Here is a 69,045-nt window from a genome sequence, read left to right as displayed (position 1 = left end):
CACCCCACCCCCCTGACCTAATTTGATCTCTCTCTCTCTCACTCCAGGTATAACTTTCTAAACCTGACTTTTGTAATCAACTTGGGCTAGATTTCCCAGTACCCTAATTGAAACCGTGTAATAGTGTAACTGTTTTGTTTATTGGTCTCTCCTTCTATGGCTATTACTTTATATACCTGGCAATAAAATAACTTTATAATCAAGCTGGTTGCCAGACTCTCACCAAACTTCGTTTACTCTTCCGTGTTCTCGGCTTCCTATTTTGCTCTGCAGCAACGCTTCTCTTACCTAAGCTAAAGATCCCTTTAGTGCCCAACAATCCTGCGAGGTTTGCCCATCAAGAGGGTTATACTAGCACAATTGTAGCATGAAAGTGCGGATAGGGATGTGCTGACCCTGTGGCATATAAGGATGACAGCTTGAAAGTGCTGTTTGACCCAGCCTGCTGAGTGCAGGGACATATAAGGGGTCAGCTTGAGAGTGCTAACTGACCCAGTCCACTCAGACATGCTCTGTTAATCTGTGAATGCATGTGTTTATATGTGGGTATTTATCTGAATGTGGGGCTGGAAAAACCCAGCCCTGAGAAACTTAGGTCCTGCAGGGTAGCTCCATTGGGAGGGGACTTGCTGAAGGGAGAAGTAAAGCTCCATATGAAAACACAAGTGACACAAGCAGTACATTGATAGAATGACAACCCCGCCCCTTCAGGAAATTAACCCTGATAAATGAGTGCACCCCAAGGTAACTGGCAAATCTGGTAACAATGTGTGCAATTGATCGTTCCTTCCTAAGTGGAGTATTTTGTATCTGTCCTTATTGAATTTCATCCTATTTACTTCAGACCATTTCTCCAGTTTGTCCAGATCATTCTGAATTTTCATCCTATCCTCCAAAGCACTTGCAACCCCTCCCAGCTTGGTATCATATGCAAACTTTATAAGCGTACTCTCTATGCCATTAGCTAAAAGATTGATGAAGATATTGAACAGAACCGGACCCAGGACCGATCCCTGCAGGTTCCTACTCAATATGACCCTCCAGCTTGAATGTGAACCACTGATAACTACTCTCTGGGATTGGCTTTTCAACTAGTTATGCACCCATCTTATAGTAGCTCCATCTAGGTTGTATTTTCCTTGTTTGTTTATGAGGTCATGCGAGACAGTATCAAAAGCCTGTCTAAAGTCATGATATACCCCGTCTACCACTTCCTCTCATCCACAAGGCTTGTTACCCTGTCAAAGAAAGCTATTAGGTTAGTTTGACACAATTTGTTCTTGACAAATTCATGCTGACTGTTACTTATCACCTTATTATCGTCTAAGTGTCTGCAAATTGATTGCTTAATTATTTGCTCCATTATCTTTCCAGGTACTGAAGTTAATATGGCCTCTGCAGTGTGTATAGGAGAAATTAAGGTTACATTTTTCTCTGAGCAAAGCTTTTACTCCACCATGTCTTCCAGAGAAGTTTGCAGCTCCATCAAGTGCACAAGCAGCCAATTGTTTGGGGTCCAGTTTACAAGCATTTAGTTCTTCCAAGATGTGGGTTGTTACAGATGCAGCCGAAGTGTCTTCTATAACCTGAACATCTAGAAATACATCTGTGGGCCCACCGCTGAGATCAAGATAACATATGCAATGACTTAATACTTGATGCCCATTTGCATCAGTTCATTCATCAGTCATGTATGCACGTATTTTGAACATGGTGAGACAGTGCTTCACTTTTTCAACTGCTGAGTCTTTTACTGTTGCACCGCGTGCTTCTAATCACTCAGTTGAGTTTCTTGCAGAAAGATAGTGAGCATTTGTGGGTCTTGTTTGGAACCAGTGTCCAACTTCAGGCTTAACAAGTGTTAATGCACTTAACATTGGCCTCCAGTTTGTAGTGTGTGGTATCTCTTGCTTATATAGAAAGTAAGATGCCACAGCCGTGTTTGTTCACATAAACTGTGTTGTGTCTCCCGAATTCTTAACAGCCCCATAAAGTACTTCTAAAATTGGTTTTGACAGTGACTGGCTTATAAGGCTTTCTTCACATCAATGCAGTCCAGAGGCTAGGTGCTTTGCAGCCTTTTCACTTAGCTTGTCAGCATTGGCTTTGCTAATCAGTCTGGCAAACCAAACTCCTCCACTTTTACCAATTGTAGCAGTGGGAAGTTTTCCTTTTTCATAAGCTTTTTTGCAAAAGATGCACCAGTAGCCACCTTTTGTAACTGCAATAGATGGGAAAAGTTTGACCGACAAACACCAGGAAGTGCCTTTAGGTTGTGGAGACACTGTTTCTTCAGTAGGTAGCTGAGTTTGTACTTCCAGCAGGTTGGATGTAGGTATGCCACTTGAACCTTCAGATGACATGTTGGTATATTGGTTCTTGGTATGTTCTTCATCTTGTTTGTTTTGACTATTGGGAGGGGGGAGGGAGGGAGTTCAGGGGTGGTGTAGGGAAATCCCTACCAGCCTTGGGCTCCCCCCACCCAGCTCTGCCGATGCCCTCTAACACTTGTCTGTACATTTTATAGCACTTGAGAGGAAATCTCTGCTGTTCCTGCAGAGGTTTATATTTTTGTACATGTAATAAAGAGTTTTACTGATGGAGCAATGGCTGGGAGGAGAATTTTAACAGCAAAAGGCCAGCGTCGAGACTTACAGATTCACGGGGTCTAGGGCTAGAAGGGGACCCCCAGGCACCCGAATTATTCTGGGGAGTGTTAGGGCAGAGCTTTTAGCCAAACATCCCATCAACCCAAAGAGCTACTGTGATGTCAATCCTGCGCAGCTCGTTCAGTTGTTCCCACTATAATTATCAGGGTTGCCCTGCAGCCTGGCCCCCAGGGTGTCAGGAGTGGGCCCGGTGATCTGCATCTGGAACACAAGCAGCACAGGAGGCTCTGCAGACACTGGCCCTGGGGATCCCCATAATCACTTGAGACACGGCTCAGGGGCCAGGGTGTTGGGGAACCAGTAGGAAGAGGGCAGGTGGCAGATCCCCAGAGCAGAGGCTTCAACAGTTGTGGTTAAAAGAGAGAGAGAGTGGGTCTGGTGTTGCCGTGCAGTGCAATTCAAGGGTGGCTGACTGTAGCAGTCACACAGTGTAGCTGGGCATGATTTACAGGCTGGAGGCTGTGTGTGAGCAGACTAGGAGTGGTTTCTCTCACAGTGAAGCAGGGTAAAAAGTACCCCGGACTGGAGAGCTGAGGGGACGCAGCTGTTCATTGGTCCAGATTGTACCCGGGCAATGTCACACAGGTTCCTAGTAAATAGTTCCTTGGGTTTTCTCCCTCTTATCTGAGTCGGTTCAGACTTTTTGCCTTCTTAGCCAGCTGACCTATTGACTGCGTTTATCTAACCCAAACATTCCGTTTTCAGCCTAATAATTGACTTCCTTCCTTAATCCCGTCTTCCAAACACTAGCCCCCATCATCCCCCCGCCATCAGTTAGTTACTCGTGTCAGGCCAGGCCTCAGCTACAAGCAGACGAGCCCCAGTAGAGAAGTAGCTTGCTACTGCCTGGCAGGACCCATCTCCTCTCAAGAGGGAAGGGAGGGTCCCACGAGACCCATAGCTGCCCTCTCTATAGAGTGGCTCCCAGAGGAGCTTGGGGTACAGTATGGGTTGGCCTGTGGGTCCCTATTGTGCAGCAAGATGTTATCCAGCCCTTACCAGCACGGCACCATCAAGGCCGGTGCTGCTGATGTTGAACCACTGGGATAAGCTTCTTGATCTCCACATGCCCCTGAGTCATGCTGTGGTGTAACGCCATCAGCCATGCCAGAGCCAATGCCCTCCTGGAGTGTCACGGCCCACGTTAGCCACTGCCAGGGGGTGCTACCATAAGCCCTTGATGATGGGGACTCCAGGATCCCCTTCTCAGCAGCTAAAAGCTCTCAGAAAGACTGCTGTGAATGGGACATCAACTGGATTCTGCCAAACCAGTGACTGTGCCCCAAATGGCATAGCTCCAGACGGGCAGGAAGGGACTTAGAGGAAAGTGTATGTGATGGGATGGACACACCCTACACTGGCCACGAAAGGGTTAATCACACACTATGGAAGGTGGAAGTCCCACCCCCTAGACCATGCTGAGCATGCTCAAACTGCTGCCTCAGTATAAAAAGGAGCAGTCCAGCTCATTCTAGGCTGACCACAGAGGAGGAAGGACATTCGCTGGAGGCTCCAGCCCAGGAACCACTTTGATCCTTGCCCAAGGCAGCCAGAGACTTGGAGAGCCAGAGAGGATCCATAGTGGGTCTCCATACCACTGACTGGAGTCACAGTCTCAGAGGACTACGTGTGCTGAAGAGCCCAGAAGCCCTGACGACCTGTGGACCACCATGTCAGGAGAGAGGGTAGGAAGCAGCCCAGGGAAAGGGGAAACAACTGTGACTCCCAGGAAGAGTCAACATGTTGTGGGCAAATTCTCTGTTGTCTCAGTGCTGAGCAACTTTGTAACCGCCATGGTCCTGGGCTGGAACCTGGTGGAGTAGGGAGGGTCCAGGTTCCCCTAACTTGGCAATCAACTCCCTGGTGGTGGCCCCCTGACTCTGGCCATTAGGCCACACAGCCCTGACCCCCAGGACAGCCATATTGACTGTGGTCATTAGGCCATACAGTCTTGAGTCCAAGGACAGTCAGGCAAACTCTAACTGTGGGGCTACCACACTTCTGAACCTGCCCCACAAGGGGACAGAGTGGATGTACTCTGCAATACTTGGTGGAGAATGCGGGCAGTGATCGGGCCCTGCGGAAAGGCCAGAAGGGGAGGAGATTGTTGGGAGATTAACCCTTCTTCACCTGCCTAGTTGTTGCTCTGCCTAAGATGGAGATGGAGGAGATTGTGAAGTAGCTGTTGGAAAGCCAACAGCAACAGGCCGCACAACAGCAGCAACATCAGACACAGCTGTTCTATCAAATTATGACACAACAACAGCAAATGATGAGGGATGAAGCTGGCTATGCAGCACCAGACCCAACAGGAGCGTTTGATTCAACAAATGGCCACTCTGATGCATCCAACTGCAACCCTGACTCCTGGCCCCACCAAATAAGACACTGGAACCCTTCCAGCCAGACTCCCAGTCTGTCAAAAATGTGGCCTAGTGATGACCCTCATCTGACAGGACCATTGAAGGCAATCTCTTGTGGGTTGGATTTCCAGGACATCCTGGACTATGGGAGAGTGAAGGGTGCCATCCTGGACAAGACTGGGATTAATCCTGATATGTACGGCCAACGCTTCCACCAGGAAAGATACCCTCCGGGAGCGAGGCCCAGAGCAGTTGCTTAATGGCTGTAAGACAGCCCCTGGCAATGGTTGGAGATGGAAAAATGATCGGAGGCCCAGGTGGCAGAGATGCTGATCCTGAAGCAGTTTACCAAGATCCTCCCAGCTGCGGGGAAAGAGTGGGTGCAGCGGCAGCAAACAGTGACACTGATGAAGGCCATAATTGATGGAAGACTACTTGGCAGCTGATAAGCCAGAGGTCCAACCCCAAAGGTCCCGGAGCCAGCAAAGGAGGGACAGGAAAGCCGGGGGAGCCACCACAAAATGGAGTCAAGGGAACCTTACCACCCACCCCAAGCGCCAGCTAACCTCACGAGCCAGGAACGCAGGCACCCCATCAGCCAGACCCAGACCAGCAGGATTGAGACCCACAGGAAGGCCCAGGTCCACTGCAGGCAGATTCCAGGACGGGGGGAACCCAAGACCAACGTTTGGATTGTGGTCAGGAGTGGCACCTTCAGCATGACTGTCTCTACATGGACTGTAGTTACGGACAAGTCTGTGTAACTGGCCCACAAGCCTGAAAGCAGGGGCTCAGACATTCTGTCTTTTTAGCCTGCTGCCCATTTACTTTCTTATTTAGCACAAACATCTTGTTGTTATTTAGCATAAACATCTTGTTGTTAGGCTGGTGATACATTTACCACCCTAAGCCTGTCTTTCAAAGAATGAGGGCTCTCCCCCAGGTGTTAATTACCACATCAGGCAGGGCCTCAGCTAAAAACTGCCCGGATCGGAGATGGCACTCCCTAGAGGGGAAAGGCCCCGTGTCCCATTCCCTGCCCCTGGGATCCAGTCAGTCCCCTACCTTAGGGCTGGATCAGAGCTGGCGCCCCCTAGAAGGGAAAGGCCTCATGTCCTGTTCCCAATTTTTTGCTGCCAATGGTTTCTTATGTGGGCTCCTGCTACCATCTAGTGGCCACATTAGTTCAATGAGCTGGTGCTTCTCCCTCAGTAAGCTGGGTTTGTGTGTCAGTAGTGTATGGGGCAGTGGGGGAATTCCCCCTTGGGAGAAGGGGGCTGTGGGGTGAGCATATCTCACATGGAGTCCCGAGGGGAAATCGCCCCAAAGACACAATGAAGAAAGAATTTTGCTGATTCCCAGTTCCTGGTGTTTTATTGACATTGACTCCATTGTGACACAAATGTACCTGGGAGGGGTTAATATGGGGGGGAACCTCAGCAAGCGGGGAGATTGGGGAATTGGAAGGGAGGATGAGAAAGCAGGGGAAATGTAATGAAAGAGGGAGAGAAGGGCTGGAAAGACAGAGAGGGGGAGAGGAAGAATGGACGAGAATTATGGGGAAAGAGGACTGCAGGGAGGAAAAGAGAAGGAGGGGAAGAGAGAGGAAGGATGGATGGACAGAGAGAAAAACAGCCTCGCAGCTGGGGATGAAGCAGGCTCTGTGGACAACTATGTGTCTGTCTTCCCCCTGATCAACCCCCCATCCGCCCCCCCTCAATCAGCCCCCACAGGGCCCTGCAGCCGGCCCATGGCTAGCAGTGCAGGCAGTGGCTGGCGTAGTCATCCCAGTGGAAGCTGATGGCGTTGATGAGGGCCCCAGCATGGGGTGCAGGGGGGTGACATTGAAGCTGGTGCTGGTGGCGGCCCTGGTCTGTGGTGAGGACCAGCCAGCGCTGGTAGAGTTTGTATTTCCCTGACACCTGGACGATGGACTTGCCGGGGTGCAGGAAGATCTCCTCTAGGTCCCCCAACGAGCCACCCACATAGTCATTCCACTGCCTGCCATAGCACACCTGGAGTCTGGGGTAGACACACCTCAGCTCCGACCCGCAGCCCCCGCTGTCCCATCCTGGGCTTCTCACTCCCAACCTGCAGGCCACTTCCCATAGGGGAACCTGCTGCGGGGAAGGAACTGGATTTAAACAGGAGACACCCCAATACAAAAAGCTGGGGTGCAAGAACACTGATTGCAAGGAGAAAGCGACTCCTACTGGCCCCTCTCTCCCTGCAGCACAGTACCCCCCAGTGCCGCCAGCTCTTCCCTCCAATTCCCTGGGTGGGAGCTCCCGGGCTCATCTCAAGGGAAAAACACAGGAAATAGGGGTCCAAATTCCCTGTGAAACAAGTTACACTGCCCCTACCCCTGAGTGGATGTTCCTATTATGAATCAAAGTGGGCATAATTCAGTTTAGTTTGTGTGAAAGTGAAGCTAAGCCAAACAGAAGCCATCTTAATTCAGAATGAGAGTGTCCGCACAGGGGATTTAAAGCAGTTTAAGGAAGCCACTTTAAATTCACACCTGCAATTGATTCAGATTAATTTTCCTGCACATCCCCATGTAAACAAGGCCTTTGGCAGAGAAGCTAAACTGAATCAGAAAGAGAGCACCCACAGAGGAGTTTAATGTGGTTTAGTGATTCCACTGTAAATTCACACCTGAAATTAATTTGCATTTGCTTTCCCTTCCCTGCTCTTTGGCACCTGCTCAAGATGCACGGGGGAGCTGTGCCAGAAGGGCAGGGAGTTCATGAGACCTGGGGTGAGGCCAGGATGCCGGCTGGTGCCAGCACGAGGACCCTCCCACTGGGAACACACAACCCAACCAGGCCTAGACACGCAACCCAGGCAGGAGGGAATGACCCAGGGGAAAGTCCACAAGAGGGGATGGAGCAGAGCTGCTCCTCCGCCAAGGGGAAAGGTCCCGGGTCCAGTTCCCCACTCCCCTAAGCCACCCAGTCACATGCCCTGGGGCCGGATTGGGGCCAGCACCCCTTAGAGGGGAAAGGCCCCATGTCCCATCTGCCGCCTCCACCCCTGGTGAAATCTTTGGGATAATACATTCACAGCCCTTTTAAGGGACATTAGGGTGTGTGTGGAGGGAGACAGAAGGAATAGAACCCAGGTGTCCCGGCTCCCAGCCCCCGCTTCCCAGCTCTGATCACTGGGCCCCACTCTCCTCCCGAAGCTGGGGATAGAACCAGGAGTCCTGGCTCCCAGCACCCCCACTCCAACTCTCTATCTGTGCACAGGCACACCTGTCTATCTATCTATTCCCACACACCCCATCTGCCTCCTTGCCAATGTGTGTAGGGCTAATACAGATATCGAGGCAGCTAGATCTGGCTTCCATCCTCGAGAGGGGTGAGTCACCCCCACACGCGAATACGCACTCAGTGCCCAGCAGCAAGTTGGCGTTAATGCGACCCAAAGAAGAGCCCCGGGTAGCTGGGAAGTCTGGCTCTGACTCTCCCCAACGGCAGCGGGCCCAGTAAAAGATAAGCCCTCCCCGTCTCATCTCTCTGTGAGGTTGCAGGTACCCTTCTGGCCTTTCTCGCCACAATCCGGTCCACTGGTGCTAAGAATCCCGTGACGCCTCGTGTGAGCTGATGGCAGCTTTGGATGAAACAGATGGGGAAAATGTCAGGATCAGTACACATGGGGGGTTACTGTCCTGGGCCAGTCCTGGAGCGTCCCAATGAAGAAAAGAGCTGCAAGCATCAGATGTGACCTGGGTACTAGCCAGTCAGAGGTTTTTTTCAAATTTGTAAGTGTTTGGAGCTCATTTGAGGCACACATGCAAAGAGAACCTGGGATTTAGAGGGGAAAAAAAGAGGGTTAACAAGAGTTTTAAAGTTATTAATTTTAAAAAAATCTTTAAACAAACCCTTTTTTTTCCTTTCATTTTACGGCTTGCAGTTTCCGTGCTGGGAAATGACTGTGACGGTGGCATGAGAAGGTATTTGGGGGAAACCGGGAAAGTGGTGAAGAGGAAGCGTTTGGACTCGTCGACAGTTAAGTTGTGACAGCAGGATTGTACCTAAATCAAAGGAGCCCCTTTGTTAATCAAATGGCAACTCAATGACTCTGGGCTTCTCCGGCTTTAACTGGGAATTCAATCTCAAACTGCCGCAAATATCCGGCTCGCGCAACAGCAAACGCTTTGTGGTTTCTTTATTTTTTTTATCACTTTTGGTTTTGAAATGTGTTTTCCTTGTTTTTTGCCATGTGTTTCTTGTTGATTTTGTGTTGTTTGCAATGTTTTTCCTTGTTTTTGCAGCATTTTTGGTTTCGTGTCTTTACAGTGTTTTTTCCTTATTTGTGCCATGTCTTTGTTGTTGTTTTTGTGGGTTTTTGCAATGGCTTAATCTCTGTGGTTTTTGCTGTGTTTTTGCAATGGTTTATTGCCTGCTTTGTTGTCTACGTCAATGATTTTTGCTGTCGTTCAGACAGCCTGGTGCAAGCGGAGCGATGGGGATGTCACATTCACACTGTCCTCACAAATGATGGTGGTACAACAGGTGTGGGCAGGGTATGTCACAGCTCAAAAATGCCTGCAAATTGTTTCTGTCTGTGGCAAATGGCTCATAGATGTAACTGTGCTTCCATAAGAACATCATCTTGTCAGTCCTCTGTAAAAAAGAGGCAACACACTTGGGCAAAAGTGCCACCAGGGCTAATGTTTTTCTCCAAGTGGGCCAGCATAGCCGCTGGGGCAGACAATTTTGGTGGTCTGGGTAAATATCCAGCTTCCACTGCATATGTGATAAAAGCAGTGAGAAGTTTTTTCCACCTTTACCCATCCTCGCCGTTCAGCCAAAGAGGTGATAAGAGCCAGTTTGTGCATAAACATCTCACAGACAGACAACAGCAGCAGATTTCAGGTTTGTTTACACCGCCGCAGATGAAGTGAGTTGTGAGTTCTTCAGACATATTCACCTCCGAAAAGTTGAGCTGCAGTTTCCGTAACCTTTCATCGAGTCAGCTCTTGCAAATCTCCCCATTGGGAGAAGCGATTTGCAAACCTTAAAATCTAACCAAAAGCCTTTCTTTTCCTTTTTTCTAGACTGCTTCAGAGGAAAATAGGCGACTGTGGCTTTAGGAACAAATGTCTGCTCAAAAGCAGAACTGTTTAATAACAGAGAAGGATTAATTTGTAATAACTGGGCCTAGAAACGTGCCCTAATTGTGAGCTCAGTTGTAAAACAAAAACTTCTCCAGCTAAAGGGACTGACAGATGCTGTTGACATGAAAGCCCCATTTAACACTCTCCATTTCGATAACTTTCATTGCTTTGCCTCGATTTCTCTAAGAAAAGGTTCCAAGGATTTTCACTGGGGTGTTTGCTGTGGGGCTGAGCAGGCAGAGGTCTCTGGAAACCAAGACCCGAATCTTGTTTAATGGTTTAATGTTGGACAGCGACTGGGTTAAGGTAACATGGTTTGGCCCACATTGTGCACCTGAATTCGTACCGCACGGGAGGCCCCGGTACCAGGAAAGCAAGGCAGGGAGACTCTTGTGGAAACGGAGCCTCGGCTGATGCACCCGGCCATCTTGGCAAGCAGGGTGGGTGCTAAAAGGGCAGCTGTAGGGGTGTGACTTTGGGAACCAGCCTCTTTGCTAGGGGACTTCGACCATGCTGCACAGCTGGCATCGTATTGAGCCCTTCATCCGGAGCTCGGCTACTCTGACGTCTGGCCAGGAGCCCAACCCAGGAGGGTATCGGCTCTCGGGCACAGGTCCCCACCAACCAAAGTGCAGCTAAGGAATTCACTATACAGCTTCCCAATCTTGTCTGTCTGTCTATCCCCACGCACTCCTCTCATCTATCTATCTGTCTGTCTGTCTGTCTGTGTGACCCTATGCATCCCTCTCATCTATCTGTCTGTTTTATCAATCTGTACACACCCAGCTCTCTCTGCCCCCCCATTTCTGTCCGGGGGATTTTTCCCAGCTGGGCGGAGCCTTCCTCCCCCCCCCCCCCGCCTCCCTGGCCGGCGTTACCTTTAACAAAGGACCAGCCGGCGCCGCCCGCTGCATCCCTTCGCCCGCTGCCTCCTGCTCCGCCGCCGCGCCTCGGGCCGCTCCCGGAGCCCATCGCGGTGGGATCCCCCATGCGCCCCTTGCTGCACCCCACCCTCTGAGCCCCCAGCCCGGCCCCGGGAACGCCCGGCCCCCGGCCCGGGACTTTGTGGGGGAGGATGGATGCGATTTAAGAACTTGGGGGGCCCCGTGCCCCCCCCATCTCGCCCCCTGCAGCCCAGCTGGGATTGTTTACAGTAGGGTCTTAAAGTGCAGTCCCGCCACACTCTCAACCCCAGACACATCCCAGCCCCACAGCTCCCCACATCCACCTCCCCCCGTTCCCAGCCTCACAGCCCCCCACATCCAACCCCCCATTTTCCACCCCCAGCCCCTCCTCAGCCCACCAGCTCCCCAGACACCCCCATACTCCCAGTCCCCTATCCCATTAGGGTCTGCCTTTCACTTCCACTCCCCACTTTATCTCCCACCTCCTAACCCTCCCCTCTGTCCTCCCAGCTCCATTCCCTCAGGGTGTCCCTGAAATCCCGTTTTTTCACACACCCCAGAACTGCCCAATGGTCCCAGCCCCCTAGTTTCCTGAACCCCCCAACCTACCTCCAGCCCACAGGTCTCTGCCCCTTCTCCTGACCCCTAGCCCCCTCCTCTCCAGCCCCCCCCCACACTCCACAGCCCCCCAATGGCCTTCCAGGGCCCGAACCCTGCCCTGCAGACCCAGCTGTGCACCAATGTTTTGGGGGCGCTGACAGGGCTGATCCAGCCCCCCCTAGCAGTTGGGCTGGGGGGAACCCAGAAGTTTTACTGCTCTGCTGGGATGCCGGGGGGGTCATCCCCACAGCAGCAGACCCAGGCGGCGCTGGCCCGAATGACGGTGGAACCTGAACCGGATCGGCCCATCGGCTATGGAGCCTTTGGAGTCGTATGGTAGGTGGGGGGGGGGGAGAAGAGGGGGATGGCTGTGGATCAGGAATGAGGGGCACCTGCAGGCTTGGGGGGAGCCCAGGGCTGGGTTAGCAGGGGCTGCGGGTGGGGAGTGAGGGTCACCGGCAAAGCTGTGGGGAGCAGGGGGCTGCGGGTGGGGAGTGAGGGTCACTGGTAGGGCTGGGAGGGAGCCCAGACCTTGGCTGGCAGGGGGCTGCAGGTCGGGAGTGAGGGGCACCCTGTGTCTGTCTGGGCAGGTCGGTGACGGACCCCCGGGACGGGAAGCGGGTTGCGCTGAAGAAGATGCCCAACGTTTTCCAGAATCTCGTCTCCTGCAAACGGGTTTTTCGGGAGCTCAAGATGCTCTGTTACTTCAAACATGAGAATGTGAGATGGGGGGTGGGGTGGGACTTGAGGGTTGGGGATTTGAGGGAAGGCTCTGGGGACAGGGTGGGGTGGCAGTGAGTGTCGGGGGCTATGGGGCAGGGATGGGGGGCTGTAGATCATGGGATCAGCCATGGGGTTTCAGTGGGGGCTGGGGTCTGTGGGGCTGGAGGGGGGTGTTTCTGAGGCTAGGGTAGCAGTGGGGCTGGGGGCTGTGGCTGGCTCAGAGGCCCCATGGGGGGAATCCTGGGGGTCCCCTATTGTGTCTCACCCCCCCTCCCCTCAGGTGCTGTCAGTGCTGGACATTCTGCAGCCCCCCCAGATCGACTGCTTCGAGGAGATGTATCCACCCTATGGCACCCTCAACATGGGGGAGGGGCTGGGGGTAGATACAGAGTGTGGGGAGATGACCCGGAGGGGTCAATTGGGGGCAGTGGGAGGTAGTTGGGAATCGGGGGGTTATCAGGGCGCAGACCCCTAGCTAGGTACTGCTGGAGGGGAGGGTGGGGAGCTATGCGAGGAAGGGGGCTATAGGGATGTACGGCTATGGGGGTGGGGCTATGGGGCTGTGCCCCCCGGCCTGCCCTTGACCCAGCGCGGGCGGTAGCTACGTTCTGACGGAGCTGATGCAGAGCGACCTGCACAAGGTGATCGTGTCACCCCAGCCACTGAGCGCAGAGCACGTGAAAGTTTTCCTCTACCAGCTGCTACGCGGTGAGACCCCCGGTGCCCCCAGCCCCTCCGCAACTCCCACCTCCCACTGACACCTGCTGCACCCACCAACCCCCAGAAACCCCCTAAACCCTCCACAGGCCCCCAGCTCCCCAGAAACCCGCTACACCCCCCACAGGCCCCCCAGCCCCTCAGAAACCCACTACACCCCCACAGGTGCCCCAGCCCCTCAGAAACCCACTACACCCCTCCCAGCCCCCCAGAAACCTGCTACACCCCCCAAAAGCCCCCCAGCCCCACAGAAACCCACTACACCCCCCACAGGCCCCTAGATCCCCACTGCCCACCCAACAGGTCCCCCAATAACCACCCTCAGCTGCCCCAATACACCCCAAAGCTGCCCAAATATCTCCCCCTTCCCCTCCCCCAGGGCAACCCTGAACTCCCCCATGTCACCAGTCCCCGTCTTGGCCCCTGGTTGGCCTGAATACGGCCTCTTCCCCTCCCCCTGGCCTGCCCCTCTCCGCCCCCCCCCATTCCTTTCATTCACGCCCTCCCTCTCAGCGCAGTGGGGAAGGGGTGATGGGCTCATGGGGGGATCGCTGGCTGGGGAGAAGGGCAAGTTTGGGGGGTCCCCGATCCCAGCCCCCCATCGCCACCCCTCCCCCCAGGTCTGAAATACCTGCACTCGGCCGGCGTCCTGCATCGCGACATCAAGCCGGGGAACCTGCTGGTGAATAGCAACTGCGCCCTCAAGGTGCGGCCCCTCCCCTGCCACGGGGGTGGGACCCAGGCATCCGGGACGGCTCCCAGACACCGGGACAGGGAAAGGGACCCAGGTGTCCGGAATGGCTCCCCTAGGGGCCCCTGTAGTGCTCCCAGAGACCAGGATGGGCATGGGACCCAGGAGTCCAAGAAGGGCTCCTGCAGCATTCCTGGGTGGGTAGAGGGGGCTGGGTGGAGGGACCCAGGTGTCCAGGAGGGGCTCCCACAGTGTTCCCAGGCGTGGGGAGAGGCTGGGCTGCAGTACCCAAGTGTCCATGATGGCTCCCAGAGACCGGGACAGGGAAAGGGACCCAGGAGTTCCCGCAGAGTTCCCAGGTGGGGGGACCCAGGCGTCTGGGCGGGGCTCCCGCAGCGTTCCCGGGCAGGGGGACCCAGGCATCCGGGCTGAGCTCCTGTCCCGGCAGATCTGCGACTTCGGGCTGGCGCGGGTGGAGGAGCCGGATGAGGGGCAGCACATGACGCAGGAGGTGGTCACCCAGTACTACCGCGCCCCTGAGATCCTCATGGGCTGCCCCCACTACGGGCCCCCCATCGACCTCTGGGCCGTTGGTTGCATCTTCGCAGAGCTGCTGGGCCGGCGCATCCTCTTCCAGGCCCCCAGCCCCGTGCAGCAGGTGGGACCAGACCAGCAGGGATCTGGGGCAGGGAGTGGGAGGGGGGACTGGAGGGATCAAGGGGGCTGGAGCGCAGGGAGGAAAGGGGCTGTGGGAGAGGATGGAGTGAGTGGGGGAGAGGTTCTGGAGAGGGGGAGGGGCTGGAAGGAGTGGAGGAGGGGCTTGAAATCAGGGAGTGGGAGGGGCTGGGTGTGAGTTGCATGGAGGATGGTTCTTGCAACCCCCCCCGCTAACCCCTTTCCCCTCCCCCCACAGCTGGACCTGATCACGGACCTGCTGGGCACCCCCCCGGCCCCCGCCTTGCGCTTGGCCTGCGAGGGGGCCCGGGCCCACGTGCTGCGGGGCGCCCACAAACCGGTGAGACCCGGGGTGCACGTGGGGTGTTGGGGGGGAAGGTTTTGGGGGCTGGGATCAGGGAGTGGGGGGAAGAGGAGGGAGGGGAGGCCCCCACTCAGGATCTCCATCCGTCTGTCCGTCCCAGCCCTCGCTGTCCGTGCTGTACATGCTGTCGGGGGAGGCGACCCATGAGGCTGTTCACCTACTCTGCCGCCTGCTGGCCTTCGATCCCGTGAGTTGCTCGGATGCCTGGGTCCCATCCCTGGCAGCACTGGGGGTTGCCCTGTCTGGACGCCTGGGTCCCATCCTCAGCCCTGGGAATAATGGGGGTTCCCCTGCCCAGACTCCTGGGTCCCGTCCCTGGGAGCGCTGGGGGTTCCCCTGGCTGGATGCCGGGTCCCGTCCATGGGAGCCCTGGGGGTTCCCCTGGCTAGCCACTGGGGTCCGTCCCTGGGAGCTCTGGGGGTTGCCCTGCCCAGGCACTGGGGTCCCATGTGGCATTGTCCCGCAGGCCAAGCGACTGTCGGCGCGGGAGGCCCTGGCCCACCCATACCTGCAGGAGGGACGGCTGCGATACCACACGTCCATGTGCGGCTGCTGCTCCAGCGGTGCCTCAGGGCGCGTCTACGCCAGCGACTTTGAGCCCCCTGCAGCTCCACGCTTCCATGCCCCCGATGAGCGGGGCCTCAGCTCCGTCTGGCAGGTCAAAGGTGACCTTCCCCACTGGGGCCCCCACTGCCCCTCCCCTGTCGGGAAGCTCCCCAACCCCCACATTGCCCCTGTCCTGCCAGGCCCCCTCTGCCCCCCAAAATGCCCCTCCCCCACCAAGGCCCCACCCCCACTGCCCCTCCCCTGCTGGGACCCCCCAATCCCCAAACTGCCCCTCCCCTGCCAGGATCCCACCCCCAAAACTGCCCCTTCCCCATCAGGACCCCCCACCCACCCACACTGCCACTCCCCCCTGGCGCCCCACTTCCACGCCACCAGCAAGCAGGGCATCAGCTCCGTCTGGCAGGTCAAAGGTGAACCCCCCACCAGGACTCCTCCCCCTGCCCCCCCAACCACTCCTCCCCCACTGGGACCCCTCGCCATTCCTGCTGCTCCCCACACTGACCCTACCCCATTGGTACTCCCACCCCCTGACACCACCCTGCCTCCCACACTCTAGCCCCTGCTGGGACCCCCATGGCCTCTCCAAACTCTAAGCCACCAAACCACCCTCAACCCCTGCCACGGACCCCGTCTGAATTTTCCCCAATCCCGGCTGTGACCCCCAGATCTGGATATGCCCCCCTCTTTTGCAGAGCTGGTTCACAGCTTCATCCTGGAACAGCAGAAGGGGAAGCGAGTCCCGCTGTGCATCAACCCCAACTCGGCCGCCTTCAAAACCTTCATCCGGTGAGTGACTCCCAGTGCCCCATAGCACACCTGCCCCACAACCAGCACCCCCATCCCACCCCACAGGACCCCCCACCGCCCTGCAGCACCCCCACTCCCAGCCCCAACCCCGCAGTGTCCCCACAGCACCCCACAGCCAGCCCCCACGCCACTGCACCCCCCCTGCTGGATCTGAAGCCCTTGTTCCCCGCAGGTCGACAGCCTGGCACTCTTCGAAAGTCTCGAAGCAGGACGAGAGATGAAGGCGGCTGGAGGGAGATTGGGGTCTTGCGGGGCAGAGGAAGGGCAGCAGGAGACGGGGGCGGGGACAGAGTGACTCGGCCGCGGTGGGACACAAGCTGAATCGTCTGCTGAACCGCTGGGGAAAGTCTGAGGATCCCGGAGCTGAAATCGAGGGGTTCCTGTGGCCAGGGGGCCCTATCCCAGCCCCCCGTGCGTCTTGGGTGTAGGTTTTGGAGTGTCTGAGCTGGAATGAGTTGCTATGGGGTCCCTGCCACACGGGCCAGGCTTTGGTTGATTCAGCACCAAGTTCTCAGAGTTGCTGGTGCCCAGATCCCCTCCCTGCGCCCCGAGTCTGTACTGGAAACAACGGCCGCCCTGAGCCCCTCCTGCACCCTCAAATCCCCGTCTGTGCTGGAAACAACGGCCGCCCTGAGCCCTTCCTGCACCCTCAAATTCCCCTGCGCCCCCCACTGAACCCCCAACTCCCTCTGAGTCTGTGCTGGAAACACAGCTGCCCCCGAGCCCCCCTGCACCCCCAAACTCCCCCACTACTGAATCCCCAACTCCCTCTGAGTCTGTGCTGGAAACACAGCCACCCCAAACCCCCAAATCCCCCTGGGCCCCCTGCACCTCCAAACTCCCCTGAGTCTGCACTGGAAACACGACCGCCCTGAGCCCCCCTGTCCCCCCACATTCCTTTGCATCCACACTGTAAATGAGCCCCCCAAAACCTGTCCTACCCCTCAAGATTCCTCCCCTGCATCTGCTCTGGAAACAGCCCCCCCCAAAACCTCCCCCAACAACCCTGAATTTCTCTCCAGTCTGCACTGGAAACAAATCTGTGCCGAGCTGTGAATCCTGCCCCCCACATTCCCCCGAGGCTGTACTGTGAATACACCCCCAAAGTCCTCCAACGCCATTGCTGCACCCCATGTCTAAGCCCCGGCCTCCCCACCCTCCCATTTCCCCAACAACCCCCTGCACCCCATTCCCAGCCCCATACCGCTGACGTCCCCCAGCCAGCGCCCCTGCTGGGAGAGGCCCGAACTGCGTGTCATTTCACCGCTGCCAACATCTGCCTGGGCCTGCCTTCGTCTGGGACCCGGCCATCGCCTAGGGGCTGGCGGCTCCGGGCCGCAGCGGCATCTCCCCGATTTTCCCTGCTGGTTGTTTCCTGGCCAAGGGAGGCAATCGGAGCCATCCTGGATGCGTGAAATGCTCGCACGGCGCGTTCGGGTTTTGTCTTTTACTTGAACTTATTGGAGCGGCATTAAATTAAATTCTGCTGGTGCCAGAGCTGCAAAGTGCTGGGCTTTTCCTTGCTGGGCACGGCCGAGATGCAGCTGCTTCTGGAGTGGGACAGCGGGCTACACGGGGACCCCTCGCCCAGTGCTGAGCTGTGGCCACCTCTGGGGTGGGACGTGGGGGGGCTGGTTATATGGGGACCCCTCGCCTGGCGCTGAGATGCCGCGGGGGCTGTTTATAAAGGGATCCATCGCCCGGCACTGAGATGCGCCCACCTCTGGGATGAGGACGCCTAATTCCCAGCCAGGCAGCACACAGGTTTGACAGAGATGCTGGAGCCTGGCGGACGTAAGGCGCCCAAAGGGAGAGGCCTAAACTGGGAGCTCACCAGAACGCCCGGATTCCCCCACTCAATATCTCCCACAAACACACCTTGCCCCACGGCACCCCCCTGCCAAGCTCCCCCCTCTCCCCGCAGGCTCTTTCCATCACGTCATTAGAGCGGGTGTCTCCGGGCAGGAAATGCTGCGTCACTGCGCAGGCCACATCCTCCTCTAGCTGCGCCTGGCCCCGGCGAGCCATGGGGCACTGGTCTGCAGGCCTTCGCTGCCCCCCATGATTCAGCGGGGCACCAGGCACCCACCTCTGCCACCTGTGACGTGAGTATCCCATTGCACATCCCGTGCTTTGCAACCGGCGGTCCCTAGAGGGGACAGGCCCTGGGCCCCATTCCCCGCCCCCTTGAGCCAGCCAGGCCCTGCCCTGGGCCCGGATAGGGTCTGGTGCCCCCTAGAGGGGAAAGTGGGGTGACCATATGTCCTGATATTAGGTGTTTGTCTTATATACACAGCTATACACCTCCCCCACCCAAAACAAGTGTCCCGATTCTTCACACTTGCTGTGTGGTTGCCCCCTGAACAGCCCAGCCCCCCATCCTGGGGCTGGTGCCCTCTAGAGGGGAACCGCCCCCATGCCCCATCCCCTCCAAGCCAGCCAGTCCTGGGTCAGAGCTGGGCCCCCCCATTTATCTACTCCCTTTCTCTCTCCCTGCAGCCACTCACCGACCATGCCGCCGTCTCTGCCCCCCGACCCACAGCTCCCAGCCCCGCCCCAGCTCCCGCCGCGGCTCCCCGGAGCGGCTGTCACCCCATCGCCGTCCACCGGCCTACCCTGCTCCGCCTGCCTTGTGCCCATGGTGGCGCTGGCCGGAGTGGCCGGTTTCTTCGTGGTGATCTCAGCCGTGCTGGGCGAGCGGTTCTTCCGGGGTGCCTGGATCCGGGAGGTGCCCAGCACGTGGCGGCGGGGTGGGGAGCTGTGGATCGAGCCGGAGGCCCCGGCCCAGCCGGACGGACCCTCCAAGGTGCAGGCGGGCGAAATGTGGATCCCGCGCCCCGTGCCCGGCACTGACGACTGGTACCGGGGGCCGGCCGGCAGCTCAGGGAGCGGCAACTCCAGCGGCATCCACTCAGCAGCGCCGGGGAGCACCGGCAGCACCGTGGCCTTGTGGGACAGCGAGGAGCCAGCCTGGGGGGCCCAGCCCCACGTCACCCTCCAGGACATCTCCGAGTTCTTCCGGCGCGGGGGGGGTGGCCTGGGCAGGGGACTGTGAGCGCCGGCGCTGGGGAGGGAGGGGGCACCAGGATCCAAACCTCCCCCAAGAAGTGGGATCTGTGCCCCCAGAAGCAGGATTCATGCCATAGATGTTGGGACTGGACTGAAATTTGGGGGGAAAGCTTTGAAAATTGGGGGCCCCCACGAGGCCCCTGGGGATCCCCCTTCTCTTCCCCATATCAGGGGCTCTGTTTGCCCCCCCATTGTTATTTCTATTTCTGTTCTGCCCCTGCCATGGGGCACAGAAGGGCCGCTTGTGGGACGACACTGATTTCATGGAGCCACAAACAATTGCAGAACTCTGCTAACACCTGCTGGGGGGGGACCTCGGTGTGGCTCCCGTTTCTCCCCCTTCTGGTTTGCCGATTTCCCCCCCAGAGCCGGTGGAGGCGGCCCGCAGATGCCCAGGACAGGCCCTGGTGTTTCAGCCGGGCTCGGACGTGTAGTTTGGTGGTCGGCGCCTAGCGCAATCGAGTAAGCGCTGGCTTGCCTAATAAAGGTTCTTGCTCTTGACTGGACGGCTGGGCCTGTGTGATCTGTGGTTGGAAGCAAATGCTGCCCCTAGCAGGAGAGGCCCCTCTGCCCCATTCCTTCCCCCCCCAGCCAGCCAGTCCCTGCCCTAGAGGGGAAAGACCCCGTGTCCCATTTCCCCCTCTAAAGCCCCCCTAGTTCATCTCCCAAACACCCACCCCACTCTCAGCTGCCCCCTCTGAATTTCTGGGCCCAATTCCCCCTCATGCCCCTTTTATCCACCCCCATCCTGTCCCTGAGCAGTTAATCAGCTCTCCCAGGGCCCACTTCCTCCCAGCGCTGCTAAAGTCACTGCTTTCACCATTTCCTCCCTTTTGCACTCTTCTTTACTCACACGTTTCTGCTGCCAGCCTGCTGCCGCGTGTCGGCCCAGGGCTCAGACCTTGCCCCCGGTGCCCCAAATCCCCAGCCCCGCCTGCAGCCACGCGCTGGCCCCGGCTCACCAGCCACGAGGTACGAGGGGGGCAATTGGTGTGTGCGGTGGGATCGTCTGGAGAATGAGGATGCTGGGTGGGAATGTGGGGGAAGGAATTAGGGTGGGGGGTTTAGGTAGGGGACTGGTAGTTGGCTACATAGCAGGGGGCTGCAGGTCGGGGGTGAGGGGCACCTGTGGAGTTCGGGGGGTACCCAGGGCTGGGCTACAAGGGAGCTGTGGGTCAGGAGGGAGGGGCACTGCCAGAGCTGGGGGGTAGGCCTGTGCTGGGCTAGCAAGGGGCTATAGGTCGGGAGTGAGGGGCACCGCCAGAGCTGGGAGGCAGGGCTGGGCTAACAGGGGGCTGTGGGTCAGGAGTGAGGGGCACCGGCAGAGCTGGGGGGCAGGGCTGGGTTAGCAAGGGACTGCAGGTCGGGAGTGAGGGGCACCGGCAGAGCTGGGGGGCAGGGCTGGGCTAGCAGGGGGCTGTGGGTTGGGACTGAGGGGCACTGGCAGAGCTGGGGGGCAAGTCTGGGCTAGCAGAGGGCCGCAGATCGGGAGTGAGGGGCACCGGCAGAGGTGGGGGGCAGGGCTGGGCTAGCAGGGGGCTGTGGGTTGGGAGTGAGGGGGACCGGCAGAGCTGAGGGGAGCCCAGGGCTGGGACAGTGGGAGCCCAGTGAATTTTACCCCATGGGGCTGATGCCCCAAAATGACCCCCCCTCATTTTTCACTCTGTCCCCGGCTCACCCAACGGCTGGGTGCACCTGCTGACATCCCAGCGCCCCCCCCACACCGCAGAAACCTCAGAAAGAGCTGGTTGGCTGCTAGAACAGCCCCACCCAGCTGGCCCTGAGCCCTGGGCTCCCCCCAGCTCCCAATCCGAAGCTCCCTGCTATCCTAACCCTGGGCTCACCCCAGCTCTGCTGGTGCCCCTCACTCCCGACCCGCAGCCCTCAGCTAGCCCAGCCCTGGGCTCCCCACTCAGACATAATCCCAGTGCACCTCTCTCCAGCCAGCTCCTTTCAGTTCCCCCTTTTATGGTTTACTCTAAATGTGGCTTCCATTGCGGGGGCCTGGGCTAAATATGGACCCAGGAAATTGGGGGCGGAGTCAGCCGTGTCCCCGGTCTGGGCAAGGCCCTTAAAACAACCCACCTTCCCTTTTGCTCCAGGCTGGTGTTTGTCCGTTCCCATCTCCGGTGCCAGGGTCCCCTCTGCTCCTGAGCGCTGACGTGGGACGAGGGATCCCGACGCCATGGGGGTGCCTGGGGGCCGGCCCCAGCCGCAGATCCTGGCCATGCTCCTAGTTCTCTTGGTCGCAGCAGCCTCTGTGGAGAAGACGGCCGGCCTAGGGCAGGACGCTGGTCCAGGCACTGGTAAGGAAAGCCAGCACACCAGTGCCGGTCCGGAAATGTCCCCATCTTCTGCCAAATCAGCCAGCAACAGCCGTATGCCCGTGACCCAATTAGCCATGGGGCCAGCCCCCGTGTCACAGCCGATGCCAGTCATGGGGGAGGGGATTCACTCACCACTCACCAATCAGCCCGTCCCAGCCAGCGCCGGTCAGACCATACAGAACCAGCCCAGCCCGGTGAGCACCAATCAGCCCGTCTCAGCCAGCGCCGGTCAGACCATACAGAACCAGCCCAGCCCGGTGAGCACCAATCAGCCCGTCTCAGCCAGCGCCGGTCAGGCCATACAGAACCAGCCCAGCCCGGTGAGCACCAATCAGCCCGTCCCAGCCAGCGCCGGTCAGACCATACAGAACCAGACCGTCCCAGCCAGCGCCGATCAGACCGTCCCAGCTAGCACTGATCAGACTGTCTCAGCCCGTGCCGATTGGACCAAACAGAACCAGACCAGCCCAGCCAACGCTGATCGGACCAAACAGAACCAGACCGGCCCAGCCGGAGCCGATCGGACCATCCCAGACAGCATTGATTGGAGCGGACACAAGCAGCCTGTCCCCGCCAGCACGGCTGGGACTGGACCAGGCCCCACCAATGAGGGATGGAAGCACACTCCCAAACCCTCGCCTGTCATCCAGTTCCGTGAGACGAACACGGCGCACAGTCCCACGGCCACCGGCCGCTCCCTGCACGTGGGCATCATCGTGGCGGCCGTGATCACTGTGCTCCTGCTGCTGCTGCTGCTGCTGGCCGTGGCCCTTCAGTGCCGGCACCGGCGCCGATCCGGCTCCACCAGCTTCAATGCTGGGTCGGCGGGGGCCAATGAGTGGGCGGGGCCAGTGGCCCTGCCGGAGGAGCGGGATGGGGGGCAGGCTGGAGACGGGGGGCAGGGGGCCAAGCCGGGCGACTCCAGGCGCCCGACCTTGACCACTTTCTTCGGGAAGCGCCACTCCCGGGTATCCTCAGTGGCCATGGAGGATGTGGCTGGGGCAAAGGACGGGGGACCCCTTTTGGAGGCCCTGCTGGCCACCGGGGAGCAGGGGGGTGACCCGGCACCGCAGGGGGGAGAGGCAGCTAATGGGACGGTGCCCGCGACACCTGGTCCCCCCTTACCCCTTCCGGAGCCACCTGCCAACGGGGAATTTCCCCTGCCCCCCCCTGTGGAGCAGGAGGCCATGCCCCCTGTGTAAGCCCCACCCTCAAGCACCTGTCCCACTCCCCACAGCCCCTGCGGGGAGAGGCCGAGGTAGTTTCCATCTGTGCTCATAGGCCGCGCGGGCTCCTTCTCTTTCTTGCTCAAGGTGCTCTGAGTTTCTTTTGCAAGATTTTCCGCCATCCCTAGCCACAAGTTTCCTGTTTATGATTCACGATTCAATTCAGTTTGAATTTGAGGTGAAGGGTTTAGGGTGTGAACAGAATAGAACCCAGGAGTCCTGGCTCCCAGCCCCCCATCCTCTCTAACCCACTAGACTCCATTCCCCTCCCAGGGCTGGGAAGAGAACCCAGGAGTCCTGGCTCAAGAATGAGGGGGGAGGAAGAGAGCTCAGGGCTGGTCTAGCAGGGGGCTGTGGGTCAGGAGTGAGGGGCACCGGCAGAGCTCGAGGAGGGGGGAGGGGTGGACCCTAAGGCTGGGGTTGGCAGGAGGCTGCAGGTCAGGAGTGAGGGGCGATGGCAGAGCTGGGTGTGTGATTGTGGCTCTAGGCAGGATGCTCGTGTCTCTGCTCGTCACAGCTTCCTTTAGACTCACTCTGCGGCCTTGGGTAATTAACGGCCGATTCTGTGACAGGAAGGATTGGGTGCCCCTCACTCCCAACCCGCAACTCCCGGCTCGCCCAGCCCTGGCTCCCGCCAAGCTCAGCCCATGCCCCTCACTCCCCCGACCCGCTGCCCCCTGCTAGCCCAGCCCTGGGCTCCCCCCAGTCCTCAGCTGTGCTGCTGCCCTCTAACACTCGTCTGTACATTTCAGGGTGCTTGGGAGGGAATCTCTCCCGTTCCTGCAGAGGTTTATCGTTTTGTGCATTTAATAAAGAGTTGTATGGCTCTGGCAATGGTTGAGAGGAGAATTCTAACAGCCAAAGGCTGCTGTCAAGCGTCCCAGAGCCATGGGGTCTGCTGCTGGCAGGGGGTGCTCGGGCCCCTCCATGCGGCCGTGGGACAGAGCCCAGTCAACTCTGTGGCGAGTGAGAGCCGAGCTTTTAGCCCAACCTCCCCTCAGCCGTCGTGACACCAAACTGCGGCTCGGTCGGCTGTTCCCACTGTAGTTATCAGGGTCGCCTCCTTGCCCGCCAGACGTCCTCACCCATTGCCCAGCTCCTGCTGCAGCGCGGGGCTCAGATGGTCCACGGCCCGCGAGCCAGGCTGGGGCTGAGCCGGCATGGCTGAGTAGCGTGTGAACACCATGGAGGACACTGGAGTCCCTCCCTCTCTGCCGGGCGGCCTTAGCCAGAGCCTGGCTTCTCCGCTCGGCGGCAGCCAAGCTGGCTGGCTTAGCTGCTGGGTGGGGCCAGCCAGGCTGAAGGACTGCAGGGTGGGTGGCTCACCCCCAGGCAGGGTGAGGGGCCAACTGGCGTCACTGGTGCGCCTTGCCCGAGCCTAGCTGCGGGCCGGGATGGGGCCGGGGATGCTGTTGTCCTTGCACCCTGCTAAGAGGGGGAGGACAGGGTTCCCTCTCTAGCCCTAGCCCAGCTGGACTGGATCCCCCCTGGCTGCGGACATGGGCGACGGGAATACCTTTCTCCCCAGCCCAGCCCAGCTGGCGGCTGCGTGCATCTCCAATCCTCCCCCGTTGGCGCGTGTTGTGGATCCGCCACCTGCGCTGCTGCCCTCAGAGATCGCGCCCAGCCGAGCAGCCGGCGGAGTAAATCGCCAAGGGTTGGCGTCTGGTTACAGCTGGCTCTGAAGAGCAGCCGTGGAAGGGGCCAAAGCCCGGGGGGTCCTCGCCGCTCCTGGGCCCGGGGGGGGGGAAGCGGCCGCTGCTCTGCTTGTGGGCAGGGCCGGTGCTGGAGTGGCTCCCGGCCAGCCGCTGTGAGTGTGCCAGGGGTAAAGGGGGCAGACTGGCCAGGCCACCCTGGATGCTGGGGGTCGCTGCACTCTGCCCCTGCACGGGACAGCCCCACTGGAGGCTTCGCAGCTGGCCCCCAGCAGCACAGAGATATGGGTGGAGCCAGGCCCACGCTCCTGAATATTGATGGAGCACGGGCACCACGGGCCCTTATAACTCACCACCTATGGCCCCAGATGGCCCCCGGTTGCGCTGCGGTGTAACGCCATCAGCCTCACCGGGGGCAATGCCCTCCCACAGTGTCACGGCCCACGTTTGCCACTGGCTGGGGGGGCTACCAACAGCCTTTGATGATGGGGACTCCAGGATACCCCTCTCGGCAGCCGAAAGCTCTCAGAAAGACTGCTCTGAATGGGCCATCATCAACTGGATTCTGCCAAGCCAACGACTGTGCCCCAAAGCTCCTGACAGGCAGGAAGGGACTCAGGGGCAAGTGTAACTTGGGGTAGCTCAATAATTGACCAGTCAAACCCCCATGGGGGTCAGGAGCCGATGGAATGGGTGGGCCCAGGTCCCCCTACCTGCCTCCTCTGAGACCGCAGCACTCCATGGGGGGTGATCGCAGAACGCAAGAGAGATTTAGGACCATCCCACGCAACTTGGCTGGGGACCCCTCCAGGATGACTAGGCTACAGAAACTGTGAGGCCGCCCCCTGGCCATTCGGCCGGCTAGTCACTGGGCTGTCCCGCTAGACTGTCACATGAGGCAGAAGCAGAGTTCCCCAATTCACCAGCCAGCCCTTCTCTTAGCACCAGGCCCTTAGACTCATCGGTAGTAAAACCGAACTGCCGTTTAGTTACTGGCAGGGAACTCCCGACTGAAAATCAAGGCAAGTAAAACATCAGAGGCCGTCTACAGCCTGCCCTGCCTACTCGGGGATTTCTCACCTGATGGCAAGTTCTCGCAGTGTTTGTCCAGCCCCGAGAGCTGGGATCCACCATTCAGGAGACTGGCTCCATGACTGTTCCCCACACAAACATCTCCCACTAACGATGACAATCAGCTAGTTCCCAGCTTGTGGCAAAGATCACACCTGGCTCCCTTTGGTGGGACACTGAGAGAACGGGGGGCTGCAGACATATTATCCCTGCCAGGGCATGGGTGGGCAAGTCTGTGTCACGCTTTGCAGGACACAGAGGAGGCAGGTAGGAAGATCCAGGCCCACCCACTCCATTGGCTCCTGACCCCTACGAGGATTTGACTGGTCAATTATTGAGCTACCCCAAGTTACACTTGCCCCTGAGTCCCTTCCTGCTCGTCAGGAGCTTTGGGGCATGGTTGTTGGGTTGGCAGAATCCAGTTGATGATGGCCCATTCAGAGCAGTCTTTCTGAGAGCTTTTGGCTGCCGAGAGGGGTATCCTGGAGTCCCCATCATCAAGGGCTGTTGGTAGCCGCCCCAGCCAGCGGCGAAAGTGGGCCGTGACACTGTGGGAGGGCATTGCCTCCGGTGAGGCTGATGGGCAGGTCTCACCATCTTTTGTCCTTCTAGCACCTCGGCAGGAAAAGCTGCCGGCTTTGTGCCTTGTGCTGCCTTCTCAGTTGCCTCTGTCCCCTGATCCGTGACCCTTTCTCTCTCCACGGGCCCTTGCACAGCCCTGCCTCACCCCCAGCAGGAACCACGGCAAACCAGCCCTCCTCGCCACTGCAGCCCCTTGGTGCCAACCAGTGAAGAGCTTGCCACGCTGTGTCAGCAGTCCTGACAAACTCACCCCATCTCCCGCCCCGCGTTCATGGGGTTTCTCCGTAACCGGTGTCGCGTGAGGGATCAGAGGGAAGCCGTTGAAAGGCTGCTCACTAATGGCATTGTACATGTTTAGTTACGCCTTCAAACTTGTAATGAAACCAGGGAGAAACAGGTTTCTTCCAGACTGGAGGGAAGGGAGCGCTCTCTCGTGCTCTCTGTCGGAGCCTTGTAAGCCCATTAAAACAGGTGAAGGAAACAGGAAAGACAAGTTAACGTGGGCTAGAGAACTCACTATGGCGCCGGTCCGCTGATGAGCAAGCAGTCGGGATGCAGTTCAAAGAGATGTGGGAGTATACAAGGACGACACCCCATGATCCCTGTCATGCCTTGGCGGACGGGTCTGTCTATGATCATCTTGCACCCTTGTTTGGCTGAGAACCAGCCAGTTCTGCAGAAAGCCGCTGAGTCAGTGAATCTCCATCCTTCATGAAGCTAAGGAAGCTTGGGGCGCTAGATTTGGGTGACAAGTTGTTAGACTCCTGAGTTGCGGGCTTCCCGCTGGGCATGTATGTGTCTAGCTAGCCTGGCAATTTCCGTGAGTGGCTGGGGGAGAAGGGGAGCTGCCTGCTGGGGAGCTGGGGGACTGGGGTGCACCAAGTGCTACCCTGCAAGGCAAAGGGAGGGCTGAGGCCTTTGTTTTGGGGGCTACCTGGCCGGGCATGATGGGGCCCAGGGCCTGGGTTAGCGCCAGTGAGATTCTCTCTCACTGTGGCGGGGGGTGAAGAGGGGGTCACACAAAGCGCCTCCCCCGATCTCGGCCTTGTGCCGCTGGAGATCAGTCCTGCCGCGTGTTGGGTTCTGCGGGGTCGGGAACTGGGGGCCGTGGAAAAGCCAACGCCTCCGTCCGGGCTGCCTGTAGTGCCCCGTAGACCCTGCCTGGGCAGAGGGGCTGGGATGGCCTGTCACAATGCGCGGGGGCAGGGGGAGGTGCTGAGGGGCGCCCCGCAGAGCCTCCTGAATCCCCCTCCTCCTGCGCATGGTGATGGGCTGACCCAGTGCCCCCTCACAGGCTGCTGCCCGGGGGCTTAGCCACCCACCCCTGGCCACCTTTTGGTACACCACTGCTGGGATGAGGCCTCCAGGCTGGGTTTACCTGGCCTGCTGCCCCAGGGAGACACTGAGGAGGTGTCTGATGGAGAGACACACGATAGGTTGGCCGGGGGAATCTGTCTTGAGTGCGGAGCAGAGATCCCGAGTGCAGCCATTGGATCCATGGAAAGGGAGGCACCGGGACTCTGGGCTGGCCACCACAGCATTCCTGGGCGAGAGCGGGTCCAGATGGCGCATTCCAGCCGAGAATGGCGATCCCGGGGACATCCTCTCCAGTCCGGTCTGTGCCCGTTTCCAGCCTAGCCTAGGGCAGCATCTCCCTCTGGGGCCCCTGGGCTCAGGTTCCAGCCACTGCCGCTCCCCGATGCACCCCCCAGAAACCGGCACCCAGCTGGGACATCCCACACCCCCGGCCTGGTCCTCAAGCACCTCTGCAGTGCCCTGCTGCCATGTTGCTCCCAGACCGGAGCCAGCCACTCCCGGCTCAAGGCCTCTCTCAGCAGCTCAACAGTTGGAGAACCCTAGGGCGGGCGAGTGGGCGGGGGGTGCTGAGCCTGGCTGGGTCCAGCGGGGGGTGATGTTCAGACCAGCCCCAGCAGGCAGAGAGCGGTGGTGCCAGGGGAGACAGTCGCTCCCTGCTACAGTACACAGGGTACGTCTCTGGACACCAAAATGTAGCTCCACATTGCCACCCAGCGAGAGGTCGGGGTTACTGTGCCCATAACTCCAGCCACAGATAAACAGGACACTTAGGGCAAAACAGGGCTGTATTGTCCACTCCAGGGTATTCCTTTCTGGCTTCGCCAGTGCCCCTCAATCCTGACCCGCAGCTTCCTGCTAGCCAGCCCTGGGGTTCCCCCCAGCTCTGCCCGTGCCCCTCACTCCCGACCTGAAGCCCTCTTCTACCCCAGCCCGGGGCTCCCAACCCATACCATTCTTGTTGGTTAAGACCCTGCAGACTCATCGCAGGCATGAACAGCAGTGCTTAATTTGTGCTAGGGCTTGCCAGGGCCAATCCCTGGTGCCTCTGGCTTGCAGCGTCAGTTATTAAAGTAAAAAAATTGCTTGAGCCCCAGCCCCTCTTTCATTACCAAGGAAGGCCTGCTGAGCAGCAAGGTGCAGTGTGTAGATGGGCGGCTGGGGTCACTGGGCCTGCTGTATTTAGGGCTGGTTTTGGCTTTGAGACTCAGACACAGCCCTGCGCTTGGTTTGGGTTAACAGAGGCTAATTTGCAACTGAATTCTGAAAGCCAGCAGGGTGCCCCATTCCATATAGTCCTCCCTCTCTGGGCCAGCCCAGTTCCCAGCTCCCTTCCCTCAGCTAGGGACAGAAGTCAGGAGTCCTGGGTCTCAGCCCCCCCACCCACCCCCCGCTCTAACCACTAGCCCCCACTCCCCTCCCAGAGCTGAGGACAGAACCCTGCTCTAATCCATTAGACCCCACTGCCCTCTCAGAGCTGGGATAGAACCCAGGAGTCCTGGCTCTGTCCCAGCCCAACCCCAACATTGAATTTTCACATTCAGATCCTTCCCTTTATTCTTTTCTATTGCTGAACTCCATCCCTAATTGCCCCAGATCTTTCTCTGATTCCCATGCCTATAATTCAGGTCTCTCTCTGAATTTCCCTGTCACTTTGATCTACCCACATCTTCCTTCCTTCACCCTTTCCCCCAGGGGTATGGGGGATTCTCCATCATTGGCACTTTTCCAGTCAAGCAGGGTTGATTATTCTGAAGGACATGCTCTAGTTCCAAGAGGAATTAATTCAGGGCAGCTGGGTGGATGGATTGTCTCCCGGATCCTTGCTGCTGGTGGAATCAAGGAATCTACCTATGGGGCAGGTCCCAGGTGAAAAGAAACTTTGTTTAACTGATAGCAGAAAGGATCCCTGCAGGGCAAAAATCTTATAGGCATCTGCCATGAACCCAAGCCAGAGGAGAAATTCCCACGGCACTCAAGATTTGAGGTTAAATTGTACAACAGACCGGTGATGAATGGAAAATTTATTTTAATCAAGTGAGATCAAACAGCCTCCTCTCCACCCATCAGTGTTGCAACATTGACCACCTAATTATGATTTATGTCTAGTAATGGCATTTACTGCATTCTTTGCATTTCCACCTGCACTAAAGCATCCTCACTCAGCTAGTCATCTTTTGAGTTCAGTTCCAAGCCTCTCCTGGCTCTGAAAGGGGAAATTTTCAAAGGTAGTTAATCACTAGACCCCACCCATCTCCCAGAGCTGGCTATAGAACCTAGGAATCCTGGCTCCTAGCCCCCCCTGCTCTAAACACTAGATTGCACTCTGCTTCTGGAGCTAGGACAAGAACCCAGGAGTCCTGGCTCCCAGCCCCCCCTGTTCTAAGCCACGAGACCCCAGTCTCCCCCCAGAGAACCCAACAAGCAAAAGATGCAGCTAGTACTCAGTGGGATATTCACAAACGTAGACAGATTAGGACCCTTTGACATTCCGGCCCTAATAACGTTTGAAAATGTGACTTAGTCTCTTAAATAATTTAAGACACTTCTGAAAATTACACTTCAATCTTTTTATTCATTCCAGACTGATTAGATTGATATAGTTGAAATATTTTCTTCCCCCAAAAAATGGCTTTTTGAACTGTAAAAAGCATTTGAGGTTTCATTCGGTTGATACATTTTGTGTTTAGACAAAATGCGTTGAAAAGACCCCTTTCTGAAATGTTTTTGTTGTGTTTCAGTGAGGCGGGAATTTAATTTAAAAAACGGACTTGCTTTTGTCACCAGAAAAAGGTGGGAAAAAGTTTAAAAGGGAGAGAAAATGGGACTTTTAGAGGGTAGACTTTTGAAAAATGAGTGTTAGGAAGTTTTCATTGGAAAAAGCCAAGTTGGGATGAAAAAGTTTGACTGAAATGAAAAAAAGTCACCATCGAAAGAAAGAAAGAAAGAAAGAAAGAAAGAAAGCCATAGATAGGTAGCTTGATGCTGTTTGGAGAGTTACACTGTGGAATCAAATCATTTGAATGAATTTTGTATTACATTTAAATTGTAAAAAAGATAATTTTGCACTAGAAACTGTTTTGTTCCAGTTCAAATTGTTCCCAATATTGTGTTGTCAGAAAAAAAAAATGTTGCATTTGAAATTATTTTGGTGAAATCTTTTGGGGTTTTTTGACAAAAACCAAGACATGAAAAATTCAGGTTTCCAAAAGTGAAAAATCTTTTGGTATTTTTGTGCCACTACGGGAAAAAATTAGACCTAAATGAAAATGGGTTTTGGGGGCCAAAAATAGCCTTTTTTCAACCAATAATATATTCATTGCAAAGACATTGACTAGTTCTATAGTGATAAAATGAATCTGATTTAACCCCACATGAAAAGAACCAGATTCAATATGGCCGCTGATCTCAAGATGGTTGGCAAATATGGCCACCAAATCCAGGATGGTTGGCATGGCCAAAGCAGTCACCAAATCTAGGCTTGGTTGCCAGATCTTGCTTTAGTCCTAAATCATGGTCCCATCTGATGGTCTGCAGGAGAGAGTCCAACAAACCAGTTCCACCAATATTCCCAGGGAATTTTTTGTGGATCCATTTGGAAGGGAACATGATGGTTATAAACGGAGAAGCACGGACAGCCGTCAGGACAAAGGATGCTGCTATTCACACAGAAACTGTGTCCCAAAGTAGTTCCAACTCAACAGATCTAGAGAGGCAACTGAAGGCAAGATCCAGTGGTACCTAGGTTTGGGTGAAGGGTAAGACAACTTGAATCCGTATGCACAGTCCCAGCTCCCGGTGACAGGTGGATGGTGCAGAAGCCCAGATTTCATACCAACCCCCCACCCCCGCAAAGTAAGTTTCCAGCTCTCATGATTGGGGAGAAAAGTTCAAAAATGCGAATGTGCCTGAGTCTGCCCAGAGCCAGGGCCTCTCCAGCACCACCCCCATTAGCCACCCTGTCCCATTCCCCAACCCCTGCCCCCTTTCCTTCCACCCTCATACCCAGCCATGTGGCACCTCACACTCCAATCCGCTGCCCCCTTCCAGCCCCCATCCCTTCCGCCACCTCCACTCCTTCCCAGGACCCTGCCCCCCCAGCCTCCAGTTCCGCCCACTGCTCTCTGCAACCTCCTTCCTTCCCCCCTTCCTAGGCCCCCCAGCTTCTCTCTCTCCCATTCCCCCCTCAGCACTCTCCCTTCCTCAATCTCCCCATCTCCCCACCCCGGCCTGCACCCCGGCCTCTCTCCTCCAAGTAGCCCCCATTCCCAGCCCCTCCTTTCCCCCCTCTCATCCTCCAGTCCCCTGCCTGCTGCTCCCCATAACCTCCCTTCCCCTCCCAGGACACCCCCTTCCCAGTGCCACCCCCCAACTCCCCTCCCTCACAATCCCCCCTCAGCACCCTCCCTTCCCCCATCTCCCCCTCTCCCCATCCATCCCAGCACCCGCTCCCCTCCCTCACCCACCCCACCTTCGGGGCCTGTTCCCCCTCCTGTCTCCCATGGCAACAGGTGGCACGGCCTAGCCACACGCCCCCATAGCCCAGGCAGACCAGGATGCTGACACAGGCCGTGAGGGCCAGGGAGCCCAGCGCCATGCGCTTGTCAGCTTGGCCCCATACGGTGCACTCTATGGCAGGGGGACAGGCTGGGGTGCTGGGGAAGCAGGGGAAGGTGGGCCCCGATACCATGGGCAGCTGCCGGGCCAGCAAAGCCCACAGGAAGCCGACCTCGGTGGCCAGCAGTGCGGCGATGCACATGGTGATGATGCCGGCATGCCAGGGTGGCAGGGTGACCATGTTGGGTCCTGCCAGTGGCGGGGTCACACCTCTCCCACCAACCGCATTGTCTTTGGGAGCCATGCCAGTCGCTACAACCAGCTTTGGGGTGGCAGTCATGTTGGAGTCTCCTGCCGGCCTTGGCTCGGTGGCCATGTTGGATTTAGCAGCTGTGCTGGATTCCCCAACCAACTTGGGATTGGCGACCATGTTGGATCTGGCAGCCATATTGGATTCTCCCAGCGACCTGTGCTCAGCAGCCATGTTGGATCTGGCCAATGACGTGACCTCCTCCCCCTGCTTGCCCTGACTATCCTCTGGGGGATACAGTATTCTCATGACGGTGATGGGCAGCAGGGCGATGAGGAAGGAGAAGCCCCAAGTGGGCGCGACGGGGTCCAGGAAGTGGTGGTTGTAGCAGACAGAGGTGCAGAAACGCCGGCTCTCCTCCTCCTGGCTGCGGTTCCAGGCACACGCCAGATCATCCCGCGTGCTCTCCCACGGTGAACTGGCGAAGTACATGGCTAGCAGCCGCAGGCCCAGCAGGAAGAACCAGTGCTCCAGGCCCTGCCAGCGCAGAGCCCCCGACATGGCTGACAGCACCGGGTGCAGCAGGCTCACCAGCGTGGAGACGATGATCAACATCTGTCCAGAGAGAGACATGGCGTGGAGTGGCACAGCCACATGACCCACATGCTACCTGCCTGAGAAAGAGCTAGTGGCTTGCATTCCCGCATGGTTTTTCTTTCTTTCTTTCTTTCTTTCTTTCTTTCTTTCTTTCTTTCTTTCTTTCTCATTCCCTTGTTTTCTTTCTTTCTTTCTTTCTTTCTTTCTCATTCCCTTGTTTTCTTTCTTTCTTTCTTTCTTTCACATTTACTTGTTCATTTCTTTCTTTCTTTCTTTCTTTCTTTCTTTCTTTCTTTCTTCCTTTCTTTCTTTCTTGTTCCAATATTCTTTCTGTCTCTGTATTGGCCTGGCTCCCGGTATTGTCCCATCCCTCCCTCCCAAACAAACCTCTCCCCTGATACCTTTTTCTGATATTCTCTCTTCTCTTCGTCTCTATCACTCTCTTCTCACCTTTGTTTGAGGATCCTCTAATATTCCAGGCTGCTGGCTCCGTGCTCAGTGGTGAAGGATGTACACCCAAGCCAAACAGCCAGAGAAGGAAAAGCTGAAGCCAAAAATGAAATCCAGAGCTACTCCCAAGACATCAACACCTTCCCAATTAGCTGGCTCCCTGCCTTTTTCTGCATCAGCTCCACCTATTTGGGAGGGATCGCTGCACAAATAGCTCCCAGGAGTCCTGCCCAAATTCCCACAGGTGGAAGCAGAAGCCCAAAAGACAGAAGCCCGGCCAACTTCCTGTTCTAACATGCTAGAACCTGTTCCCCTCCCAAAGAACCCAGGAGTCCTGGCTCCCAGCCCTTCTTCTCTAATCACCAAAACCCATTCCCTCTCCAAGATGGGGACAGACCCCAGCAGTCCTGGCTTCCTGCCCTCCCACACTCTAACCCACTACACCCCACTCCGGGTCTGGAGAGCCCAGCCAGCTAAAGACATAGATGAGGACTTAGTGGGATACTCAGAAGTGCCTAAGAGAATTAGCACGGACACTGGAGACAGGGGCCCAAAGGATCATATCCCCCCCACTTTTGAGAACCTTCCTTTGACCATTAGATCATGCCATGCAGCCCCCCACACCCGTTCCCCCATCCATCCCCAGTCCCTTACATCACCTCTGCTCCCTTCCTGCTCCCTTGCCCAGCCCCCTCCCCTCTCCTCTCAGGATACCCTGTTCCTGGTTCCCCCTCTCATCCTCCAGCCCCACGTCCACCTCCTGTGGTCCCTTCCCTACACACCTACTTTGTGGCATTCTCCACCCACTCCCCACTCTCCCAGTCCCCCCTCAGCACCCTTCCTTCCCCCATCTCCCCCTCTTCCCAATCATCCCAGCAACCACTCCCCTCCCTCACACGTCTCACGTCTGGGGCCCCCTCCCCCTCCTGTCCCCCACGGCAACAGGTGGCCCGGCCTAGGAACACACCCCCGTAACCCAGGCAGACCAGGATGCTGACGCAAGCTGTGAGGGCCAAGATGAACAGTGCCATGCGTTTGTCGGCCTGGCCCCGCATGGCGCACTCGAGGGCAGGGGGGCAGGCTGGGGTGCCGGGGAAGCAGGGGAAGGTGGGGCCTGATATCATTGGCAGTTGCTGGGACAGCAAGGCCCACACGAAGACGACCTCGGTGGCCAGCAGCATGGCAATGCACACAGTGATGATGCCGGTGTGCCAGGGCGGCAGGGCGGCCATGTCGGGTCCTGCTGGTGGCCAAGCCACTCCACTCCCACCAATCACGTTGGCTCCAGCAGCCACATTGGTTGCGCCAACCAGCTTGAGGGTGGTGGGCATGTTGGAATCTCTTGTCGGCCTGACCATTGCAGCCATGTTGGATTTAGTGGCCATGTTGGATTCTCCTGCCAGCTTTGATCTGGCAGACATGTTGGATTCTCCCAATAGCCTGACCCTGGCAGCCATGTTGGATTTAGTGGCCATGGTGGATTCCCCCACCAGCTTGTGTCTGGAAGCCTCATGGGACACCACCGCCAGCCTGTGCTCGGGGGCCCTGCTGGATCTGGCTGACGCCGTGACCTCCTGTCCCCTTTTACCAGGATGATCCTCCTTGAGGCGGAGCATTCTGATGAGGGTGATGGGCAGCAGGGCGATGAGGAAGGAGAAGCCCCAGGTGGGCCTGACGGGATCCAGGAAATGGCGGTTGTAGCAGACAGAGGTACAGAAGGTCTGGGTCTCTGCCCCCTGGCCAGGGCTCCAGGCACACGCCAGATCCTGGTGCGCGCTCTCCCAGTATGAACTGGCGAAGTACATGGCCAGCAGCCGCAGGCCCAGCAAGAAGAACCAGTGCTCCAGGCCCTGCCAATGCACAGTCCCTGAAAGCGCCGTCAGCACCGGCTGCAGCAGGTTCACCAGCGTGGAGATGATGATCATCTGCCAGGAGACAGGCATGGCATGGAATGGCACCAGGGACATGGAGGAGACAGCAACAGAACCTGCATCCCACCCGCTGGAGATAGAGTGCTAGTGGGCTTTTGTTCCTCTGGGTTCTTTCTTTCTTTCTTTCTTTCTTTCTTTCTTTCTTTCTCAGGGCTGGTCTACACCGAGAACTGATACCCGCACAGCTACACACCCCTGAGTGACATAATTAAACCAACCTAACCCCCTGGTGTAAACAGCAGTAGGCCAATTGCAGAAATCTGTCCACCCAGCTACTGTCTCTTAGGGCGGTGGATTCACTAGAGCGACAGGAGAACCTCTCCCATCAACGTCAGTTGTGTCAACACTGACGAACTACAGCTGTGACACACCAGCATTTTAAGACAAGCCCTTTGATTCATAGATTCTAGTTCCAGAAGGGACCCTTGTGATCATCTAATCTGACTCCTGTCTGATGCAGGCCAGAGAACTAGCCTGAACTAATTTCCATTTAAATGTCCTTTCTGTCTTTCCCATTCCCTTGTTCTCTTAATTTTGCCTTCTCGTCCCTTTGATCTTTTGTTTAATTAATTCTTCCCATTATTATAATAATTATTTATTAGCACCTCTCCCACAGACCTGGACTGAGATCTGGGTCCCTATTGCTTCAGGCTCTGTACTGATTTTCCCTTCCAAGACCGAGGTCTGGCCTTGCTTTGTGCTGAGAGCTGCACAGATGCCCCTCCATCTCCAGAGCAAGATCAGGGTCCCCGTCTCCCCAGGCACTGCACAGACACACAGAGCCCTGCCCCAAAGAGCTTCTAATCTTTCTTTCTTTCGCATTCCCTTGTTCGTTCTGTCTCCAGCACAGCCCAGCTTCCAGTATCATTCCTATTTCCCCCTGGCAACACCCCTCTCCCCTCATACCTTTGTCTGATATTCTCTCCTCTCTCGGTCCCTGTCACTCCTTTCTCTCCTTCGTCCTGGGATCCTTTATCCCTCCCGGTCATGGGCTCCAAATGCCGGGACGGGGAAGCTGCAATTCCTCCCGCAGGACCAGCGTACCTTGAGCCAAGAAGCCAGAGAAGGGGAAGGCGCAGACAGAGAGAAATACCAGCGCTATCACCAAAACATCAGCATCTTCCCACACACCTGGCTCCCCGCCCTTTCCTAGATCAGCTGGCAAAGGGATTATCTGCTCCACCTATTCTGGGTGGGAACGCTGCTGGGATAGGACCCAGGAGTTCTGCCCAAACAGCCACAGTGTAAGAAGAAACCAGATGTCCAGAATTCCAGGCAACTTCCAGATCTAACACATTACACACCAAAGCTCTTCCAAAGAACCCAGGAGTCAGGATTCCCAGCCAACTCCACTCCAACCCCCTAGACCCCACTTACCTCCCAGAACCAGGACTAGAACCCAGGAATCCTAACTCCCAAGCCCCTGCTCCAACCACTAGTCCCCATTTCCCCATCCAGAACCAAGGCTAGAACCCAGAAGTCCTGGCTCCCAGCCCCTCCTGCTGTAACCCGATAGACCTCACTCCCCTCCCAGAGCCAGGGATGGAAATTTTTTGTTTAATTATGAACAAATACGAAAAAATGTTGCTAACATTTTTATTGACAGAACAATGTGAGGCTGCACACTCTACTCAATGGCATTTCTCTGCCCCACCCCAAAGGTGCCCATATCTCAGTGCCAGGCAAGGAGTTCCTGTATAAACAGCCATTTGCGCCCCACCCAGAGGTGGCTGCATCTCACACCTGACTAATGCTGGGTCTGCTCCTTGAACCAAAGCAGACAGCACCGTGGCTTCAAACCACTCAATATGCTTTCTGCTGTCCCACAACATCACCCCTGTCTTGCTCAGGTTCAGCTATTCTTCAACCAAGAGTGGATCTCATCCCACAACACAGCCATCTTGTCTGTGATTACTGCAATGCTGCAGACATGTGGGCTATTCAAAGACTCTTCTATTTGCAATATGACCGAGGCAGGGCTAGGTGGATTTTTTACCCCCAAACAATTTATTTGCCCCAAAAAATGCATTTTCAGGCAATCTAATCTCTTCGCAAATTCAGAGAAGTCCAAAAAGGGAGGAAGGCTTCCTTTCAACATTTTCCAAACAAGATGTTGCAGTTCTTCATTTCAAAATGATGTTTTGAGTGGAAATTCATCTAGGTTGAACCAAAAAAACAAGCACACCAAAAAATGGTCCAAAACACTGGGAAATGAAATATTCTGACTTTTGCTTTCCAAATGAAATTTCATTTTCAAATTTAACAAAATTAACCCCTCAAATGTCACCAAAAGGGATAAACCACCCTTAATGAAAACCAATTTGACTTCCCGTTTGGAAACCGCGTTTTGTTTCAGTGACCATGAGATGGTCGAGTTCAGGATCCTGATGAAAGGAAGAAAGGGGAACAGCAGGATACGGACCATGGACTTCAGAAAAGCGGACTTTGATTCCCTCAGGGAACTGATGGGCAGGATTCCCTGGGAGGCTAATATGAGGGGGAAAGGAACCCAAGAGAGCTGGCTGTATTTTAAGGAGACCTTATTGAGGGCACAAGAGCAAACCATCCCGATGTGCAGAAAGAATAGCAAATATGGTAGGCGTCCAGCTTGGCTTAACAAAGAAGTCTTTGGCGAACTTAAACGCAAAAAAGAAGCTTACAAGAAGTGGAAGCTTGGTCAGATGACTAGGGAGGATTATATAAACACTGCTCGAATGTGCAGGAATGAAATGAGGAAGGCCAAAGCACAATTGGAGTTGCAGCTAGCAAGGGACGTGAACGGGAACAAAAAGGGTTTCTACAGGCATGTTGCCAACAAGAGGAAGATTCGGGAAAGTGTAGGCCCCTTAAAGAAAGAGGGAGGCGACCTAGTGACGGAGGATGTGGAGAAAGCTGAGGTACTCAATGCCTTTTTGCCTCTGTCTTCACAGACAAGATCAGCTCCCAGACTGCTGTACTGGGCGGCACAGAATGGGAAGGAGGCGAACATCCCGCAGTGCTGAAGGAACAGGTTCAAGACTATTTAGAAGGATTGGACATTCACAAGTCCATGGGGCCGGATGCAATGCACCCGAGGGTGCTGAGGGAGTTGGCTGAGGTGATTTCAGAGCCATTGGCTATTATCTTTGAAAGCTCATGGCAACAGGGGGAGGTCCCTGAGGACTGGAAAAAAGCAAATATAGTGCCCATCTTCAAAAAAGGGAGGAAAGAGGATCCGGGGAACTACAGACCGGTCAGCCTCACCTCAATCCCTGGAAAGATCATGGAGCAGGTCCTTAAGGAATCCATTTTAAGGCACTTGGAAGAGAGGAAGGTGATCAGGAACAGTCAACACGGATTCACCAAGGGAAAGTCATGCCTGACCAACCTGATTGCTTTCTATGATGAGGTGACTGGCTCTGTGGATGTAGGGAAGGCGGTGGATGTGATATACCTTGACTTTAGCAAAGCTTTTGATACGGTTTCTCACAGTATTCTTATCAGCAAGTTAAAGAAGTATGGGTTGGATGAAAGGACTATAAAATGGATAGTGAACTGGCTAGAGCATAGGGCTCAACGAGTAGTGATCAATGGCTCCTTGTCTAGCTGGCAACCGGTCACAAGCGGAGTTCCCCAGGGGTCGGTCCTGGGGCCGGTTTTGTTCAACATCTTTATTAATGATCTGGAGGATGGGGTAGATTGCACCCTCAGCAAGTTTGCGGACGACACTAAGCTGGGGGGAGTGGTAGATACCCTGCAAGGTAGGGATAGGATACAGAGTGACCTAAACAAACTGGAGGATTGGGCCAAAAGAAATCTAATGAGGTTCAACAAAGAAAAGTGCAGAGTCCTCCACTTAGGAAGAAAGAATCCCATGCACAGCTATAGACTGGGGACCGACGAGCTGGGCAGCAGCTCTGCAGAAAAGGACCTGGGGGTAACGGTGGATAAAAAGCTGGATATGAGTCAGCAGTGTGCCCTGGTTGGCAAGAAGGCCAATGGCATATTGGGCTGCATTAGGAGGGGCATTGCTAGCAGGTCACGGGAAGTGATTATTCCCCTCTATTCGGCATTGGTGAGGCCGCATTTAGAATATTGTGTCCAGTTTTGGGCCCCCCAATACAAAAAGGATGTGGACAAGTTGGAGAGAGTCCAGCGGAGGGCAACAAAAATGATTAGGGGGCTGGAGCACAGGACTTATGAGGAGAGGCTGAGGGAACTGGGCTTGTTTAGTCTGCAAAAGAGAAGAGTGAGGGGGGATTTGATAGCGGCCTTTAACTACCTGAAAGGGGGTTCTAGGGAGGATGGGGCTAGGCTGTTCTCGGTGGTGGCAGATGACAGAACAAGGAGCAACGGTCTCAAGTTGCAGGGCGGGAGGTCTAGGTTGGACATTAGGAAAAAGTTTTTTACTAGGAGGGTGGTGAAGCACTGGAATGGGTTACCTAGGGAGGTGGTGGAATCTCCATCCTTAGAGGTTTTTAAGCTGCGGCTTGACAAAGCCCTGGTTGGGATGATATAGCAGAGGTTAGTCCTGCTTTGAGCAGGGGGTTGGACTAGATGACCTCCTGAGGTCCCTTCCAACTCTAATATTCTATGATTCTATGAAGCCAGATTTAACAAAACACTTTCACAAAAAACACAGTGGGTGGTTCAATGAATGTGATAAGTATGTTCCCTGTACCAACTAACAGCAATGGATGTAATTAATGCAAACTTTTAAGGCAGACAACAAGTCTTTAGACATTTCACCCACTGGTGAAAAAATCCCCAGACTGGTCTGGGCTGGTTCCACAGCCTTAGCAGACAAAGATCTTGAACTGGGATAAAATAACAGTCCTGGATCTAAGCAGAGAGACACAACCCAAGAACTGACAGATCAGAGACTTTGACCAACAGAACCAGGCCCTTCAGGTGGTCTGGAAGGATTTTAGACCTGCCAGGATCTCTGGGGAGAAGGTGGGTGATACCTGATGAGTTGAGACCTACGTTTCACCCATATGTTGTATTTTAAGATGTCTCCTTGCTGTTTGCAGGCTTTTGTCCTGAACAAATGGTACTATGCTTGACAAGCTTAACCCAGTCTTTCCCACCAGAGCAAACAGGATGGCAGGATCGGTGCTGATGTCAGATATGCTGAGGGAATTACAGGATCCCACCCCATGGGAGCTGAGGGCTAGAGGTGTAAGGGGTCCTTGAGATGGACGAAGGAGCAATGGGGCCAGTGACAGTGCTACTCTCATAGGAAGGATAGGTACAGCTGTGGGCCATCCCCATTCAACCCAGTCACTGCACATCAATGTTGAATAGGACTGGAGAAGAGTCAGTCCTTGGGGAACAATACAATTGAGGGGGCTGGTGGCAGAGGCAATTTCCCATCACTATGCCTCAGGTGTGTCCCTCTCAGAAGGATTCACACCGTGGTAGCACCTTCCCCGTGACCCCTGCCACTGGTTCTCAGGCGGGACAGTGCTATGGCAGTATTTTTAAGAGTGAGGGTGAGTAACCACTGGAAACAATTCCCAAGGGGAATGGTGGATTCTCCGGCTCTCAGTGGAGCACCAAAGGTGTTTGTCTAACCTGTTCTTAACAAACCTTGAACGATGGGGATTCCACAGACTCCCAGGGCAGCCTGGTCTAGCGCTGAACTTCCTTACAGGTAGAAAGTCTTCACTAATTTCCTGCCTAAATCTCCCTCGCTGCAAACTAAGCCAATTTTCTTCTCCTCCTCCCACCAATGGACATGGAGCACAACTGATCACCATCCCTCCCAGAGCACCCTTTACGTATTTCAAGGAAGTGCTATCCCCCTTCAGTCTTCTCCTCTCTAGACCGAAAACACTCAGTTCTTTCACCCTTTCTTTGTAGCTCGTGTTTTCCAAACAGTTGATCATTTTGGTTGCTCTCCTCTGGGCTTTCTTCTATCTGCCCACCTCTTTCTTCAAGTGCCGGACCTTCAGATGGAGATGGGATGACTTTCTAGAAGATGCTTCAGCCAAACCTAAGTTATCAGGCTCAGTACAAGGCTAACTGAATGAAATGTAATGGCCTGTGCTATCAGGAGGTCAGACTAAGTGATCTGATAGTCTGGTCTGGCCTTCAGCTGTTTGAATAGCACAGCTGAGAGTGTCCAGTGGTGCAGAAAGGTCCAGGGGGAGGAGCATGGATGCCAGCTCTCATCCCCTGCTAGCTGGAGATCATATGTGAGTGCCACCAAAGCAGTTGCAATTCCCTGCAGAGAAGGAGGGGGAGCCCTGGAGCCACGAAAACAGGTGCAGGGTTAGAAAACAGCCGTTGGTGTGAGAGACTGCAGGAGTTCATCATGGTCAGCTGAACAGAGAGAGGGTGAAAGGGTGATTTGATCCCAGTACCTTCATGGGCACAAAGATCCATGGACTAGAACCTGTGGCTGCAAAGCCTAGGTCGCCTGATGCTCTCACAGTGCCCTTGGCAGGCCTGGCAGAGCCACCTCCAGCTCGCACTGCAGACAGTAGGCATCACAGGAAGTACTGCCCAATTGACCCAGAGTGATATTACCCTGTGGCCCTCTGGTTGGTCAAGTGCACTATTTAAACCTAATGGGTGCTCCAGGAAGATGTCTTGGTAACTACACAGATGTCTAGCCTGCTGAGACTCCAGACCTCACCTGACCGCCTGCCTCTAACCACAACCTGACTCTGACCCTGATTCTTGATATTGAACCCAGCGCTAGCGATTCCTCCGACCCCTTCTCACCAACTATCATACTTGACACGGGGACCACAGCCCAGCGGTGACCGCTAGGCCAGACTACCTACACCCCGGTCCCTTGCAATAGAGAACAAAGCTTTGATAATATACTTCAATCTAACAAGCAAAGTCTCACCAGATCCAACAGCTGCAACAAACAGACAACAGCTAGACAAATTCAGACCAGAAATTAGCAGTGAGAGGAATTAGACATTGGAATAACCTGCCAGTGGGGTAGCGGATAGTCCATCACTGTCCATTTTTAAATCTAGATGGGATGTTTTTCTAAAAGTTCCACTTTCAACAGGAATTAATTCAGGGCAGTCGTGTGGCCTGGGTTATATGGCAGGTCAGACTAGCAGGTCACAGGGGTCCCGTCTGGCCTTACAATTTATGAATCAGGCTGTATTGGAGCTAGCAGTTTAGCTTCCACATATCACCCCTGGAAACTGGTTTTGGGGTGCCCCCAGAAAACCCACATATTACCCCCTTTATCTGTTTTTTCTTAGGTCTGAGTCTCCAGGGTGGCTAAGGAAATACTTGGAGGAGAGGGACACAGCCTTCCGATAAATGATTGACACAGGCAGTATGCCTTCCAAAACAAGGCACCTTTTTAGTGATACAAGGAACAACTCCTGATATAATAACCATCTAATCACAAATGCCTTATGCCAAGTTAAAGTCCTTCAAGCCACGTTGCTTTAGAGTTTGTAACAATGCCAAGTGATGCGCCCTGCTTACAGTGATCAGTTGTTCAACAGGTCGCTGACAACAGTTCTTAAATGTTGATTAAGTTCCACCTATCTAAATACCTCTCACAACCTACACACACACACACAGCTTTACTGACCCAGGTACACACCTACACACACTGCTAGCACTACACTGTGTGATATCTACCCTATAATTATAACTGGCCTCTTTACTCTGTCTGCTGACTTCACCACGTTCTCACCTCCTGCTGTTGCCTCCTCTGCCACCTCTCAGCTCCTCGGCTACACCTCATGAGCTTCTCAGTCTGCCCGCTGTGCCATGTTGCACCCATCGAATGCCTCAGCACCGAAGCCCTCCAACCCCTCGCAGCCACACCCTGACCTTTCTACTCTTTTGCCAGCTGTAGGTGCAGACACATGACATCACCCTACCTGTTGTTGACCTTCTCTTTGCTAACTCTCAGGTCTAGTTCTTGCCTTGTTTACAGCCCATTCGGGAACGGTTTTATGCCAATTGTCATTGTTCCTCAACCAGGCTGTGCTGTGACCTTTAGCTGACATCCTGGTCACCTCGCAGCGCTGTGATAGGGTCACTACCTTCCCCCACCAATTTGGTTTTCAGCGTGGTGTGACTGTTAGCACCCATTGAATGGTGTAGTGACTCCTGCTTGTTCAAAATGGGATGGCAGGGATGCAAAATAGGTTTCCCTGGTATCATGCAGAGTTTGGAGGTGAGCGTAGCCCTCTTTGTGAGCGACCTTGGGAACGGGCTGGAATCGAGGGAAGCAAGGTGGAATCCTCTGGTGTCAGTCGACCGAACACGTGTTGGAGGGAGGAAGGGGAGGTTCCTCCTTTGAATGAGGGGTTTGCGGTTTCCTTCAGGAGTGGCCCCGATTGCTCATGTCTCCTGTCAGAAAAGGCAGGCTCAGCTTCATGAGACTTACGGGACGCTGGCTCCTTTACTGTTCCCAGAAGTTGCTGATGAATTCCCGTCCTCCACTCCGGGAATGCAGGAGGGGCTCCTGCTTCTGCATTCAGGTTGTCTGGGAAGCTTCCCCTGAGGGGGATGATCTCAGCCAAGCAGGATGACAATCCCTGGTGCGCCGTCCTCTTGATGGCTGTAAACACTTGGGATGGGTGAAGAAATTACGACTCTGGGTGGCTCCTTGAAGCAGGGTTGGCAGCGTCAATACGGGCTAATAGACCCCATTCCACTCCAGAGAACACAGGAGTCCTGGCTCCCAGCCCAGGCCAAACATCCCCCCCCTCAGCGAACACATTTCTCCAGGCCTGCCAGTGGCACCGAAACAGCATTGGAAAGCCTGGCCCAAGTAACATCGGCAAACGGGGCTTCTTCTCAGAAACAACTTGGAAAATTACATTGTCAACTGTCCAGTCCTCCCTGGTCAGCGCAACCCAGCTCTCAGGGGCCACTCACAACGTTTTCTCCCCCTAAATGGGAGGGTTGAATATTTTTTTCTGCTCACCCACTAAAATTGCCCCCTGCATCCACTCCTGTGCCCACACACCCTTTCCTTCACCTCAGATCATGACATGCAGCCCCCCACCCTCCATGCGCCTTCCCTCATCCATCCCCCCACCCTTCCGCCACCTCTGCTCCCCTCTTGTTCCCCTGCCCAGGCCCCTCCCCTTGCCTCCCAAGATGCCCCATTCCTGGTTCCCCCTCTCATCCTTCAGTCCCCCTTCCACCTCTGTTCGTCCTTTCCCTTCCCCGTACATCCCCTTCCTCGTATTCTCTCCCCACTCCCCACCCTCCCAGTCCCCCCTCAGCACCCTCTCTTCCCCCATCTTTCCCTCTCCCCAACCATTCCAGCACCCGCTCCCCTCCATCACCCGTTCCCCCTCCTGTCTCCCTTGGCAACAGGTGGCCCGGCCCAGCCACAGGCCCCCGTAGCCCAGGCAGACCAGGATGCTGACGCAGGCTGTGAGGGCCAGGGCAAGCAGCGCCATGTGCTTGTCGGCCTGGCCCCGCATGGCACACTCAATGGCAGGGGGGCAGGCTGGGGTGCCAGGGAAGCAGGGGAAGGTGGGTCTCGATACCATGGGCAGCTGCTGGGCTAACAAGGCCCACAGGAAGACAACCTCGGTGGCCAGCAGCGCGGCGATGCACACGGTGATGATGCCGGTGTGCCAAGGCGGCAGGGAGGCCATATCGGGTCCTGCCAGCAGCCCAGCCAGGCCACTCCCACCAACCGCATTGGCTCCGGCAGCTGCATTGGTCGCGCCAACCAGCTTGAGGGAGGTGGCCATGTTGGAGTCTCCTGCTGGTCTGACTGTGGCAGCCATGTTGGATTTAGTGGCCATGTTGGATTCCCCCACCAGCTTGTGTCTGGCAGCCCCGTGGGATACCACTGCTAGCTTGTGCTCGGGGACCCTGCTGGATCTAGATGACGCTGTGAGCTCCTGCCCCCTCTTGCCGGGATGATCCTCCTTGAGGCGGAGCATTCTGATGAGGGTGATGGGCAGCAGGGCGATGAGGAAGGAGAAGCCCCAGGTGGGCCTGACGGGATCCAGGAAGTGGCGGTTGTAGCAGACAGAGGTACAGAAGGTCTGGATCTCTGCTCGCTGGCCGGGGCTCCAGGCACACGCCAGATCCTGGTGCGCGCTCTCCCAGTATGAACTGGCGAAGTACATGGCCAGCAGCCGCAGACCCAGCAGGAAGAACCAGTGCTCTAGGCCCTGCCACTGCACAGTCCCTGAAAGCGCCGTCAGCACCGGATTCAGCAGGTTCACCAGCGTGGAGATGATGATCATCTGCCAGGAGACAGGCATGGCATGGAGTAGCACCGGGGACATGGAGGGGATGGCAACACAACCCACATCCCACCCGCCGGAGAGAGAGCGCTAGCAGGCTTTTGTTCCTCTGGGCTTACTCTTTCTTTCTTTCTTTCTTTCTTTCTCAAGGCTACCTCCCACACAGCTATACGCCACTGAGTGACATAGTTAGGCCAACCTAAACCCCAGAGTAAACAACATTAGGTCGATGACAGAAAACTTCCCTCCACCAGCTACTGTCTCTCAGGGTGCTGGATTCATTAGGGCGAGAGGAGAACCCCTCCCATCAACGTCAGTTGTGTCAACACTGAAGAGCTACAGCTGTGACACGCCAGCATTTCCAGTGTAGCCAAGCCCTTTAGATTCACAGATCTGAAGTCTGGAAGGGATCCTTGTGATCATCTAATCTGACTCCTATCCGATGCAGGCCAGAGAACTAGCCTGAACTAATTTCCATTTAAACTTCCTTTCTGTCTTTCCCATTCTCTTGTTCTCTTAATTTTGCCTTCTCGTCCCTTTGATCTTTTGTTTAATTAATTCTACCCATTATTATAATAATTATTTATTAGGGCCCCTCCCACAGACCTGGACTGAGATTGGGGTCCCTATCGCTTCAGGCTCTGCACTGATTTTCCCTTCCGAGGCCGAGGTCTGGCCCTGCTTTGTGCTGAGAGCTGCATAGATGCCCCTCCACCTCCAGAGCAAGATCAGGGTCCCCGTCTTCCCAGGCACTGCACAGACACACAGTGAGAGACAGTCCCTGCCCCAAAAAGCTTCCAATCTTTCTTTTTTTCACATTCCCTCGTTCGTTCTGTCTCCAGCTCAGCCCAACTTCCAATATCATTCCTATTTCCCCCTGACAACACCCCTCTCCCCTCATACCTTTGTCTGATATTCTCTCCTCTCTTGGTCCCTGTCACTCTTTTCTCTCCTTTGTTCTGGGATCCTCTATCCCTCCGGGCTACAGGCTCCAAACCTCAGGGAAGCCGCAGACAGAGAGAAATGCCAGATATATCACCAAGACTTCAACATCTTCCCACGCACCTGACTCCCCGCCCTTTCCCAGATCAGCTGGCAATGGGGTTATCTGCTCCACCTATTCTGGGAGGGAATGCTGCTGGGATAGAACCCAGGAGTCCTGCCCTGACTCCCACGGTGGAAGCAGAAGCCAGACATCCAGAATCCCAGCCAACATCCTATTCTAACACGCTAGACCCCGTTGCCCTCCCAAAGAACCCAGGCGCACTGGCTTCCAGCCCCTCTACTCTAGCCACTAGACCCTACTCCCCTCCCACAACCAGGGATAGAACCTAGGAGTCTTGACTCCCCCCTGCAGCCTGCTCTGTCCCCTAGACCCCACTCCCCTCACAGAGCTAGAGATAGAAATTTTTAAGTGTATTTATGAATACATAGGAAAAATTCATGCTTATGTTTTCATTGACAGAGCAAGCAACACAGGAAACTCAACTCAATGGCATTTCTCTGCCCCACCCCAAAGGTGCCCATATCTCAGTGCCAGGCAAGGAGTCCCTGTATAAACAGCCATTTGTGCCCCACCCAGAGGTGGCTGCATCTCACACCTGACTAATGCTGGGTCTGCTCCTTGAACCAAAGCAGACAGCACCGTGGCTTCAAACCCACTCAATATGCTTTATGCTGTCCCACAACATCACCCCTGTCTTGCTCGGGTTCAGCTATTTTTCAGCCAAGAGTGGATCTCATCCCACAACACAACCATCTTGTCTGTGATGACTGCGATGCTGTAGACACGTGGGCTATTCAAAGACTCTTCTATTGCAATATGACCGAGGCAGGGCTGGGTGGATTTTTCCCCACAATTTATTTGCCACAAAAAATGCAGTTTTTGGGAAACGCAAGAATATAAGATTGGCCACACTGGGTCAGACCAATGCTCCATCTAGCCCAGTATCCTGTCTTCCAAGAGTGGGCAATGCCAGGTGCTTTAGACAGAATGAACAGTACAGGTAACTATCGAGTGATGTGTCACCCTTTCCTAACTTCTGGCAAAAAAAAGGTTGGGACACTTCGGAGCACAGTTTTGCATCCCATTCCATCCTGGCTAAGAGCCATTGATGGACCTATGTTCCAGGGGCTTCCCTAGCTCTTTTTTGAAGTTTCTTATGGTTTTGGCCTTCACAACATCCCCTGACAAAGAGTTGCCCAGATTGACTCTGCACTGTCTGAAGAAATGCTTCCTTTTGTTCATTTTAAGCCTGCTGCCTATTAATTTCTCTTGGTGACCCCTAGTTCTTGTGTTATGAGATGGAGTAAATCACACTTCCTTGTTTACTTTCTCCACACCAGTTATGATTTTATAGACCTCTGTCATATCCCCCCCTTAGTCGTTGCTTTTCCAAGCTGAAAAGTCCCAGTATCATTAATCTCTCCTCATATGGAAGCTTTTCCATACCCCAAATAATTTTTTTTGCCTTTTTTCTGTACCTTTTCCAATTCCAATATATCTTTTTTGAGAGGGAGTGATCAGTTCTGCACGCAGTATTCAAGATGTGGATGTACCATGGATTTATAGAGGCATTACGGTATTTTCTGTCTTATTATCTATCCCTTTCCTAAACATTCCAGACATTCTGGTAGCTTTTTTGACTGCCACTGCTTATTGAGTGGATGTTTCCAGAGAACTATCCACAATAACTCCAAGATCTTTTTCTTGAGTGGTAACGGCTAATTTAGACTCCATCATTTTATATGTACAATTAGAATTACATTTTCCAGTGTGCATTACTTTGCATTTATCAACATTGAATTTCATCTGCCATTTTCTTGCCCACTCCTCCAGTTTTGTGAGATCCCTTTGTAACTCTTTGCAGTCTACTTTGGACTTAACTATCTTGAGTTGTTTAGTGTCATCTGCAAATTTTGCCACCTCATTATTTACCCCTTTGTCCAGATCATTTACGAATCTGTTGAACAGTACTGGTCCCAGTACAAACCACAGGGGACACCACTATTTACCTCTCTCCAGTCTGAAAACTGACAATTTATTCCTACCCTTTCTTTCCTATCTTTTAACCAGTTACTTACTCTTGAGAGGCTCTTCCCTCTTATCCCATGACCGCTTACTTTGCTTAAGAGCCTTTGGTGAGGAATCTTGTAAAAGGTTTTCTGAAAATCTAAGTACACTATATCCACTGGATCACCCTGGCCCACATGCTTTTTGACCCCCACTCAAAGAATTCTAGTAGATTACTGAGGCATGATTTCTCTTTTACAAAAGCCCTGTTGACTCTTCCCCCAACAAATCGTATTCATCCAGAAAGTTATAGGGATGATTAATGCAGTAGTTCTTGATTTGTCCATAGTATCTGTCTAAACCTTGGGCAAATGATTGTTGTCACTTTCTCAGTTCAGTGGCTGAACTGGAAAATAAGAAGTAAAAAATTATTCTGTATTTCTCAGCAAAACAAAAAACCAGAAAGTCACGATTTGGGCAGAAGAAATTGTTTCTTTCTGGGTGCTTTGAAACGATTTTTTGATTTTGGTTAAATCTGGCTCAATTTCAAAACAAAAGATCATTTGGAAATGAGAAGCTGAAACATTTCATATGGGGTGGGGATTGAGGGGATTTTGTATCCCTTTTTTGTGGGTTTTTTTTGCTGGTCTGCTAGTGATTGTGTTCCTGGTGCAATGGGTGAGAGAAGAATGCTCCCTCCAGGAACTAACAGCAATGGATGTAATTAGTGCATATCCTGAAGGCAGATAACAAGTCTATCGACATGTCACCCGCTAAGGAAACAACCCCCAGACTGGTCTGACCTGGTTCCAAGGGCTTAGCCGACAAATGACTTTGAATCTGGATAAAATAACAGTCCTGGATCTAGGCAGAGACACACCATCCATCCAAGAACTGACAGCTTAGAGACTTTAACCAACATACCCAGGCCTTACAAGTGGTCTGGAAGGATTTTAGACCTGCCAATATCTCGGTGTGGAAGATGGGTGACACCTGATGAACTCAGACCTGCGTATCAGCCATACATTGTCTTTTAAGATGTCTCGTTGCTGGGTATTTTGTCAATGAGCTTAAGCCAGGCCTTGCCACCAAAGGGAACAGGATGGCAGGATCAGCACCGAGGTCAGATCTGCTGAGGGAATTTCAGGTCTGGAAGGATAGGATTGCAGGATCTCACCCCATGGCAGCTGAGGGCTAGAGGTGTAAGGGGTCCTTGAGATGGACGAAGGAGCAATGGGGCCAGTGACAGTGCTACGCTCGTAGGAAGGATAGGTACAGCTGTGGGCCATCCCCACTCAGCCCTGTGGCTGCACGTCAATGTTGAATAGGACTGGAGAAGAGTCAGTCCTTGGGGGACTGTAGAATTGAGGGGACTGGTGGCAGAGGCAGTTTCCCATCACTGCGCCCTGGGTATGTCCCTCTTGGAAGGATTCACACCATGGTAGCACCTTCTCCGTGACCTGTGCCACAGATCTCACCAGTGGTGTACCGAGGGTCTCCAGCACCCGGGGGCCAACCTACATTTGCATCCCTCCACAGGGCACGAAGGGTCCTGGCGCCACCCCCAGCTGCACCAGGAAGGGGGGTCTGTACCTGCAGTGGGGCATGTGAGGCTTGGGAGGGGCACAAATGCAGGCTTGGCTCCACTGCCCGCCTCTCTGCATTTACCTGCCATGAGATGCCCGCCTCTCCCACAGCAGCCCTGCAGCCGGGTGCTAGCTCAGACGGGTGTGGCCTCACCCCCCAGCCTGGGATGGGGTGGGGGGCTGAACCAACCCTTCATGATACATGGGCAGGGGAGGCACTGAGGGATGCCCCTCAGAGCCTCCTGTGCCCCCCCGTTCCCTGCCCATCATGAAGGGCCGGCCTGGCACCTCCCCCACAGGCCTGTGCCCAGGGGCCTGCCCCCCCCCTCGGTACACTACTGCCTCCCAAGTGGGACAGTGCTATGGCAGTATTTTTAAGAGTGAGGGTGAGTAACCACTGGAAACAATTCCCAAGGGGAGTGATGGATTCTCCAGCTCTCAGTGGAGCACCAAAGGTGTTTGTCTTACCTGTTCTTAACAAACCTCGAACGATGGGGATTCCACAGACCCCCTGGGCAGCCTGGTCTAGTGCTGAACTTCCTTACAGGTAGAAAGTCTTCACTAATTTCCTGCCTAAATCTCCCTCCCTGCATCTAAGCCAATTTCTCTTCCTCCTCCCCCCCACAAGGAGCACAACTGATCACCATCCTCTTCAGAGCAACACTGGACATATTTCAAGGCAGTTTGATCCCCGCTCAGTCTTCTCCTCTCTAGACCGAAAACACTCAGTTCTTTCACCTTTTCTTTGTAGCTCGTGTTTTCCAAACAGTTGACCATTTTGGTTGCTCTCCTCTGGGCTTTCTTCTAGCTGCCCACCTCTTTCTTCAAGTGCCGGACCTTCAGATGGAGATGGGATGACTTCCTAGAAGATGCTTCAGCCAAACGCAAGTTACTGGGCTCAGTACAGGGCTAACTAAGTGAAATGTAATGGCCTGTGCTATCAGGAGGTCAGACTAAGCGATCTGATGGTTTGTCTGGCCTTCAGCTGTATGAATAGCACAGTTGACAGTGTTGAGTGGTGCAGAAAGGTCCAGGAGGGGGGTCGTGGATGCCAGCTCTCATCCCCTGCTAGCTGGAGATCACATGTGAGTGCCACCAAAGTGGCTGCAATTCCACAGCCTGATTCTTGTTATTGAACCCAGCTTTAGCAATTCCTCCGACCCCTGCTTAAAGATATTGTCCTTGATGTGTGGACCACAGCCCAGTGGTGACCGCTAGGCCGGACTACCTACGCCCCAATCCCTTGCAATGGGGAACAAAGCTTTAATATTGCGCTCTTCAACCTAGCAAGCAAAGTCTCACCAGATCCAACAGCTGCAAGTTGCAGCTAGACAAGTTCAGTCTGGAAATAAACCACAAAGTTTTAACAGTGAGGGGAATGGGCCATTGGAATAACTTGCCAGTGGGGTAGCGGAGAGTCCGTCACTGGCCATTTTTAAAACTAAATGGGATGTTTTTCTAAAAGCTCCACTTCCTACAGGGATTAATTCGGAGCAGTCGTGTGGTCTGGGTTGTATGGCAGGTCAGACTAGGTGGGCACAGGGATCCCATCTAACCTTACAATTTATGAATCAGGCAGGGCTGGGGCTAGGAGTTTGGAGGCAGGCATAGGCTTCTTTCTGAGTGACCTTGGGAACGGGGTGGAACCGAGGGAAGCAGGATGAGATCCTCTGGCACTAGCTGACCAAATGTGTGTTGGGAGGAGGAAGGGGAGGTTCCTCCTTCGAATGAGTGGTTTGCGGTTTCCTTCAGGAGCGGCCCCGATTGCTCATGTCTCCTTCCAGAAAAGGCAGGCTCAGCTTCAAGCATCTTCATGGGACGCTGACCCCTTTATGGTGCCCAGAAGTTGCTGATGAGTTTCCGCCCTCCGTTCTGGGAACGCTTCTGGGGTCAGGTTGTTTGGGAAGCTTCCCCCGAGGGGGATGATCTCAGCCAAGCAGGATGACAACCCCTGGTGCGCTGTCCTCGTGATGGCTGTAAACACTCGGGATGGGTGAAGAGATTATGACTCTGGGTGGCTCCTTGCAGCAGTTTTGGCAGCTTCAGTATAGGCTGATAGACCCCACTCCACTCCAGAGAACCCAGGAGTCCTGGCTTTCAGCCCTCTCCGCCCCCCCCCCCAACCCACCAGACCCTACTCCTCTCCCAGAGCTGGGGAGAGAACCCAGGAATCTTGGCTCCCAGACCCACACCAGATAAGTTGGTTTCTACTGGGATCCCTGGATACTAAATCCCATCCTTGGCTCTAAGCTTTAAGTTAAAATATGAAGAATTGGGGAAAATGTGCAGGTAGGTTTTTATTGGCAGAACAAAGGAAAAGCCAAACCTTCAACACAATAGCAGTCCTCTGTTTTTCTGCCCCACCCCAGAGATGGCTGCATCTGCGCGTCGGGCGAGGATCCCTGTATAAACATCCCCCATGCCCCACCCCAGAGACGGCTGCATCTCAGCCCCAGGCCATGGGTCCTGTGTAAAGTGCTAATTTTTAAACGCCACCTCCCATTGGTTCCACAATTTCAGGGAAAAGTCCAGGCTTCGATGGGTGGAGCCCTACAGATTTGGAGGGAAATTGGGGGACAAACTGAGCCCCCCCCCCCGCCCTCCCTGGAGCCCCTGGTAACAGCGTCAGCAACTTCACACAGCTCTGCAATTGCCTCTAGATCAAAGCACTATTTGTGGGTAGAATTTAGCATATTCCAGTAGAACAGCCCCTTCCAGCCCAGCTGTGCCCCCGGTGCCATGGCGTGTGCCAAGTTGGCATGTGGCGTCGCTGCTCTGCCAGACAGACGGCAGAGAAATAAATTAACAAACAGCAAACGAGACAGGCTGACCTATTTACATATCTACATACATCATGGAAATAGAGGGGGAGGGCAGGGAAATACGGAGCCCCTGGCATGGAAGGAAGAATGGGGGACCCTGGTATAAGGGAAGGGCAAAATGGGAGGCATAGGCAGGCCCTGCCATGGGGAGCTTGGGAACATGTCAGGAGCTAGAATGGCAGTGCAAACCTGCCACCTAATGTCCTCTTAGTAAAGAACAAGAAGTGGCCACATCTCAGTGCCAGGAGAGGGACAGTAAGGCATCCTCATATAACCAGCCCCCGTGCCCCACCCCAGAGGGGCCACGTCTCAGCATTGGGTGTGGGGTCCCCATATAACCAGGCCCCCCACTCCAGAGGTGGCTGCATCTTAGAGCCGGGTGAGAGGCCCTGTGCACCCAGCCCCCACGCCCCACCCCAGAGGGGCCATGTCTCAGTGGCAGGCGAGGGGTCCCTGTATGAAGAGCTGCCCCTCACCCCTCATGTACAAGCCTCCTTGCCCCCCACACACACCATGCCTGGTGCCCTCCATCCCTGCCACTCTGCCCACTCCCCTCTCTGCCCTCTCCACTTCCTCCCTTCCCCCACCCTCACCCTCCAGCCCCCTCCCCACCCCGCCCCTCCCTCCAGCCCCCCACTTTCCTCACTGCCTCCCTCCCAGTCTCCTCTCAGTACCCTCCCCTCATCTGCCCCTATCTCCTGCATCTCCATACCCCACACTTCCCAGCCCCCCTTCTGCCCTCCCCATCCATCCTCCCTGCCCCCTCCATGGGCCCCCGTACTCCCCATACTCTCCTCCTCCACCCTGGCTCTTCCACATCTCCCACAGTCCCCCATCTCACCCCCACCTTCCCCAAAGCCCCTCCTCTCCCCCATATTTGCCCCTCTCCCCTCCACAGCCCCATCCACTCCCCCCACAGTCTCTGCCTCACCCCCACAGCTCCCTCCACACCCCCCACAGTCCCCCTCCCCCCCACACTCCGCACAGCTCCCTTCTCTCCCCACCCCCTGTCGCCCCTGACAACAGGCCCCACCCCTGAGCTCCAAGATCCCGTAGCCCATGCAGGCAGCCATGTTGATGCAAGCCGTGAAGGCCAAGGTGGCCAGCGCCATGTACTTGTCGGCCCGGCCCGGGAGGGTGCACTCCAGCACCGAGGGGCAGGCCGGGCTCCGCAGGACACAGCGGAAGGAGGTCGCTGACATGGCCGGCATCTGCAGGGCCAGCACGGCCCACAAGAAACTCAGCTCCGTGACCAGCAGCAGCCCCACGCACAGAACAAAGAGCACATGGCGCCAGGGCTCGCCAGCGGCCGTCTTGGATTTGTCAAGTGGCTTGGGGCTGTTGGCCACGTTGGGTCCAGTAGCCATATTGGCTGCCTCAAGCAGCTTGGCATCAGTGGCCATGCTGGGTCCGGCAGCCATGTTGGTTACGCCAAGCATCTGGCACTTGGCAGCCATGCTTGGTCTGGCGGCCATATTGGTTACATCAAGCATCTGGTACTCGGTGGCTATCCTGGGTTCAATGGCCATGTTGGTTACTCCAAGCGTCTGGTACTTGGTGGCCATGCTTGGTCTGGCGGCCATGTTGGTTACGCCAAGTGTCTGGTAATTGGTGGCCATGCTTGGTCTGGTGGCCATATTGGTTACACCAAGCGTCTGGTACTTGGTGGCCATGCTTGGTCTGGCAGACATATTGGTTACACCAAGTGTCTGGTACTTGGTGGCCATCCTGGGTTCAACAGCCATGTTGGTTATTCCAAGCATCTGGTACTCGGTGGCCATGCTGGCTCCGGCAGCCTCATTAATTGCCCCAACCAACTTGGTGTCTGTGGCTATTTTGGATTCATCAAGCTGCCGGTCCTTGGGGGCCATATTGGGTCTAGCAGCCATGTGGGCCTGCTCAGGCTTGGAGGCCATACTGGTTACTCCAAGTGGCATGGCGTCGGCCAACGGCTTGGATTCAGCCAGCAGTGTGGCAGCAGCAGCCGTGTTTGAGCCGGTGGCTGCGTTTGGCCCTGTGGCTGTATTGGGCATTGCAGCCGTATTGGATGGTCCAGCAGGTGCCGACCCCTCCACAACCTTGTCCACTGCAACCCCCTGGACACCCTTGCTCCGTATAAGCTGCATCAACCCGATGGTGAAGAGGGTGGCAAGGAAAGCGAAGCCCCAGATGCCAGACATGGGAGCTGGGAAGTGCTGGTTGTAGCAGAGGGCATTGCAGAAGGTCTGGGACCCAGGCTTCTCCAAGAGCCAGTCACAGGCTATGATGGATTGGTCTGAGTCCCAGGGCCCACTGGCAATGATGAGCGTCACCAGGCGTAGGCCAATAAGGAAGTACAAGGGTATCAGGCCTTGGCAGCTGGTATCTGCAGAGACGCAGTCCATCGCTGGCTGTAAGAACCGCGAGACACCGGCAAAGATGGCGGCCATCTGTGGAAAGAGAGAGGCCAGAGCACTCCTCCACTGCCTGCCTGGCTTCCTCGTTCTTTCTCTGCCTCAGCCCCTCTTTTCTTGCATGCTTGTTTGCTTTTCAGTTCTCTCTTTTACTCAGTCTTTTTCCCATTCCTTTCTTTCTTTGATTTTTTCTCCTCCCCTTGTTTTCTTTCTTAGTTTCTTTTTTTTTCTTTTCTGTTCCCTCATTCCACTTTCTTTCTTTCTTTCTTTCTCTTATTCCCCCATTCTCTTGTTTTCTTCCTTTCCCTTGTTCTGCTTTCTTTTTATCTTGTGCCCATTTTCCCTACTCCATGTCTCCCTGGTTTGTCTCTCATTCCCTTTCACTCTCCCTCTCCTCCTGTTGCTCTGACTCAATCCAGAACCGGTCAAACAACAGCTGAACCCTCCCAGGCCAGGAGTTCTCTCCTGACATTCCCAGCACAGAGAAGGAAGCTCCCTGTCCCCTTTCCAAGCCATGATACACTCACCCGACACCCAAGCCCTCCCCCCACCAACCTGGGGGGGGTGCAACACTGCCACAGAAGCTGACAATGCCCCCTACTGGATTTCCAGCCACTGCCCACCCTTGCAGCCCTGGGTCCCAGTACCTTTTCCACTCATTGATTCTCTCTCTCTCTCTCCGTCCTTCTCCCTCTCTTATTTCCTTCCTTCTGACAGAGTCACAGCACTATCCAGCTGCCTCCACCCCCCACCCACCTTGTGTGATAATCTACACCATGCCCTCAAAACATAATCCAGCGAAGGCAAACTTGTCAGCACTTCGCAGATGCCTATGCAGCTAGGAGTAACCCAGGAGTCCTAACTCCCAGCCTGCCTCCCCTTCTCTGAGCCATCAAGCCCCACTCCCTTCCCAGAGCTGGGGACAGAACCCAGGAGTCCTGGCTCCCCAGGTCCCCTTCCACAGCCTCTCGTATTTAAGTTGAACTTTGAGCGTATTGGGACAACCATAATTTTTATAAACCAGTCATTATTGTTTCTAAAGGGAAAATAAGCAGTTTGATAAATGCTTCAACCACACAAAATGAGCTCTATAGGACCCAACTATGAAAGCAATTTGGGGTGCGGTGCTCAGTACAGGGTGCTGTCCCCTAAGAGTCAGTGCTGACCTCAGCACCGGGAGAGGGGTCCCTGTATAAACAGTTCCCATGGCCCACCCCAGAGATGACTGCATTCTTGGCAGTCTTTGGCCATACACAGCACCAGAGGTGCATTGTGGGAGGGGGATTTGTTCATCCCCCCGGTAAAGTCAAACTGGGGTCCCCTCTGTGTCGATGCCCTCCCCAATGTCACTGATGGTAGATATATGGGGGTCTCTGCTCTGTGGGAGGGGTCTGCTTAATAGTCCATTGTCCTACAGGTTCCCTCCTTTTTTCCCCCTCCCCTCAGGTCAGGTAATCCTGGGTGAGCTGGGTGGCCATGTTGGAAAAACCAACCACCTTGGGCTGGATGGCCATCTTGGATACGCCCATCACCTTAGGCTAGGCCCTCTTCTTGTGTACACCAATCACCTTGGGCTGGGTGGGAATCTTGGGAACATCAACCAGCTGGACGACCATCTTAGGATCTGTGGCCATCTTAAATCCTTCAACCAGTCCCTCCCCCACACCTCTTCTCCCCAGTCCCACGCTCACTCCCTCTCCCCTCACCTCTATCTCCCCTGGCACCGGGCCGCCCTTCCCAATCTCAGGATACCATAGGCAAGACAGGAGGCTATATTGACAGAGGCCATGAAGGCCAGAGTCACCAGCGCCATCTTCTTGTCGGCCCTCCCTAACAGGGCACATTCCAGGGCCAGGGGACACGGGGGAGCCCCAGGAAGGCACAGGAAGTAGGCCCCTGACACCATGGGTAATTGTAGGGCCAGCGTATCCCACAAGAAGCACAGCTCAGTGACCAGGAGCAGCACCACACACAAATCAAAGATGTGGGGGCACCAGGCTGATCTGGTAGCCATCTTAGATTCTGTAGCGGCCATCTTGTATTGGCCAATGCAATGGAACTCAGAGGTCATATTAATTATGTCAACCTGGTTGGATCCAGCGGCCATATTGGACTCTTCAGCCAGGTTGGCCTTGGTGGCCATGTTGGGTCCTGCGGACATATTGGCTGCATCAATCTGTCTTGCCCACTCCTTGTCCCTTCTGGCCACAGCCCGTTGTCTGATCTGGTTGTCTGATCTGGGCATGAGTCAGCATCATGAGGCCCACAGAGAGCAGGGAGGCGAGGAAGGCGAAGCCCCAGGCTGAGGAGACAGGGGCCGAGAAGTGCTGATTGTAGCAGAGGGCGGTGCAGAACGGCTGGGAGTCCCCACTGACTGAGGTCCAGTTACAGGCCAGGTCTGGTTTCGTTGAGGCCCATGGCCCATCAGCCACAAAGAGAGCAATGAGGCGGAGACCGAGGAGGAAATACCAGGGGTCCAGGCCACTGGCATCACTGCCCAGCGTGTCCAGTGCCAGCTGCAGGAGGTGGGCCAGGCCAGCAACGACTGCAGCCATCTGCAGGGTTGCAGGAGGGGGGATTAGAGAGATATTTGGGACCAGGGACCCTCATCTTCCCTCGTCCCCCCTCATTTCTTTCTTTCCGTCTTTCTCATTCCCTTGTTCTTTCTTTCTTTCTTTCTTTCTTTCTTTCTTTTTCTCATTCCCTTGTTTCTCTTGTTCTCTTTCTCTCACTCCAGTCTTTCTTTTCTCATCCCCTCATTCATTTCTTTCTTTCCTATTTTCCCGTTCTAAAGCTCATTTCCTCTGTCTCCCCAGCTCCACTCCACCTCCCCCCCGGCCTTGTGTTACCCATTGCCCAGCCTTCAACCCCTGTCCTGGGACTTCCTCCCACTGTGCCCCTGCCCGCCCTTCATGAGGTGCAGGGATCCATCCCCTCTGCGGCCCCCACAGTACCAACTCTTACTTCGCCCCCATGACTGGGGCTGGGGACGGCTCTGAGATAGCTGGACCCTGAGGAGGGGGGTTCAGCCCTCCCCCACCCACCCCCCAGATTCTACCTTCTCCAGTGTCTTTTTCTCTCTTTCTTTCACTGTGGCTCGACCCTGCTCTCCTCTCCTCCAGCTGGGGAGAGTTCCTCACTCCAGCCAGCTGCCTCCCCACACCCTTCTCCTCTTCCCTTTCTTGGTTGCCCCAGGGGCTGTGATTTCTTTGAGACCACATCGCCCTGAGCTGAACAATGAAAAAGAAACACGAAGTGAAACCCGCTTCCAAAAATATCAGCTAACCTTCCTGCAACTGCGCGCAGCCCCCCAGTGCAGATATTGGAACCCAGGGGTCCTGGCCCCCAGCCCCCCTCCTCTAACCCACTAGACCCCACTCCCCTCCCAGAGCTGGGGCTAGAACCCAGGAGTCATGGCTCCCAGACTCCCCCAGCTCTACCCACTAGACCCCACTCCCCTTCTAGGGTGCCTGGGCTTGGGGAGGGGAGGGCTATAGCAACTTCATTTTCTGGGAACCACGTGCCATTTCCTCTTGCCAGCTTGCGGTTTCAGAAACCAAAATATCAGCTCCCAGCCCCCCACCCTCCACTTCTCCCTCCAGCCTGGCTGCACAAGGAGCCTCGATCTCCCTGCTGCTCAGACTCCCCATTTCATCCCCAAGACCCTGGGGTCATGGAGCACGCCCCCTCCCTCTTCCTCCTCCTCCTGCTCCTCCTCCGCCACTGCCTGTGTGGTAAGAAATTCCTCCTCCACCACCAGGGGGTCTGGGCACTCCTTAACTCTGACCCTACCCCTCACTCCTGACCTGCAGCCCCTTGCTTTTTCTCTCCAAGATGTAGTCTGTGGGGACGCCGAAAGCATCCAAGGGGGTGAGGTCGTGTACCCCACGATTCGAGCCAATGGCAGCGTCCTGGAGTATCACTGCCCCCCCAACAGCCGCGCCCATCCCGTCAGCTGGAGGGTCTGTCAGTCCGATGGGACGTGGTCGCCTCTGAGGAATGCCTTCGGGTCAGCCCAGAGGCCCTCTTGCATCAGTGAGTAGAACCTAGGAGTCTTGGCACCCAGCCCCCCCCTGCTCTAACCACTAGACCCTACTCTCCTCCTGGAGAATCCAGATGTCCTGCCCCCTCCTCCCCTCTGCAGACTACACCTGCCCCGGCAACATCATCTTCGAGAATGGCTGGCACCAGCCTCGGAGGATCAAGTACAACGTCGGGGACACGATAAACTTCCAGTGTGAGCCCGGGCACCGGATCTTCGGCTCTGCCAGCCGCACCTGCCTGGCCAATGGGGAGTGGAGTGGTCGCACAGCCGTGTGCGACCCCAAGGGTGAGTGGGTCTGAGCCCCGGGGCTGGGAGCCAGGACTCCTGGATTCTATCCCTGGCTCTGGGCAGGGAGTGGGGTTTAGTGGTAAGATCGGGGGGGCTGAGGGCCAGGACTTTGCCTGGCCCATCCCCCTCTGCCCCCACTCTGTGGGGACTCCCCACGTTGCAGCCCCTGCCCTGCTTGGTTAACGCCTGCAAGGGGCAGGATCTGAAGCTTGTCTCCCCTCAGAGTCCCTCTGCCCCTGGCCAGGCATCCCCATTGGGGGGCGTCGCCAGGGTCACGTCTTCGAGCCAGGAAAGGCTGTGACATTCACCTGCCTCCAGGGGCTGGTGCTGCGGGGCTCCCCCCGCCGCGTCTGCCAGAGCTCGGGCCAGTGGTCAGGGGAGGAACCGCGCTGCGAGGGTGAGTCACAGGCTGGGCCTCCAGCCGCCCTCCCAGGTGTCCGTCTGTTCATCTGCCATGTCCATCTGTCCCCTGGTCTGTCTTTCTGCCCCCAGTGTGTCTGTCTGTTGACCCCACGTCCTTCTGTCCATCTACCCTGTGTGGCCTTCTGCCCCAGGCGTATCCACCAACCCATGCGCACTGTGCGTGTCCATTTGTCCATCCACCCCCTGCATCTTTTCATCCTCCTGCCCTGGTGTCCTTTTCCCCACATGTCCATCCATCCCTGTGTGTGTCTGTCTGTTCATCCATGTGTCCTCTTGTGCGTCCATCCGTTACCCTGACACATCAACCTGTCTATCCACCTCCCACCCTCCTCCCTCTCTCCGCCCTCCCAGCTACCCAGTGCGGGGCCCCTCCTGTTTTCCAAGGGATGCTCTGTACTGCACCCCACAGGGGGAGCTGTCCAGACCCCTCATCCCAGGGGTTCCCTGTGCCCCACCCTCCAACCGTGCCTCCCACTGACCAGCTGTGACCCTCCCCAGGCCACTATGCCTACGACAACTGGAGCTCTGTGGCTGTGCATCTGGACATGTCGGAAGAAATCATTTTGCACGCACATACAGGTCAGGATCAGCGCATCCCACCCCCCTGCTCTGGGGGTCACTGGCCCCCAGTCATCATGTCCCACATGCTGAGCCTGGAGCCCCAAGGATTGGGTGCCCCCAGGACCCGTTCTTCAGCTCCCTTTGGGCATCACACAGTCATCTGGACGTGGAGAGGGGAACAGAGAGGGAGGGAGGCTGGATGGAGGGGGTGTGTGTGGATGGATGGATGGAGAGCCGGACGGCAGGGGTCGCTGCCATGAAGATAAGAGGGTTACCTATGGTTGCTGGTCTCAGACACCCTCATTCCCTCCGTCTCATCCCAGCTGGGGCTGCCCAGGGCCAGGGCCGGGGAGTGCTGAGGGCCCCAGGGGCTGGGTGGGGGAGGCTCCTTCACTGTCTGTGTCTAATCCAGCCCCACCCCTAGGCACCAACATCTACTTCGCCCTGCACGCATCGGCCAGCATCGGGGCCGAGAATTTGCAAATGAGCGGGGAATTCATGTTTGCCATTATGAAGCAGGTAAGAGGAGGTCAGCTCTGCCGGTGCCCCTCATTCCCAACCCACAGCCCAGCTAGCCCAGCTCCCCCCTTCACTAACACTGGGTCTCTCTCAGGCCATGATGGTCTCTGAGAAAATCTACTTCGCGGCTGTTGCGTTTGCCAGCTCGGCCCAGCTGGTGTCAGTTCTGACCAAGGAACCTACAGAAGTGGAGAGGGCCTGGGAACAGGTTCAGAACATGAGTGAGTTGGGTGTCTTGGCACTAGGTTGTGTTCTATGTTGTGTTTCACAGCATTGGGATGTGTTGAGCGCTGTATGTTAAACTGTGGGTCACTGTGTGATGCAGTCCCTGATGTTTTGCTATGTTGTGGTGATGGGATTGTTTTTCTGTGTTGTGTTGCATCCTTGTGGTGATGGGGTTCTCATTGTGTGTTGTGTAGTTATCTGTGGTAGTGGGGTTGTCATTGTGTTGCAGAGATGGGAGTGTTGTGTTCTGTTATGATGTCAGGATTGTCATCTTGTGGCATGTTGTGTAGTGTCGTGGTGATGGGGTTGTCTTTGTGCTGTTGGAGTGACAGGGTGTCCTTGTGTGTTGGTGTGGGGTGACAGGGTTTTGTTGTTGCTTCTGCTGCACACTGTGTTGTGTCATTGTGTTGTGTTGACTGCGATATTGTATTGCAGCAACAATATTGTCATTGTATGTTGTGTTATGTTTAAAGGGTTTTCATTTTGTGTTGTGTTGTAGTGATAGGGCTGTCATTATGTGGTGTGCTGATAAGGTTGTTGTGTGTTGTGTGGTGACAGAGTTATCATTGTGGTGTTGTGGTGATGGGGTTGTCATGTGTAGTGTTGCTGGGATGACAGGTTTGTCCTTGTATCATTGTGGTGACAAGGTTCTCATTGTGTTGCTGGGTAGCGTTGTGGTGATGGGGTTGTTGTGTAGAGTTGTGGGGGGTTGTTGTGGTGTTGTGGTGATGGGGTTGTCATTGTGTTGCTCTGCGTTATGGTGATGGAGTTGCCATGTTGTTGCATGTGTGGTAGTGTTGTGATGAGTGGTTGTTGTGTTGTGTTGCTGAGGTGAGAGGGTTTTGTGTGTTGTGGAGAGGCAATTGTCGTTATGTCCCACTCCCAGGCAGCCTGACCCCTCGAGGCACCAACATGGGGGCGGCGCTGAAGCAAGTTCTGTCCCTCATCCAGAAGGAGCCGCCCAGAAAGAAGCCCTGGAAACACATCGTGGTTCTGCTCACGAGTGGTGAGACACAGAAACCCCATGGGGGGCAGATCCCCTGGGTCAAATATTCCCCCGGGGGAAGATACCCCTGGGGCAAATATACCCCCAAGGGCCAGATCTCTGGGGTAAATACACCCATTGGGACAGATACCCCAGGACAAATACATCCCAGGGGCAGATCCCATGGGGAAAATACACCCCTTTAGGGGTAGATCCCCTGGTGCAAATACACCTCTATGGGGCAGATCCCCCAGGGCAAATACACCCCTCATGGGCAGATCCCTGGGGCAAATACAACTCCCGGGCACAGATTGGAGGTTAAGACCCCCCATACATCATCTTGCCACTGGGGATATCTCCACCTCCCCAGAACTCCACACCCTAGGACCCCCGGGCACCCCATGCCCCTTCAGCACTCCCTCACAAGTCTCTCTGACATCCCAAGGGAAACAGCCCTAGTCCTACTGGAGGCATCTCAGCTCAGGTTCCTCTTTCCCGCCCTGCCAGGGAGACACAACATGGGGCTGAACCCAGCCGGGGTGTCAGCACAGATCCAGGCGGCCGTCCCTGACCCGGACCAGAACCTGGGTAAGTAGACGCAGTAACAGCTCCTGGGGCACGGAGCCTCGCCCCTCTAGGGGGTGCTGGCCCCAATCCGGGCCCAGGACAAGGACTGGCTGGCGCAGGGGGTGGGGAATGGGGACACAGAGCCTTGCCCCTCTAGGGGTCTCCCACTAGTGATTCCCCACCCTCACCCCCAGATATCTTCGCTCTGGGCATCGGAGATGCCGACAAGGAGCAGCTTGAGCAAATCGCCACAAAGAAGCCGGGAACCCAAAGATCCTTCTACCTCCAGAGCTACCGTGACCTGCGGGGCATCGCCCAGCTGGTGGGGACAGCGGGTGAGTGGGGTGCTCCGGCTCTGGCAGGGGGTGGGGTAGGTAGGGGCAGAGGGGGAAGCCAGGACTCCTGGGTTCTATTCATGCCGGCTCTGGGAGGGGAGGGGGGATCCCTCCAGCCCCCCAACCCCCGCATCTGTGTCCCCAGGTGAAGCTCTCGGATGTGGGGTGCGAGGCGTGGGGCACAGCCCAGCCATCCAGCGAATTTACGGTGGGGAGCAGGCGGCAGAGAAACAGTGGCCTTGGCAGGTGTATCTCTCGATAACGGACAAGGTAGGAGCCCCCTCCCCATCCCCACCACTCCAGCCCCATCTTCCCCACGCGCCCTCTGAGCTTCCTTTCTCCCCCACCCTGCAGGATATGTCCTATAGTGCCGGGGGCTCGATCATAGCCCCCTCCTGGATCCTCACTGCAGCTCACAACATCTGGGACACTGAGGCCAGGAAAGCCATGGCCCCGGAGAATGTGCATGTGGCTGTAGGTGAGACTGGCCCCATGGGGCACTGTGGGGTGGGAGCCAGGCGGGGGGCACCGTGGCAGGGGTGGGGCGGGGGCAAGGCAAGGGCACAGCAGTGGGCAGGGAGCTGACAGTTACCCGTTTCCCCAGGGCAGATCACCGCCCCCAAGAAGACACCACGTGGGGCCGTGGGGCAGATCATCATCCACGAGGAATATAAAGGGCTCCAGGATTTTGACTTTGACATCGCACTGCTCAACCTCACCCGCCCTCTGCCCTTCTCCAGCACAGTCCGGTGAGACACCCTGCCGGACGCCTGGGTCCTCTTCCGGCTCTAGGCGGGGAGCAGTGGGTTGGGAGCCAGGACTCCTGGGTTCTCTCCTGGCTCACTGACTCTCTGCGGTGCCGCCCAGGCCTGTCTGTCTCCCCTGCAGCGCGGAGACGAGCCGTGTCCTGGACCTGCCAGAGGCCAGCTGGGAGGAGAGGTGCCAATACCAAGGTATCCAGGGAAAGCAGCGGGTGGCAGGAGGGAGGCTGCCCAGGGTTGGCCTGGTCCTGCAATGGGGGAGCGGGGCTGCCCTGTCCCCCCTGACCTGTGGGTCCCCCCAGGCCGGATCCTGACGGGGCATGACAGCGAGGAGGAGGAGAGAGAAATCCGGGGCATCGTCACTGGCTGGGGTAAGACCACATCCTTCAGCAAGGCCAGGAAGCTGCAGCAGGCAGAGGTGGTGATACAGGTAAGGGCGGCACACCCGGTGAGCGCACACAATACAACACGGATAGCAGAGCTGCACGCACGCAACACAGCGCCCATCCCCGCCAGCAGGGGGCACAGAGAGAGACACACACACACACACACACAGGGCAGCGCCCATCCCCGTCAGCAGGGGGCGCAGAGGGACACACACACACACACAGACACACAGGGCGGGCTGGAGGTTGCGGGTCTGTTAACCCCTCACTCCCCAGCTCCCCCGTGTGGTTGCAGAGCCGCCTGCGCTGCCAGCAGTCGCTGCCGAAATTCACCCCCAACATGTTTTGCGCCGTCGGAGAGAAGGGTCAAGATGCCTGCCAGGGTGAGCTGCCCCCCGCGTCCTCCGCTCCCGCAGACCCCTGCAGCCCGGCCTCACCCTTCCCTCCACTCACCTGCCAGTCCAGTCCTCCATTCACACGGTCATTCATTCACCCTCCTCGCTGCCCTGGCCAGTCATCTCCCCCTCTCTTCATTTCTTTCCTTCCTTCTCTCGTCCACTGCTCCAGCCCTCCCCTGGGGCGCTGGTTCTTTCTTCACCTCGTTCGTTCCCTTGTTCTCTCGTACTTTCTTTCACTCACCCTCATTGCTCACCCCTTCCTTTTCTCACCCATTCTTTCATTCATTGTCTTTTTTTTTTTACCTGTATTTATTCACCCGGGCTCCCGTCTCTCATTTCTTCATTCATTTTCACTCATCGTTCGTGCTTCCATTCATTCCTTCTCCCATTCTTTCAGAGGTTTCATTCTCTCTCGTTCTTCCTACTGGATTCAACCTCTTCTCTCTCGTTTCTATCCTCCTCGCTTGCCTTCTATCCTTTCTTCCAGCCCCCCACTCCTCCCAGGATTTAAATATTCGTGGCTTCCTCCCGCCTACTCCCAGGTGACTCCGGGGGACCCTTCGTGGTGAACAGGAAGCAGCATTGGATACAGGTGAGACAGTCCAGGACAGAAGGACCCTAGTCCCCAGGACAGACGGATGGATGGACAGAGACGAGGGAGGACGGGGTACCGGATAGAGTGCTGCCCCCACTTCCACTTTCCCCCAGTTACCAACCCGCTCTCGGGGTGAATGCAACGGGACGATATAATGTAATGCAAATAGTCACCACCAGAGGGCGATGAAAGACTCTCCAAAGAGATTGAGGGGCACCGGCAGAGCTGGGGACTGGGAAGAGCCCAGGGCTGGGCTGGCAGGGGCTGCAGGTGGGGAGTGAGGGGCACCCGGCAGAGCTGGGGGGGCAAGGCTGGGCTAGCGGGGGACTGCGGGTCGGGGCTGTGGCACAGGGCTGAGGTGACCCCATCTCTGTGTTTCTCCCCTCCAGGTCGGCATCGTGAGTCACGGCACCAATGACAGCTGTGACGGGAAACAACTGGGGGTTTACACCAGCGTCCCGCGGTTCATGGGCTGGATCAGGAAGAAGGTCCCGGAGCTGGGTTTTGAGTGACTGCCCCTGCCAGGCCAGGGACCCTTCCCCTAAGGAGCGCTGCCCCCCTGGGCCATGCTGGAACCTCGGCGTCTGAGCCTGGGAGAGCAGGGCCCTGACACCTCAAGTTCTTTGTGCCTGGAAAGAATAAAGCTTGTTGGATCTTTGAAACAATGCTGCCTCCTGCCCTGAATTAAAGGGGTGTCTGTCCTCCCCTGCCAGGGCCGGGACAGAACCCAGGAGCCCTGGTTCCCAGCCCCCTACCCTGCTCTAACCACTCCTCTGTCAGAGGCAGGGAGAGAACCCAGGAGTCCTGGTTCCCCATCCCCCCAACCCCTCTCCACTGCCAGGGCTGGGGACAGAACCCAGGAGTCCTGGCTCCCAGCCCCCCCAGCAAAAGGTTAATAAGCCCCGTAACACACTAGGCCCCCGGGTGGAGGGCACAAGGAGAGGGGTCTATCTAGGCCCCACCCATCCCCCATCTCCCAGAATGGCAGCTGGAATGATGAGGATTCTGGGGGTGGGGGGTGGAATGTAGGACTCAGGGCGTCACCTTGTCTGAAGAGGCGGGGTCCAGGGTCCAGCCCCTATGCGCTACCTCCAAGCCCCCTCCCAGTCCGCAGAGAACCCAGGAGTCCTGGCTCCCAGCCCCCGCTCTAACCACTAGACCCTGCTCCCCCCCAAGCTCCGCCCCTCTCCTTGCTGGGAGCCGGGACCAGATCTGCGGGGGCGTCTCTCCCGGCTGAAAGGGAAAGTTAAAAGTTTGGGGAATTGAGTCACCGGCTCAGAGCCACCAGGACCGGGCCGGAGCGAGCGATGGAGACGTGGGGGGCTCCGCCGTGCTGCTGCTGCTGGGGTGCCTGGGGCGAGCCGGCCGGATGTGAGGGTGCACCCCGCAGGGGTTGGGGGATGGTCCGCAGGATGCGGGTGGGTCTGGACCTAGGGGCATGTGGGGGGGGCCCGAAGGGGGGCGGGTGTCGGGGGGACAGGTGGGGGGCGGGTGTCAGGGTGGTGGGGAGGGATACGTGGGGGGGGCGCACCTGAGGGGGGCGGCTGTCGGGGGGGCACGGCGGTGTGTGTGTCAGTCGGTGTCTGTGGGGCGCTTTGCTGAGCACGGTCCCGTGCGGGGGGGTCACTGCCCAAGGCCCAGGTGTTGTCTGTGGGGGTTGGGTCAGGTCTGGGTAGCTGCGCTGGGATGTGGTTGTGTGTGGGGCGGTCCATGGTGTGTGTCACTGCCCAGGGAGGAGGGTGTGTGCGTTGTTGTGTAGTTGGGGGGGAGGCGGCTGTGTCGGGCTGTGGTTGTGTTGTGTAGCAGGTTGGTGGGTTCCTGGGGGTGGGGGGGACTCAGCCGCATGTGTTCCTTCCTTTCTACGAATGGGACAGTGTGGCCACGCCCCTCCCCTCCCCTCCATTGGCTACCGCTTGCGGGGGGCGTGGCCTGGAGGAGCCTGCCCCTACCCATTTGGGGGTGCCTGAGCACTGCCCCTACCTGGAGGGTTTCCCATCTCTCCCCGAGGGGGGAGCAGCCGGGGGGGTGAATATTGGGGGGCTGGGGTGGTGGTTGCGCAAGGAATTTGGGGGCAGGGAGTTGGGGGAGCCGCACCTCGAATTCTGCCCCCGGGAAACCCACAGAGTCACCCCTTCCAGGGGTCTGGGACCCTTAGATCCCCCACATGAGGGGGCAGGTTTCCGGCAGGCACTAACCCTATGGGATGCAGCTGGGGGGGGGCGGTGCAGGCTGGTCCTTTGTTAAAGGCAATGCAGGCCAAGGAGGCAGAGGAGCCGGGAGGAAGGCTCCACCCAGCTGGGAAAAATCCCCTGGACAGAAATGGGAGGGCGGGGGGCGGAGAGAGCTGGGTGTGTACGGATTGATAGACAGACAGATAGATGAGAGGGATGCATAGGGTCACACAGACAGACAGACAGACAGATAGATAGATGAGAGGAGTGCGTGGGGACAGACAGACAGACAGGATTGGGAAGCTGTATAGTGAATTCCTTAGCTGCACTTTGGTTGGTGGGGACCTGTGCCCGAGAGCCGATACCCTCCTGGGTTGGGCTCCTGGCCAGACGTCAGGGTAACCGAGCTCCGGATGAAGGGCTCAATACGATGCCAGCTGTGCAGCGTGGTCGAAGTCCCCTAGCAAAGAGGCTGGTTCCCAAAGTCACACCCCTACAGCCGCCCTTTTAGCACCCACCCTGCTTGCCAAGATGGCCGAGTGCATCAGCCGAGGCTCCGTTTCCACAAGAGTCTCCCTGCCTTGCTTTCCTGGTACCAGGGCCTCCCGAGCAGCACGAATTCAGGTGCACGAGGGCCAAACCGTGTTACGCTAACCCAGTCGCTGTCCAACATTAAACTGTTAAACCAGATTCGGGTCTTGGTTTCCAGAGACCTCTGCCTGCTCAGCCCCACGGCAAACACCCCAGTGAAAATCCTTGGAACCTTTTCTTAGAGAAATCAAGGCAAAGCAATGAAAGCTATCGAAATGGAGAGTGTTAAACGGGGCTTTCATGTCAACAGCATCTGTCAGTCCCTTTAGCTGGAGAAGTTTTTGTTTTACAGCTGAGCTCACAATTAGGGCACGTTTCTAGGCCCAGTTATTACAAATTAATCCTTCTCTGTTATGAACCAGTTCTGCTTTTGAGCAGACATTTGTTCTTAAAGCCACAGTCGCCTTTTTTTCTTTGAAGCAGTCTAGAAAAAAGGAAAAGACAAAGGCATTTGGTTAGATTTTAAGGTTTGCAAATCGCTTCTCCTGATGGGGGGATTTGCAAGAGCTGACTTGATGAAAGGTTACGGAAACAGCAGCTCAACTTTTCGGAGGTGAATATGTCTGAAGAACTCACAACTCACTTCATCTGTGGTGGTGTAAACAAACCTGAAATCTGCTGCTGTTGTCTGTCTGTGAGATGTTTGTGCACAAACTGGCTCTTATCACCTCTTTGGCTGCACGGCGAGGGTGGGTAAAGGTGGAAAAAACTTCTCACTGCTTTTATCACATATGCAGTGGAAGCTGGATATTTACCCAGACCACCAAAATTGTCTGCCCCAGCGGCTATGCTGGCCCACTTGGAGAAAAACGTTAGCCCTGGTGGCACTTTTGCCCAAGTGTGTTGCCTCTTTTTTACAGAGGATTGACAAGATGATGTTCTTATGGAAGCACCGTTACGTCCATGAGCCATTTGCCACAGACAGAAACAATTTGCAGGCATTTTTGAGCTGT

At 55.8% G+C, this 69,045-nt stretch overlaps 4 protein-coding genes across 4 annotated transcripts; all 4 read left to right on the top strand.

Annotated features, from left to right (window-relative positions):
* The first annotated feature begins 11,068 nt into the window (after window positions 1-11,068).
* LOC137163565 (serine/threonine-protein kinase NLK2-like) lies at window positions 11,069-17,703 on the top strand. The gene is made up of 11 exons (XM_067563834.1): window positions 11,069-11,998; window positions 12,253-12,382; window positions 12,666-12,721; window positions 12,987-13,093; window positions 13,723-13,808; window positions 14,242-14,451; window positions 14,707-14,808; window positions 14,933-15,019; window positions 15,299-15,497; window positions 16,092-16,185; window positions 16,379-17,703. Exons 1-11 carry the CDS (start codon window positions 11,754-11,756, stop codon window positions 16,425-16,427), a joined length of 1,365 nt encoding a protein of 454 aa, XP_067419935.1. The 5' UTR covers window positions 11,069-11,753; the 3' UTR covers window positions 16,428-17,703.
* Window positions 17,704-18,145: 442 nt separating this feature from the next.
* CUNH16orf54 (chromosome unknown C16orf54 homolog) lies at window positions 18,146-19,776 on the top strand. Its single transcript, XM_067563833.1, has 2 exons — window positions 18,146-18,311; window positions 18,706-19,776. Exons 1-2 carry the CDS (start codon window positions 18,268-18,270, stop codon window positions 19,259-19,261), a joined length of 600 nt encoding a protein of 199 aa, XP_067419934.1. The 5' UTR covers window positions 18,146-18,267; the 3' UTR covers window positions 19,262-19,776.
* Window positions 19,777-21,460: 1,684 nt separating this feature from the next.
* SPN (sialophorin) lies at window positions 21,461-22,804 on the top strand. The gene has a single exon (XM_067563917.1). The coding sequence runs from the start codon at window positions 21,461-21,463 to the stop codon at window positions 22,802-22,804; it is 1,344 nt and encodes a 447-aa protein (XP_067420018.1).
* Window positions 22,805-58,154: 35,350 nt separating this feature from the next.
* LOC137163604 (complement factor B-like) lies at window positions 58,155-65,975 on the top strand. The gene is made up of 19 exons (XM_067563916.1): window positions 58,155-58,159; window positions 58,708-58,976; window positions 59,077-59,277; window positions 59,387-59,572; window positions 59,799-59,972; window positions 60,497-60,577; window positions 60,984-61,078; window positions 61,173-61,299; window positions 62,190-62,309; window positions 62,796-62,876; window positions 63,050-63,190; window positions 63,336-63,460; window positions 63,545-63,668; window positions 63,795-63,939; window positions 64,058-64,143; window positions 64,254-64,381; window positions 64,633-64,720; window positions 65,278-65,327; window positions 65,720-65,975. Exons 1-19 carry the CDS (start codon window positions 58,155-58,157, stop codon window positions 65,840-65,842), a joined length of 2,349 nt encoding a protein of 782 aa, XP_067420017.1. The 3' UTR covers window positions 65,843-65,975.
* Window positions 65,976-69,045: the final 3,070 nt, after the last annotated feature.

This window comes from Emydura macquarii, unplaced genomic scaffold, assembly GCF_026122565.2.
Source record: "Emydura macquarii macquarii isolate MOO-44397 ecotype Brisbane River unplaced genomic scaffold, CSIRO-AGI_Emac_v2 contig_2627, whole genome shotgun sequence".
NCBI classification, from domain to species: Eukaryota; Metazoa; Chordata; order Testudines; family Chelidae; genus Emydura; species Emydura macquarii.
This window is presented reverse-complemented; position numbering and strand designations above follow the sequence as displayed.

Coding starts and splice junctions, on each gene's coding strand:
- SPN (XM_067563917.1), top strand. CDS start 21,461: ATGGGGGTGCCTGGGGGCCGGCCCCAGCCGCAGATCCTGGCCATGCTC.
- LOC137163604 (XM_067563916.1), top strand. Junction 59,573..59,798: donor AGCCGTGTGCGACCCCAAGG/GTGAGTGGGTCT, acceptor GTCTCCCCTCAG/AGTCCCTCTGCCCCTGGCCA. Junction 64,721..65,277: donor GGGTCAAGATGCCTGCCAGG/GTGAGCTGCCCC, acceptor GCCTACTCCCAG/GTGACTCCGGGGGACCCTTC.
- CUNH16orf54 (XM_067563833.1), top strand. CDS start 18,268: ATGATTCAGCGGGGCACCAGGCACCCACCTCTGCCACCTGTGAC. Junction 18,312..18,705: donor CCACCTCTGCCACCTGTGAC/GTGAGTATCCCA, acceptor CTCTCCCTGCAG/CCACTCACCGACCATGCCGC.
- LOC137163565 (XM_067563834.1), top strand. CDS start 11,754: ATGGCCTTCCAGGGCCCGAACCCTGCCCTGCAGACCCAGCTGTGCACC. Junction 11,999..12,252: donor GGAGCCTTTGGAGTCGTATG/GTAGGTGGGGGG, acceptor CTGTCTGGGCAG/GTCGGTGACGGACCCCCGGG. Junction 12,722..12,986: donor ATCGACTGCTTCGAGGAGAT/GTATCCACCCTA, acceptor CGCGGGCGGTAG/CTACGTTCTGACGGAGCTGA.